Below are 72,089 nucleotides of genomic sequence, written 5' to 3'. Positions count from 1 at the left end.
CTCACTCAACTAAAACCTAAGGGTCATCCTACTTCGAGTTCGAGTAAGTACTCACTCAATTACAAAGACTACATTAGTCCGACCTCGACCAAATTGCCTAAGCCTTGTACTCATGAACAACATGGACGAAATAGAATTTTCACAAAGCAAAAATTGAAATAAAGACAAGTCAGAAAGCAAAGAGATCTTTTATATATATATATGAAAATATTTATACAGACCGATAAGGGCCCTACACAAAAATTTAAAAAATGAAAAATCCTAAGTGCCTAATTTTCCTCGGGAGCTACATCCTCGCCATTGGATCATCATCATCAGAAAAGAGCAATGCTTTGGCTTTAGCCCCAAGCTCTTTCGCATTCTCGATCTCGACAACAAGGTTAAAGCCACGAGCATGAATCTCCTCAAGAGTCTCTATTCGAGATTGGCACTTGGCATGCTCGACAACCTAGTATGCTTGAGCCTGAGCAGCATCGGCAACTTCTTTTGCTCGAGCTTGAGTGGACTCGGCGTCAGATCGGTAGACAGCCGCGATCGCCTCACCATCGGATTTAGTCATCTCAACCTCAGATTTTGCCACTGCAAGCTCCGTGTCCAATCGAGCCTGCAGCTCCTCAATTTACTTCGCTTGTGCCAAATTCTTCTCTTTCATACCTTGCAGCTGGCTTTCACCGAGGATAACTAAGCTCGAACAATCTCTTTCTTTGAGGCAAGGCGGTTTATGTTTTGCTTCCACGCTATGGTTTCCGCCTTCACCACATCTACCTCTCCACGGAGTTGCCCGATCGTCTCATGTAGTTGCTAGACCTGTGAGATCGAATTATTATCCATCACTCCCGAATTGAGGCCATGAGCTTCTAAGACTTTATTTACCTGCTCTGTCAGTTCGTTTTGTTCTTTCTGAGCCACTGTCAGTTCATCTCTGAGGCTTTTGATTTCCTCTTCTTTTCGCCCACTAAGAAGTTCAAAGGCATTCTTCTCCTCGGTAAGCCTTTGAATATTGGTCTCATACCAACTTAGTTCTGCCCGAGATTTGGAGAAAGCCTCCTGATAAATCACCAAGGCCTACACAGATAGAAGAAAAGGAATTAGACGAAGAAGGGTAAAACGTAAGTATGATATCAAAGGGAATTAAAGCTTACCCAATTCAGAGCCTGTTGTGCCTCATTGAAGAGACTCGGTGCTCCGCCTGAATCTTTCCTCGATGTCTCCAAGTAGCTCGAGCCAGGGATGTCCTCGATCCCAGTAAAGCAGCCATAAAAAAGGTCCTCCCCTTCATGGGCTCCTTTTATGGAAGAAGCCTTCATGGCCCGAGCCTCTTGAATCATCCCCTCGGAAAACGAAGGAGGCGACGGGGAATCTATAATTTCAATTGGCGCAAGTGGGTCACTTGGGGCGTTCTCTTCATCTCGAAGAGCCTCAAGCTCGGCACCCACTACCTCTTCAACGGCCTCTTTGCCTTGAGGCAAAACGCCTTTCAGCACGGAGACCTGGGCCGAAGCATCCTCTTCGACCTCATCGAGCTTAGACCGGTCAATATCGGTGCCCATTGGCTCCGAAGCCTTCCTAGCCCCTGTGCTAGCTCGAGTATGGGCTACTAGCCCTGAATCATCTTCTTTTTCTTCTTCTTGTTCACCCTCTTTGGGCTCATCTCGTAGCCCGAAGACTGAATCCATCGACAAAGGGATAACATTCCCCTTGCGGGTTCGCCTCTTTTTAGGCTTTTGCTCATCCTGGTTCGTAGAGCTCGAAGCCTCTTTCCTTTTCCGCTCTTTCTTATGTTTCGGATCAGACGATTGGGGAGGGTTTTCTTCCTCCCCGGATAGGGGACTCATGACATCATTTTCTCCAAAGCCTGTATGAAAGGAAATCAAATAAGTATGAAAAGAAACATTTCAGCAAAAATCATCAAATAAGTGAAAAGGGGCTTACCAAGATTTTTAGCCTCCCATTCGCCCCTTGCCAAATCACGCCATGAGCGCTCAGCGTATGAAGAGGTCGAAGCCAGGTCCCGAACCCAGCTCTCGAGGTTAGGAATTACACCGGCATCCAAGAAACCGCTACATCATAGGAAGTGATGTCGAGGAGAAAAAGCAAAGGAAACAAAACAATAAATGGAAGCTATAGGTGGGATTATACTTACGCTTCATATTTCATTTCTCGGGTAATGGCATTTTTCGTTCGAGATTAGGTCAGAAGTCTTCACTCGAACGAACTGGACCATCCATCCTCGATCCTTGTCCTCATCTATGCTTGAGAACAACACCTTGGTAGCCCGACGCTGAAGCCTTATTAACCCGCCTCGATAGAGACGGGGGCTGTACAACCTGATGAGATGGTCAAGGGTGAAAGACATCCTTTAGACTTTGCTCGCGAAGAATTGGAGCAGAATGACAATCCACCAAAAAGAGGGATGAATCTGAGCTAGGGTTATTTGATATTGACGGCAAAAATTGGTGATGACGGGATTGACAAGGCCCAGCATAAAAGGGTAAGTATAAACACTTAGAAACCCTTTCACATGGGTAGTGATGTCTTCTTCGGGGGCCGGAATCACCACCTCTTTATCTTCCCAATGACAGTCTTTCTTTACCTTCTCAAGGTCACTCTCAGTTATCGAGTATATATATCTCGACATTATCTCGCATCGACCAGGGACCGATGAAGTTTTCTCGACATTGAAGTCGAAAGTAAGGACATACCCCCCGGGAATGCACTCCTCAAGGCGCGGTGCCATCGGTGTTTTATTACCGGCCGACAACGATGAAGAAGCCATTTCCTTTTGAGGAATAATTTTTGATGTTTTTGCTATTTTTGTATAAGTTTAAAGAAAGAAGAAGGGAATAAGGCTTGGTGTTTTGAGGAAAGCTTGATAACGAAACCTAGAGATTATGCAGAACGGAAAAACTTAAAGGATGTAAAAATCTTTGAAGATTAGAGTAGAGATCAAGAGTAAAGTTGGGCAAAGAGAAGGAAAGCATATTTATAGAATGAAGATGACGGTTCAGAACCAATAATGGCCGACAACAACTGACATGCAGTTAATGCCACGATATATGAATGACGGGACATTTCAGTTACTTCCGTTGCTTACGTCACAAGGATGACGTCATGACAGGTCAAAGTACAAAATAGAAGGCTCAATTCGTTTCTTCTCATTACACTCCAAGAAACAAGGGGACTATCTGTATATGGTTAAAACTGAGCCTACCCAATTTTACTATTTAATCGAGGCCAGGGGATTGCATCAAAGGTCGGCCCCACAGTGGATCAGACCAAAGCACGAGGATAAGGTATCGAGTTCGAGGACCGAGGTACCAGTCGAAATCGAGGCCGGTAGCGATCGAGACCAGATATCGAGCAAAGCACAATAGCAAAAAGTCGAGATATCCGTGACTGGTCAAGATCATGGCATAAATCTCGGAACAAATCAAATCAAGGGCGGTTGTTTAGCTAATCATGGGAATCCATAAATAGAATTCCTCTACTATATAAAAAGGGTCTTAATCATTTTATAAAAATCATATACTTTGAGATATCAAAGCAATATAATGCCTTTTCTTTAGTTCATATTCTTGTTCATCAGCTTGTTATATTTTAATTGTTCTTGCACAAATCAGTTCGAGGGTATTCAAGCTCGAGGGTTGAATTTTGTTCAAACACTGATTTTCTCTATCCTACTGTTAATTTCTATTACTAATTTACATTTATCAATTGGTATTAGGTGAAATCACGTTTCCTTAAAACCACATTATAAGTTTAATTGTTATCCAAATTTAAGAGTAAATAATAATCAACACCTAAATAATATTATTAGTTTTAATATTTCATAAGTATTATCCTATTTGATACTTAGCTATCTGAATTATCCTTTTAAAAATATTTTTATCATGTTACTAGATTCGTTGATTTCATAGCATCAGCCTTATTAGCTTGACATGAATATGATCATCAACTTAAACATAAAATATTTCACTGGTTCTATCGAGATTCCAACATATGATTTTTATAGTATGAATAATCAAGGTAAAACATAATCCAAAAACTTCTTAGCATTTAGTAATAATCTCGTAGACTTGTTTTGAGCAAAATATATTTTAAGAAACCTTGACATCTAGAAAGTCAAGTTTCCCATTTACTCAATTCTAATGTATATAATGGAGTCATAATTTCAACGGAATCTCAAAAAAAGTGCTTTTTTCTCTAAAGTTATAGTGTTTGGCTAATTTTTTCGAAGAAAAAAAAGTATTTTTGAGAAGAAGCAGAAGCAGTTTTGGAGAAGCAGAAAAAAGTAGCTTCTCTTTAAAAGCACTTTTTTGAAAAGCAGTTTTGAGAAAAATAGACTTAGAATCAGTTTTTAAAAGCTTGGCCAAACATTATTGCTGAGAAGTGTTTTTCAAATTAATTAGTCAAACACAAACTGTTTCTCACCAAAAGTGCTTTTGAGAAAAGCAATGTCACGACCCCAATTCCCATCGTAGGATGTCGTGATAGTACCTAGTCTTTAAGACTAGGTAAGCATAACACATGCTGATTACTAATGGAACTTAGCTAACTTAACTGCAATAAATTAATAATATCCGTAACAACATAGCCAAATCAACGTCAGTTATGTAGCCCCAAAACCTGTAGTACAAGTCACAAGCCTTTCTAAGAATAACTATAAATAAGGAGTACACCACTGTTCCAGAATAATGGGAAACAATGGAGGGGGCCTGCGAACGTCGCAGGTATACCTTGAAGTCTTTAGCAGCACAGACATAGGTCAAACCAACTCGATCGTAAGTACCTGGATCTGCACAAAAATGTACAGAAGCATAACATGAGTACACCACAACGGTATCTAGTAAGTATCAAGCCTAACCTCGGTAGAGTAGTGACGAGGTCACGTCAAGACACCTACCAAACATATAAACCTGTGCAGGATATAATATAAATCTAAAAATAGAAAGAACTTCAAGGTAAGACCAATAGCAGGAAGATTACTAATTTACAACCAACAATAAAATAATACAAGTACGAATGACAACAAGAATCAACCAAGTAATAAAGCACAACAGGGTTAAAATACAGGTGAAACATGGATGAATTCGAGTAAGGAGAACCGACGACAACTCAATCAATCAATTCGTTTCTAATGCACAAGTCACAACAAGAACTACCCAAGGTCTCACTCCTCGTGAATCTCAATTCATAAGTCATAACTTCTAAATCTTACAAGTATGGCACCTCGTGCCTACTTTTTTTTTTCAAATCACTTTCACACAGCAAAGTCCATGTGCTATCATGTATATCGTATCCGTATAAATTGCTAAATAAAATATTCGAGAGATTTACTCATATGCCACAAAGCATAATAATAAATCTTGAATAAAGTAAGGAATCGAATGACAAAAATGAGTTTATTTTAGAAATCACTTGGGTAAAGAAAATAGCACTTCAAATAAAACAAAACTTTGGATAAATTACCGAATTAAATATAGAATTTGTTAAAAATAAAGCAAAATGATAATTTTTAAGTAAAGTAAGAACATCAGATAGGGTGAGAGGTTTAGTTTGAGAAATCAATTAAAGTGAAATGTGACAACTATTAAGAATAGTAAAATACTGAATGAAATGACAAGTTTCCACTTAAGAGTCACATAAGATAAGCATGTTTAAAATTCTTTTACTTAAAACCGTTATGTTACTAACAACTCAAGAAGGCATGAGAAAATAACTCTGCACAGTAAATTCATCATGAAAATCAATTCATCAAGTAAACATGGAAGCACAAATTGATACATTGAAGTAATACAACAGTGCACGTAGGATGCATGATTCACACAAGACACAACAATAACAACAACAACAACAACAACAACAACAATGAATAAAACATACATAATCCGTTGTGGCGCGCAACCTGATCCCACTGTACACACACAATCCTCCCTTATTTCACCATATCAATATCAAGAATCACGTGTAAAAATCCGTTGTGGCGCGCAACCCATTCCCACTATACCATTATGTATCAATATCACAACCCGTTCCCACCATACCATCATGTATCAATCACAACCCGATCCCACCGTATCGTCATGTATCAATATCACAACCCTCCCTTATCTCACCCATTGTGGCGTGCAACCCGATTCCACCGTATCATCATGTATCAATATTACAATCCTCCCTTATTTCACCCGTTGCGACGTGCAACCCGATCCACAAACAATTTCAATTAACAATAACAATAACAATCCAATAACTCAATTTACAAGAATCTCTACAATCAAAGGGTATGAATGAATGGCAATAAAATAACCACGTAGTAATCAAAGGAATGCAACAAATATTACCAGAAAGACAATAAGACAAGTAAAACACGTGACAACTAAGATGTGCAGGAAAACAGTGTAGGCAAATAGCAAATAAGCACGGAGTCATAGAAGGGACTCAACAATTAGGAGGTAACAAGACAATAAGGAAGACAATAACTTCAACTAAAGCATATAAGAGTGAAATAACAAGTAAGAGGTAGAACAAATGCTAACAACGTCAAATAGAGCATGTAAGAGTAGATTAACAATGAGAATATAACATGTCATGATAATTCAATTAAAAGCATGGAAAGAGTCTAGATAATCTACACCTGTCACAACCCATTTTCTCCTATAGGCCGTGATGGCATCCAACGCTGCCGCTAGGCAAGCCAACAGTGAACTAACCACAATAGTTGATTTTTAGTTAGTGCATAAATAGGAAGTAAAAACTTAATAAGATGAGAGATAACTAATTTTAAGAACAAATGAGATAAGTAAAATAACCCAAAAATCATCATGTGTCTACTAGCATAGTTCCCAAGACCTGGTGTCATAAGTATATGAGCTACTAGTAGAATATACAAAATAATACTACACTACTGTCTGAAGTGAAATAGACAAAAAATAAAAGAAAAAGAAAGACTTCGGCTGCTGCAAAACGGGCTCGGGAGGCAGCTCACCGCAAAATCTCATGGAATAAAGGATGCGTGCCGGACTGATATCCAGATGCACCTGCCTCAGATCCTGCACATTTAGTGTATAAGTGTAGCGTGAGTACATAAACAACATATACCCAATAAGTATCTAGTCTAAACTCGAAGAAGTAGTGACGAGGGGTCGACTTCAACACTTACTATGAGATAAGAATAAAATACCGAAATTATAATTAAGCATGGATTATATAAATACAACTGAAAACTCAATAACAGGAAATAAATAAACAATTCTTTCACTAATAGTAGATCCCAAATTAATTTCTATCATTTAACAAATTAATCTCTCAAAACAATGAAACATTATCAATTATAATTGGGTTCCAAGAATTTATTACGCACGAATTATGCCGAGGTCGTACATCCCGATCCAACATACAAATATATAAATTGTGCACTATCAAGGGTCGAACGGCACGAATCATAGATGCATCTATTCTATTACCTGGCATTCGGCCCACTCCACAAGAAGAGAAAAATACTCTATAAACAACTTATTCCAAAGATTATTAAGCGGCAAAAATTCAAAGAAACATTATTTCTCATTAACGGTCAAGTAACCCGTCCAAAATTCAAGTAAATGAAATTCGATCTTTTAGAATTCCTTTATCAAATTTCAATGTGATTTAAGCACTTAAGTTAGCAAGCAGGGTGCAAACATCGCAACTATCACATGATTTGGGTCCTAAACTAACGGGACATAAGCATAATTAGTAGCTACGCATGGACTCTCGTCACCTCGTGCAACGTAGCCCCCACAAATAGAAACACTATTAATTCAATTTATCTATGGGGTTAATTCCCTCTTACAAGGTTAGAAAAGAGACTTACTTCGTCTCAAAGCTTACTTTCCGATCCAAAATTGTGCTTTAAACCCTCAACTCGGTGCCAAACGACTCGAAACAAGTCAAATATTATATAAAATAGTCAATACATGTTCAAAGTTCATATCCTAACTATTAAAGTGATTTTCCAACCCTAATTGAAGAATTCCAAAATTCACCCCGGGCCCACGTGCTCGGATTCCGAAATATTTTGAAGAAAGTTATTACCCATAACCTCATGAACTCAAATATATAATTTTTACCCTATTCCATAATTATTTCGTGGTTAAATCCCATTTTTATTAAAACCTACATTTTTCATCTAAACCCATAAATTTCACAAATTCACATGTTAATATATACCCATAATCTATGTATTAAACTCACATTAGGTAGAAATTACTTACCTTTAATAGCTAGGTTGAAATCCCCCTCTTTGAAGCACCAAAATCGCCCAAGAGTGCAATAAATGAACCTAAAAATGGCTAAGTCCCGATTTTTAAAATATACTGCCCAGCTGTCCTCTTCTTTGCGAATTCGGAAGAGGTCTCGCGTTCGCGAAGGCAAACGGCCCAGGCACCCAGAAATGACACATCGCGAACGCGACAGGGGCCTCGCGAACGAGGAGGCTAGCTTGACTTACCCTTCGCGAACGCGAGGGCTTTTCTACGAACGCGAAGAGTAATGGACCCTGCCCCTCTGCAAGCCCTTCCTTCTTCGCAAATGCGAAGGGAAAATTTCCCCACTGCCCAAATCCTTCTTCGCGAACGGGAGAGAGTTTTCGCGAACACGAAGAAGGAAACCAAAACTGGAAAATCTCATTTCTTTAACTTGGCTTCGGGTGGTCTGAAACACACCCAAGCCCCTCGAGACCTCGTCCAACTACACTAACAAGTCTATGAACATAATACGGACCTTCTCGAACTCTCGAAATGCGTAAAACAATAACAAAACCAAGAATCACTCCCCAAAACCAAATTGAATCAAGTTATGAACTTCAAGTTTCCAAATCGTTCCGAATGAACGGAATCACACTTAAACTACTCGGAATGACACCAGATTTCACGTGCAAGTCTTAAATCACCATACGGAACTATTTCATATCTCGAAATCCCAATTGGATATCGATAACACCAAAACCTACTCCAAACTACATTTAAAGAACTTTAAAATCTTCAAAGAGCAAACTTTCACTGTTAGGCGCCGAAACACTCCCCGGTCATCAAAAACCCGATCCGAATATACGCCCAAGTAAGAAATCATCATACAAACCTATTGGAGCCATCAAATCAAGATTCTGAGGTTGTTTACTCAAAACGTTGACCAAAGTCAAACTTGGCCCTTTTATCCAATCTTAAGGAACCAAGTGTCCCGATTTCAACCCGTACCCTTCCATATCCCGAACTAACCATCCCCGCAAGTCATAAAATAATACTACCACATACAGAGAGTCTTATTTAGGGGAACGAGGTTCTAGAAAGCAAAATGACCGGTCAGATCATTACAACATCGGTCAAATACCACATACAGGTCGTGTACTCACTCGTCATCTTGCGTACACGGCTTTCACATAACACGAATAACACAATTAACCCAAGTCCTAAGGGGTAGTTCCCCCACACAAAATTAGGCAAGATACTTACCTCAAAGAAGCTAAGTCGATGCTCTAAAATGACTTTCTTGTGTGAAACAACCTCCAGACGGCTCAAATCTTGCCAAAATAACTTAATACCATAGATAAAAATCATAGGAAATAATTCCAGATAATATAGTTTCTATCTTTAACAACAACAACAACAACAACAACAACAAACCTAGTATTTTTTCACAAGTGGGTTATGGAGAGGATAAGATATATGGAGCCTTACCCCTATCCCTGGAAGGGCAGAGAAGCTATTTCTGATAGACCCTCAGCTAGAGAACGACTGAAAAAGAAAAGTTAATTGCAATAAGAAAAGCTTCTATCTTAAAAGAAAATTAAAAAGTCAACCTCGGGCCCGCACCTCGGGATCAACAAAATTTATAAAATCCGAACACCCATTCCCGATCAAACCTCTCAACCTTCCAAACCTTCAACTTTCCAATTTTCACCAAATGTATCAAGTCAACCTACAGACTTCCAAATCCAAATCCGGACACACACCTAAGTCCAAATCCACCATACAGAGCTATTGGAATCATCAAAATACCATTTCGGAGTTGTTTACACAAAAGTAAAACTTAGATCAACTCTTACCGCGTAAGCTCCTAAAACAAGAATCATCATTCCAAATTAATCCCGAATCATCTGAAAATCGAACTCGGCCACATATACAAGTCATTATACATTATAAGAAGCTGCTAGAGTCCTTAAGACATCGAACATGGCGCTAATTCTCAAAATGACCAGTTGAGTCGTTACATTCTCCCCCCTCCCCCCTAAACAAATATTTGTCCTTGAACGTGCCAAGAACCATTCCAAAGTCATCAAATCACTGCATGAACTCACCGTACATATACTCGCGGGTGACCCCACGTCACCCCAATCCATATAGGCCCGACAACACCATCTCAACAAAAAATTATTCCTTCTACCCACACTAATAAACCTTACAACCAAATTTTTCACAATCCGAATCTTCTCAAAGACCCGATCCCCGCATAAACACATTGTATCAACCCCAACCAGCTAGAACAACTCATTCCTACATCCACAAGGTACAACCACACGACGTTACACATCACACATATTCCCATAACAACATATCTAACCAACATAACTGCCCATAATCAAATCCAGCACCGACAATCAACCTCATTTCAGCTAGAACCTTGTTCCAAAACTTCACAACACTGCCAATGATGCAAGAAATATGAAGATCCCATAACCATTCACTCAAATCAACAAGTCACAACTATCGCCAACTGGGCAAACACCTCGCAAGCTAGAATCCGATAAGCACAATGCAAATATGACTAAATATGCAAAGAGAAACACATGAGAGAACTATCAAACAAGTCCGACAAGCACAACTCCCTATCAGTACCATACTACGAATCAATTCTGTAAGGGAGAATAAAAACATATGAACTCATCACAAGGATCTCATCCTAATACAACTCCACCACGACATGTAGCTTGGTCCCAACATATCAAACCGTACAAAAAATGCGAGGATCCTATATCCAGCTCTAAATCACAAGTAGAATACACATCATACCAACTGAACCCTTCCACTAATTCAACTCTGCGAAACCAAAATCACAACATGTAACGAACTCTCCGTACCGATAGAGTATCTAAATCTCAAATTATAACTGAACCATCCATAAATCACATCAAAACCTATTGTACTGAGTAACAAAAATTCACTTCAAGTCTCATAGCTCTCAATAATGAATTTAAACAACACGATAGACATGGGCTACCACTATAAATCTCCCAATAGGGGTAAACACATAACCATAGTACAAAATCACGAAACTCGCCCACACTCAAGCAATGTTGACGTGGTTGTGTAAACTATCCGGTACAGGTAGCCTAAGAATGATGCTCCTCTATAACAATCAAAACCATACCTGTAACGACTCTATCTGGTGTAGAGGCCTCAACCATACCATGTAAAGCATATCAACGGGTTGGGCCTCCCCCTGTAAGGCGCCCTCTACCCACATGTCCTCCACCCCTACAAGCTGTGAATGTGGAGTAGCAACTAGAATGGAGCACGTAGCCTGAGTGCTCTGATGAAATCTGTCCCTCCCGCGTTTGGAACAATCTCTCATGATGTGCCTGGTATTATCACACTTATAGCAACCCCTCTGCGGGCGTGAATGCTCGTACTGAGTCTATGCCGGATAACTGGAGTAACTATTGTAGGAACCCCGTGCTAGTGGTGCACTAAAAGATGACTGCCCCACATGAGTACCCTAACTAATTGGGGCACCACGAGTAGTTTGAAGTGCAGAATGGACTGCCCGACTACCCAAGTCTCTACCATAATGGGCCATAGTTGAAGAGTAGAATCCACCGAATCTTCCAGAACCTCGTGACCTCTTGGCCTCCTTGTCCTTCCTTTCCTCACCCCCGAATACACTCAAATCTCCTAGCAATCTCCATAATATAATGAAATGAAGTATCGATCTCCAACTCTCGAGCTATGCCGAATCTAAGGTCGTAACCGAGCCTTTCGATAAATCTACGGACTGGCTCTCTGACTGTAGCAACCAAGGCAGGTGCATGCCTGGACAAATCACTGAATTAGACAACATACTCTAACACTGAAATAATACCCTGGCACAGCCGCTCAAACTCTTACCTAGTCTTAAAGACTAGGTGCCATCACGACATCCTACGGTGGAAATTGGGGTCGTGACAAGCGCTTTTTAAAAAAAAATACTTCTCAAGATAAGCTGATTTTTGTAGCTTGGCCAAATAGGCTATAAGTCAATGAGAGTCGAAATAGTCTTAGGGATGTGGTCATGGCCATCCAACCCCTTTAAAATAGCTAAAAGCGCGGGTCCTAGGCATTCGCATGAGCTTTCCACAACAGCACAACTTTATTAGGCTACTCATAATTTATAGGAAAAATGGCCAAATTTGCTCCTCTACTTTTGGATATTACCTACATTTAACCTTCGTTATACTATTCGGTCAAATTTATCCCTACCGTTATACTATCCATCCAAATTTACCCATACCATCAACAAACTTTTAAAAATTACCCCCAGTCCTTTAAGTAACCCAAAATCTCCCAAATTCCTTATATTTAAATCACTCGTTCTTCTTCTTGATATACTATTTTCAGAAATTACTATTGATGTGAATGCTAAAGGTACTAAACTATACTGATTATTATTGGATATATTTAATTACCATTGCACCCACTTCTCTTCTTATGCTAATGGATTTGGAATTGGTTTAAAAATTAATAATTTTTCAACCATATACACACCGTAGAATTCAGTGGGTCTATTTATTGCGTATTATATGCAGGCTTCTCATCATGTATGTTCATGTATATTCGAATATATTTTGTAATTATCTAGTTAGTATAGAGATCGGTCGACTAACTGAAGAGTGCACAATACGTAGGCATTTGATTAAAGCAAAGTTGAATTCGACAATGCAATGTTTCCAAGGAACTTCAACTTTATCACTAATACTTACAAAGTCTCCATACATTTGGTGCAACAAATTCATTAAAGTTGGATTGTTGTAAATACTTTTTGAATTTAGACAAGCTACCTTATTTAGATTCTTCAATTTATTATACTTTATTTACTAATTGCTACATTATTTTAATATTTCTTTCTCTTATTTCTTGTTTCCAATTAAGAAAGCGCATAAATGCTAACTATTTTGAAATACTGGATCAAGAAGAAGAATAAGTGACTTCACTAAAATGATTTAGGAGATTCTGGGTCATTGATGGGCTGAGGGGTAACTTTTAAAAGTTTGCTGAGGGTAGAGATAAATTTAGTATGATAATATAACGGTAGGGCTAAATTTGGCCAAATAGTATAACGAAGGTTAGATGTAGATAATATTCGAAAGTAGAAGAATAAATTTGGACCTTTTTCCTAAATTGTATAAATCATATCCATGAGTAGGGGCGGCAAACGGTGAGTCAGGTCAGGTATCGGCATGTCAAAACGGGTAATATAAAAATGGATAAATATTTGACATGTCCCAAATTAATCGGCGGATAATATGGATATCCATATTATCAATGGCTTCTTGAATATGATTGTCTTTTGGAGAATTCTAGTCTTCCAAACTTTATGAACTCCCAATTTGGGTCATTATAAATATAAAAGTTAAATCCATTGGTTATCCATTTTTTAAGTGGAGTTAACTATTTTTAAAAGGGAAAAGGGTCAAATATACTCATGTACTATGCGAACATGATCATATTTATCCTCCGTTATATTGTCGGTTCAAAAATATCCTCGACGTTAATTTAATGGCTTAAATATATCCCTTTTCCGTTAAAGCTATCCAAGATAGACACCCAATTTCATATGATACTATAAATTGATGACATGGATACCACGTGGCATGCCATCTCATCAGCCCCAACCCATGTTACCCCCTCCCTTCACTTCCTCTTCCATCATCTTTTCTCATGTTACCACCCTTGCCACCATCACCACCATTTTCACCACATTCAACTCTCATCCATACATCCTTACTATATGCACGAGAAATCAACAATTCTAGCTTACGAACTCCAAAAACGATACCAAATCCTTGGAGCAAAATACCATCAGAACTATGCAAAACAAAACAAACCCAAAATAAAAAATCACGAAGTATTAGAGATGAACAACTCTATTGGAAAACTCCTAAAATGGTACTAATTTTTTTGGAAAAAATACCACTAGAATTATGCAATAGATACCCAAAAACAAAAAATTTACAGCTCATAAGTTGACACTTCTAGTATAAAAATTCCTAAAACGGTACAATGATTGGAGAAATACTTAACTACAATTAGGCAAGAGAAAACAACAAAAAAATTGATTCACAAAGCATCAAAAGTTCACAACTCAGTGAAAATTTTCAAAAATGGTACTAATTTTCTAAGTGGGCAAAATATAACAACCCAAAACAATCGTTTTTCCAAGCATCAGAAGTCACAATTCTTGTTTAGAATTTTCTAAAATGGTACAGGTTGTTGAAGAGAAATATAACCAGAATTAGGCAAAAGAAAACAAAACCACATATTTTACTTGGAAGATTTTTTTTTTGACAATTCTAGTGTTAAAATTCCTGAAGTAATATGTTACACCCCATGTTTTTGTACGTGGAAGTACGTCATAAGTAAATTGATGTAAGCTCGGAAATGAGATGTTACATCCCGCATTTTCGTACGTTGAAGTTTCGTCGTAAGTTAATCGACGTAAGCTCGGGAATGAGAGTATTTTGAGGTTATAAGTATTACGCTATTTCAAATAAGCGATAAGTTAATTCGTGAAGGTGAGAGGGTAAGCGAATCGAAGAAAATGAGTTCCGTCGAAGTTTAATAATTTGGGGATAAAATACGGTCCAAGCTATAATACTCAGTATTCATAGACTAGTGTCATACAAGGTACCACATAACCATGATAGTAAGGTGTATAAGGTATGTTAAAAGTGAGTAATATTTTAAATAATTTGAGATAATTATTAATTATATGGGTAACTGATTAATTAATAATTTTGGTGGGGGATTAGCTAATATTGGATCTTGGATAATTAATGGTTTTGGTGAATTAATTAATGATCACCCAAACGTGGCAGCAAGTGACAAGGATCAAAAGCTTAAAATTGTGACTCTTTTGCTGAGTGGATAGGTGGCACATGCTGAGGATTTTGTGGCCAAGTCATCAAAAAGTATGTGGCCCACACCCATCTATATAAATAGCCTCTCAAATATCATATAATTAAGATGATTATGAATGCACAGTAACGGATGGAATTCAATATTTCATAAGGAAATCTTTACAGTTCTTATTAGGCAACGTAATTTTCTTGAAAGACTTTCATGCGAAGTTATACTGCGTAATAGCAACGGGATTTTGCGATTCTAAGTAATTTAAGATTTTGTGGTGCCAAGGTAAGCTAATTATTTTATTTTATGTGCAAATGAGGATTAATGATATAATAGATATTAATTGGATATGTTAATAAGCATATAAGTTATATTATAAGTGATTTGGGGTCTAAGGAGAGGCCTAAGGCTAAGCCAAGTTGGAAAATTTCATAATGGACTAAAGTTGTGAATGAGTACGCACAAGACCTCACTTTAGATAATTATATCTCCAGTTATATAGGGTGTTATGTAATGCACAACCTATCAAATTAAAGCTCTTTGAGTCTAGTTTTTAATGCATCAAACTGTTTGTCATTTGGAGGTATATACAAAATGTTACGACCATTTTACTGGGCATGTGTCATATGTGCGCCCAGGTGCGCGGCGGAAGCGCGACCGCGCATATTGAGAAGTATTCTGCTCGTGAGCACAGCCTTAGCGCGGTCTTAGCACGGGCGCGCTATTAGTAGACCTCTAAATACACCTAAGGAGGGGAAATAAGAGGATTTAAGTCATTTTTCAAGACTAGGGCATCCTCTCCATCTCCAATCCGGCCAAGGCATCCAATTGCACACCTAAGGATTTCTTCAAAATCTCAAGAACATCCCAAAAGTTGTCTTTCAAGATTTGGTCTACAAGAGATAATCTTTTACCCTTAGACTTACATCTATGGAGTTATTATGGAAATAAGAGTATGAATTAAATATTGTAATTTATGGGATGGTGATTGGAAGCCATAAGTGCCTAACCTAGGTTGTGTTGGTGTTGTAGAGACTGTGAGATGGGTTATTGAGGTATGATTCTTGTGTGTAATAGTATTATGTATACATGCATGTATAAATTAGGTTTGTGGGAAGATTGCTGAACATAAATAAGTAAAGATTGGGTTGGGGGAATGAAGGAAATCTTGTAAAAGAGATTTGAAATCAAGATGCTCAACTAGTATTTGATAAAATGCTCAAATGAGCTGAAACCATGAATACCTTCCTAATTTGTGTTCAATTTTATTATGTCTCAAGTAAATTGGGATTGCTAGTATTTCCGGAACATCGTAGTAACTTAAGGAAAGCTTAAACAAGGTATGTATGGCTAAACTCCCGTCTTATAAAAATTGAGCTCCCATGGTGTCTCTGCATATGTTGTAAGTCCGGAATTTGATTTATGTAGTATTTGTTATTTCAAAGGATTTGGTGTTGCAAGAATATAGCTAAAAAGTGTATCTCAATGTATTGAATATGCTATTCTTGGTAATTGGGGATATGTGAAGAATGTGAACTATATACTAAATTACCTAAATTTCTAGTCAAGTTAAATTGTGATTATTATGTCGAATCATGAGAATTCCCCTCTATGCTTATAACTTGAATTGCTCTTGTATGTGCCCATTATCTTAAATTGCAAGTTTGATGTTGAAAGTGAAAGTGATGTGGAATGAGAGTTATGAAATATGGCCCAGTGCCAAGTATGATATGATAATTGTGGCCCTAAGTGCCAATGAGTTGATATGATAGATTTGAAATAAAAATTCAAATGAGATGATTAATGATAAAGGAACAACGCCTAGGTAAGGCGGCCTATCCGATCGGGCCGTGATCGGACACCATGCCGCACACATGGTGGTAATGTGCTGATATTGAATTCTGGAAAAAGGGAAATGAAATGGTGATTGAAGTATATGTCTCAAATGAGGCAACCTAGCTGATTGGGCGTGATCGGACTCCGCTCAAGATAACAGTGGTTTTTTTAACAATGTTGAATCGTATGAAATGTCCCAAACTAAATGCTATGGAAACATGATGTGAAAATTGTATGATTCTTTTACCTTGATAATGTTGTGATCATTTAAAGCTTTTGAGTCATACTTGTGATTTCCTTATTTTTGTATGAAAGTTCTTTCTAATTAGATGGTGTTTAGTTATACATACTAGTGCTATTCGATGGTACTTATGCCCTTTTTGCCGCGGGCGCTATGTATTTAAATGGATGTAGGTGTTTTTATAGCAGGCAATATTGGTCGCAGCTAGTGCCGCATCATCCTTTCAGCTGACTTGGTGAGCCCCTATTCGTTTCGGGGTCCTGTTTCATCTGTTTATCATGTACATTGTATTTGAGGTATAGCCAGAGCTTTGTTGCCAGCATTTCCATATTACTCTTCAGTTGTATTTAGAGGCTCCGTAGACAGGTTGTGGGTAGTGTCAGGTATTGGAATTAAAGTGGAAATATTGATGTTTGGCAATGATGTATAAAACTTGTAATATCTTCAAAATTGTGAACGAAGTTGTTAATGAAATATTTATAAATTATGATTAATGAAGTTCATCTCCTCCTTATTCACGAATTAGTTTGGGTAGAATGAAACCTAACAGGCTTGCTCAGTCGGGTTTACTCGGTTGAGCGCCGGCCGCGTTCCTCGATTTTGGGGCGTGACAAACTTGGTATTAGAGCCTAAGGTTTTAAAGTGTCCTAGGGTGTCTCGGGGCCGTGTCTAGTAGAGTCCTTCTTATCGGTATGTTGTCGACCACATTTATAAGTTGGAGGCTACACAGACATTTAGGAATGTTACCCTTCTTCAACACTCCTGATCGTGCAATAAAGCTTGACAATAAGATTGTCTTCTAACTCGTGCATTGAGATTCAAGATAAGTTTAAACATTCTTTTGTCTATTTCAAGTAATGTTGTCATATGGAATGACCAATGGGCAAAGGCCTGAATATTAAGGAGATGGCACATGTATCATGTTGAACAAATTGTATATGAGATACGTACACAGTACCAAGAGCATACTTTATATGAGAAAAGTGTTAAAATTGATCACCCACCTCCAAAGAAACATTGAATTGATAAGTGATATGTAAGCTTGAATAGCACCTGTGGGTAGTGTGAGAAGTATGTAAATGATCCTAAGGTGTAAAAGAAAATTTATTGTATAAGCATGTTATATATGTAAGACATGACTAGGAGAGTAATGACAAACATGTAGGTCCCTCACGGGAGACAAAAAGTCATGAAATGAGAGTTAATTGAACCCATAATGAGAAGACCCTTGTGCTATGAATGTTATAATAATCCCATAAGTGTATGAAGTTGTGTTACACTCCTAAAGGATAGTGATATGAGGAATTGGAATCCCAAGTCCATGTGGCTGAATAAGAGTAGAGAACTTATGAGGTTAATACAATGCTGACTCCAATCTCCCTAATAGTTAAACATATATGTGAGGGATAGAGATATGAAACATATGTCCATGAAGTTGCTAAATTCAAGACTTGTGTCAAAATCCGGGGCATTCGCCCTAAGTGGGGGAGGAAGGGCCATAGTAAGGCCACTTAAATACAATGAAACAAGAGTAAGACCATGTAGCTATGATGTTTGAATATTTTGTTGAATACAGGTGTAGTCTAGAAAAGAGATAATGGGTAGCATGATTCTCTGAAAGGATATGCTAATGATAGACCACTAGTACCCCAAAAGGGTGGAAGGTTAAGGAAGGTAAATTCTTCATACAGGGCAATGTGAATGATAGGGTCAACGATCCTAGAAACTAAGAGTATGATTGTAAAGGGATTTTATACTTGTTAGAAGGTCAGGAACAATGGAACCTAAGTAAGTACTATAGATCAAATGTGGAAGGTTACGAGTTTTTAGAATGAGTTAATCATAGATCTGTGATTTAACCAAAGTACCAAGGCGTTAAGAAAGGCGAAACGAGTGGGAGAAATAAATGTGATGCTATTATAACCAAGAGGGTATTTGGGCTTGATGGAGAGCCTCTAAAGAATCTTACAAGCAAAGAAGTGTTAAATGATATGACGATGAACACACTTTTCCACGGATATCCTAACAAGAATTAAGAGGTGAGCAGGATAAAACAAAAAAAATTAAGGAAAAATACCACATAACATGTGGAAGAGTGCGCGGCTATTCACTAGCTAGGAATAATGAGTCGAGAAGAAATATGAAGAAAATATATAAATTGAGATGTCCATGGTTATCGTAAAATAGTTCGTATCAGAATGGTGGACTCGCCTGGAGCACAAGTGTTAATAGAAGGTATAAAGGACTAACCGTAATGTTACCGACATAGGTGACACTGAATATCAACTAAAATATTTAGAGGAATTTCATGTCTACATATTACAATAGAAAGTGAGACTACTGGTGGTGAAATAGTGGCGTGATAAACTCAACAAACCAGACACAATGATACCACGAGTCCATGGGTGCAGACAAGTGCGTGGCACAATAAGGCTATCTACTATGCATTATAGCAAAATGGAATGGGAATGAATGTCCGAATTACAAAGAAAAGATAGTACCAATGTATTGGCTAGACCAAAAGGGAGAACAAAAAGGGCAAAACAACACAATCTACCCAAAGGACAAAGGGAAATATTTGAAATGTAGTAAGAGAGGATGAACACTTGTTACGAATCAAACATGTTTAACATGATAGCTCTTAAGCCACAATACCAACAAACACTATTGGTAGCTAAAATATTGGGAATAAGGTGAGTTACTTATTGATTATGGAGTAATTCTTACACTTAGAAGGAAAACAAGAAGTTTTTGTTGAAGAATTTAGGAAGATTTCAAGTTATTGTTCGGGCCAGTGCTCTTTCTGAGTTGAATATGTATTACGGTTGTTGATACGTATTTTGGGAAGTGTTTAACAGTATGGAGGGGTCATGAGAATGTTCACAAAGGAAGTGGGGTGGTTTCTTAAATCTTATAAGGCACACAAGGAGGAAAGAGGTTGACTAGGAAAGGTCTGAGCACAATGTTACATTACATTTGATGTAATGTCATGCATGTTGATGATATTAAGGTGTGTGTGCAGGCTAGAAGATGTATTCCTTTGAAATAGAGGGTTCTATAAGAAACTCATCCAGTAATGTCTTTGTTGAGAATTTGGAAGAGCAAGTTGCAAGTAGTCTTACTCACATAAGATTGTAACCATATCAAGAAAATTATTGAAGAACTCAAATACTAGGAGGTCATATGTAAGAGAAATGTGACATAGATGGTCTACTATTAATGTAACATTGCCAGGTGATCGCTTATGCTTCAAGGCAACCCAAGAATCATGAAAGGAACTATTCGACACATGACTTAGAACTTGCGGCGGTAGTTTTGTATAAAGATTTGGCGACATTATGTGTATGGGGTCCACATTGATGTATTTATGAACCACAAGAGCCTTCAATATATTTTTTAAACAAAAGGAGTTTAATCTGAGACAGAGAGGATGGCTCGGGTTACTCAAGGACTATAATACTGAGATTCTCTATCACCCGGGAAAGGACAATGTTGTGGGGGATGCTCTTAGTCGGAAATCTATGGGTAGTTTAGCTCACTTGGAGATATGTCAAAGGTAGTTGGCCATGGAGGTTCACCAGTGGCTAGTTTGAAAGTTTGTCTTGCAAAGTCTAGTGAAGGTAGGGACATTGTGCAAAATAGGGCTAAATCGTCGCTTGTGGCGGAGCAGTATGCTCAACTGTATATCAAAGAAATAGTCAAGTTGCACGGCACTCCAGTCTCAATCATTTCAGATCGAGAGGCTCAATTCACGACAAACTTTTGGAAGAAATTTCAGCAAGGTTTGGGTACTTAAGTAAATCTTAGTATAGCCTTTTATCCACAAACTGATGGGCAGGCAGAGCGGACCATTCAGACGCTTGAGGATATGTTGCATGCTTGTATTCTTGATTTCAAAGGTAGTTGGGATGACCATTTGCCACTCATAGAATTTGCTTACAACACCAGCTTCCATGCTAGTATCTAGATGGCACCATTTGAGGCGTTGTATGGTAGGAGATGTAGATCTCCCATTGGGTGGTTCGAGGTTGGAGAAGCTGAATGGATAGGGCCAGACATTGTGCATCAGGCTATGGAGAAGGTTAAGGTCATTAAGGAGCGGTTGAAAACTGCTCAGAGTCTCCAAAAGTCTTATTTAGATGTTCGTCGAAGTTCAAAGAAGATGATTGCGTATTCCTAAATGTTTCCCCCATGAAAGGTGTTATGCTGTTTGGAAAGAAAGGGAAATTGAGTCCGAGTATGTAGGGCCATATAGAATCATTCAAGGGATCAGTTAGGTGGCATACAAGCTCGAGTTACCATCCGAGATGTCATTGGTACACCTGGTATTCCATGTGTCTATGTTAAAGAAAGTAGTGGGAAATCCATCCGCTATTGTGCCGGTTGAAACTATCGAGGTTAATGAAGAGATGTTATATGAAGAAATCCCAATTGCCATTCTTGATAGGTAAGTCCGAAAGTTGAGAAATAAAGAAATTGCCTCCGTGAAAGTGTTATGGCGAAACCAGCAAAGTGAGGAAGCCACTTGGGAAGTCGAGGAAGAAATGAAGAAGAAGTACCCCCACTTGTTTGGATAGCTATGTAATTAAGTATTTGTGTCCTATAAAGATGTTGAAAGCTTACCTTCTATGAATTATGTATCACATGGTTAGTTGATGATAATAGTATTTCTTTTTTGGAAATGCATTGCTTATGGGGCCACGGTTGGCATCATTTTATATTATGTTGCATCTTTGGATTATGTATATGTTGATAGGATGCGTTTTTGGGGTTCTCTGACAGGTGGATAGGCCCAGTTACAAGGGAAACTCTGCCGAAATTTCTGAAAAATTTGGGAGTTAGTCAAAATTGGGAAGTTAAGATATGTGAGAAAGGAGATAAGTTATACTAAGTATTTGCGGATTGACTCCAATTTTCATTCGAGGATGAATGATCCTAAGCGGGGGATAATGTAAAGCCCCAGAAAATTTTGCTAAGTAATTTAAGATTTCGTGGTGCCAATGTAGGCTAATTATTTTATTTTGTGTGCAAATAAGGATTCATGATATAATTGATATTAATTGGATATGTTAATAAGCATATAAGTCATATTATAAGTGGTTTGGGGTTTAAGGAAAGGCCTAAGTCTAAGCCAAGTTGGAAAATTTCATAATGGACTAAAGTTGTGAATGAGTACGCACAAGACCTCACTTTGGACAATCATATCTACAGTTATATAAGGTTTTGTGTGATGAAAAACCTATCAAATTAAAGCTCTTTGAGTCTAATTTCTGACGCATCAAATCGTTCATCATTTGGATGTGTATACAGAAAGTTACGTCCATTTTACTGGGCATGTGTCATATGCGCGCCAAGGTGCACGGCGGAAGCGCGACCGCGCATATTGAGAAGTATTCTGCCTCGTGAGCGCGGCCTTAGTGCGGTCTTAGTGCGGGCGCACTAGTAGGAGACCTATAAATACATCTAAGGATGGGAAATAAGAGGATTTATGTCATTTTTCAAGACTAGGGCATCCTCTCCATCCCCAATCCGGCCAAGGCATCCAATTGCACATCTAAGGATTTCTTTAAAATCTCAAGAACATCCCAAAAAGTTGTATTTCAAGATTTAGTCTACAAGAAGTAATCTTTTACCCTTAGACTTACATATATGGAGTTATTATAGAAATATGAGTATGAATTAAGTATTGTAACTCATGGGGTGGTGATTGGAAGCCATAAGTGCCTAACCTAGGTTGTGTTGGTATTGTAGAGATTGTGAGATGGGTTATTGAGGTATGATTCTTGGGTGTAATAGTATTATGTATACATGCATGTACAAATTAGGTTTGTGGTAAGATTGTTGAACATAAATAAGTAAAGATTGGGTTGGGGGAATGAAGGAAATCTTGTAAAAGAGATTTGAAATCAAGATGCTCAACTAGTGTTTGATAAAATGCTCAAATGAGCTGAAACCATGAATATCTTCCTAATTTGTATTCAATTTTGTTATGTCTCAAGTAGATTGAGATTGCTAGAATTTCCGGAACGTCGTAGTAACTTAAGGAAAACTTAAACAAGGTATGTATGGCTAAACCTCCGTCTTTTAGAAATTGAGCTCCCATGGTGTCCATGCATATGTTGTAAGTCCGGAATTTGATTTATGTAGTATTTGTTATTTTAAAGGATTTGGTGTTGCAAGAATATATCTGAAAAGTGTATCTCAATGTGTTGAATGTGCTATTCTTGGTAATTGGGGATATGTGAAGAATGTGACCTATATGCTAAATTACCTAGATTTCAAGTCAAGTTAAATTGTGATTATTATGCCGAATCATGAGAATTCCCCTCTATGCTTATAACTTGAATTGCTCTTGTATGTGTCCATTATCTTAAATTGCAAGTTTGATATTGAAAGTGAAAGTGATGTGGAATGAGAGTTATGAAATATGGCCTAGTGCCAAGTATGATATGATAATTGTGGCCCTAAGTGCCAATGAGTTGATATGATAGATTTGAAATAAAGATTCAAATAAGATGATTAATGAGAAAGGAACAACGCCTAGGTAAGGCGGCCTAGCCGATCGGGCCGTGATCGGACACCATGTCGCACACATGGTGGTAATGTGCTGATATCGAATTCCGGAAAAAGGGAAATGAAATGGTGATTGAAGTATATGTCTCAAATGAGGCAACCTAGCTGATCGGGTCATGATCGAACTCTGCTCAAGATAGCGGTGGTATTGTGAACAATGTTGAACAGTATGAAATGTCCCAAACTAAAGGCTATGGAAACATGATGTGAAAATTGTATGATTCTTTTACCTTGATAATGTTGTGATCGTTTAAAGCTTTTGAGTCATACTTGTGATTTCCTTATTTTTGTATGAAAGTTCTTTCTAATTAGATGGTGTTTAGTTATACATACTAGTGCTATTCGATGGCACTAACGTCACTTTTGTCGGGGGCGCTATGTCTTTAAATGGATGTAGGTATTTCTATAGCAGGCAGTGTTGGTCGCAGCTAGTGCCGCATCATCCTTTCAGTTGACTTGGGGAGCCCCACTTCGTTTCGGGGTCCTGTTTCATCTGTTTATCATGTACATTGTATTTGAGGTATAGCCAGAGCCTTGTTGCCAGCATTTCCATATTACTCTTCAGTTGTATTTAGAGGCTCCGTAGACAGGTTGTGGGTAGTGTCGGGTATTGGAATTAAAGTGGAAATATTGATGTTTGGCAATGATGTATAAAACTTGTAATATCTTCAAAATTATGAACGAAGTTGTTAATGAAATATTTATAAATTATGATTAATGGAGTTCATCTCCTCCTTATTCATGAATTAGTTTGGGTAGAATGAAACCTAACAGGCTTGCTAAGTCAGGTTTACTCGGTTGTGCGTCGGTCACGCTCCTCAATTTTAGGGTGTGACAAGTACGATGTAATCTTTCTCAAGAATGTCATACGAATTTTTCTCTACTTTGATCCACCGTTACGTGTTGCTGCAATTGATGTGTATTAGAGGGATTGTATCACTTTTGGAAGGTTTGGAACCCTTACTCAACATAGGGTCCAAAAACCCGACATACCCTTTTTTAGAGCGTATAAGGGGAAAAGAGCTCTTGCATCGTTAGCCGCTTTTCAACATTTCCTGCCTGAGTTGTTGACCATCACCTGACCTCACACGGGAGGCCCCGCGCCGAGTGATTCTCCCCCAAAAAACTCTACATGTGATGTTCCGAAAACAGAAACATGTGATTTAGTAAATTAGAACCCATTGTGGGGTGCAACCAGGGAACAACTATCAACTAATTTGAAAAGTTCTTCCTTTTAGTAATGGAAGTCATCCGTTGTCACTTTCTAAGGGTATGGTAGAGAGGCTTGAGAAGGTGGACAATCCTTCAGTGAAGACCTAACGAGAGGCTGAATTCAAACACACCCAAAATCCACAAGAATCGTACGAACATCTATGGAGCGTAGCAAGGAACCTTGGCTTCAGCTCTCGTCACCTCACTCAATCCTACAGCGGAAACTCGAGTCGAGGCGCTGCAAGCGAGCAGAAAATCGGCTCAGGTATGTTAAGGCTATACCTTCTTTCCTTTTGGCATGACCCATACGATACAAACGAAACGAGCAAAGATACGCAACTTTCATAAATGACTCTATTCATAGAAATACTAGAGGTGTCTATATTCTTGATTCCCCATGTGAATTATTATTATATCTTCTGTTCATGGGTCTCAGAAAAAATATGTATTTGATAAAGTTTATCCGAAAGGCATATTGATTTTTATGGCATTCCGAGAAAATCTTATTAACGTATTTCTTATGCATTTCATGCATTTATACATGTACATTGACCCATGACCAGATGGCGTTATATACGCATAAATATGTATATTATATTTATATGGGATATGAGATAAAGTTACGGTGTTATATACGCACCACCACCTGATCAGCTGGTATACGTTGATGATTTACCCACAGTGGTCGAGATGATATGATGGGATGCCCTCAGAGGCTTGATAATGTTATGAAATATGTACCTATGCACGACATGACATTTATACGCATATGCATGACACCATAATTATATCATGATTTACAAAGTTATCCAGACTTACAAGTTGAGTCATTTACTCTATATTTCTTCCATGTCTTTTATGTACTTATTTATGTGCCTTACATACTCGGTACATTATTCGTACTGACGTTCCTTTTGCCTGGGGATGCTGCGTTCATGCCCGCATGTCCCGATAGACAGGTCAAGAGCCCTCCAAGTAGGCTATCAGCTCAACAGAAGATGTTGGTGCGCTCCATTTGTTTCGGAGTTGCTCGTTTGGTCAATATGATTTAAATGTATATTGTTTGGTATGGTGGGGTGCTGCCCCGACTTTTATGACAATTATGTATCCTTACAGCCTTATAGACATATGTCATGTACGTAAAAGATTATATGGCCTTGTCGGCCTATGTTCAATGTACGAATGATTATTTTGGTCTTAGAGGCCCATATGTCTTATGTATAAGTTGGTATAACACATTGTATTCCACCTATTTCACGATAGCCTCTCCGGCTCAGTTATCTATGATAGTATGATACGAAAAGATACGTTATGTTGGTACTCGGTTGAGTAAGGTACCGGGTACCTGTCGTGGCTCATCGGTTTGGGTCGTGACATAATATCAATTTTATGAAGAAAAATATAGCAATATGCGTACGAAGGGTCTATCGTAGAGTAAAGGTGGAGGTGGTGAAACGGTGGTGGTGGTGGCGATGGTCGCGATGGTGTAAAAGAAGAAAAGGTGCTAGTGATGAAAGAAGAACCAGAGAGAGGGGGTACATGGGTTGGGGCTGATGAGATGGCATGCCATGTGGTATCCATGTCATCAAATTATAATGTCATATGAGATTGGGTGTCCACCTTGGCCAACTCTAACAAAAGAAGGGTATTTAAACTATTAGATTAACGTCAAGGATATTTTTGAACTGAAAGTATAATGGAGGGTATATGTACTCCTTTGTATAGTAGAGGGACATATTTCACCATTTTTCCTTCTTGTCTATATTTTCACTAATGTGGTGCTTATACTTTTCTGAGTCGAGAGTCTATTGAAAATAACCTCTCTATCCTCACAAGGTAGAGGTAAGGTCAGCGTACACATTACTCTCCCCAGACCCTACAGTGTGGCATAATACTGAGAATGTTATTGTTGTTGTTGTCCCTTTTAAAAATTTCATTCTACAACCCATTTTTTAGTGGACGGTCAACTATTTTTTTTAATCCATTTAGCTACCACTATCGATAAGTATAGAAAGAGTGATTATTTCAAGATAGCCCTAATATCAAAACCTGCCTTTGGGAAAGATGAAAAATTTAGTAAAAAAAATTGATTTTAAAACAACGTAGATAATAACAGTGGAAAAAACTTAGTTTTAAGGCCAAAATGGCTTGCCTTAGTGAGTGAAAGAAGCTGATTGTGATCCGAAACCCCTCTCTTGAGCGACCTCAAGAATGTAGGAAATGATCGAAAATGGCAAAAAATTGCCGAGTCGTCTTTTTATGGTGATTTACATGCTTTTCCATAGATTAATTCTTCTTAGTTAGATCACTCGTACTAATTTCTTAGTTTTGCATTACCCTATTTTACCTTAAATTAATCATTTGGACTATCTAGCACTTATATAATGTGTATGTGAGAGAGAGAACTGTATGAGTCCAAATTTTACCAACCACGACCTACAACGAGTACGATAAACTACCGGGTATCTTCGAGTCGACGTCCCGAGGGAGACGACCTTAAGGCAAAAGAAGAGACTGTACGACCCTTGCAGTAGAGTAAGCCCATTAAGGAACATTAAAAATATTCCGTCGAATATTCCTTGTATTTCATTTCTTACAATTTAGAAGAGTTTCTCTCTAGTATATAAGGGGACAAAAACCTTGTAATAGGGCATCGAGACTCTAGGAAACTTACTATTCTAGAATGAAAAGAAACTTAACATCCATCTTCTTTTATCTACTATTATTCATCCTAGAGATTATTATCTTCAGCTAAGATTTACCCCTTCATCTTCGATTGATTTGTTCAAAAGGTTTAACATCTTTTGAGTCACATAATTTGGCACCGTCTGTGGGGATTTCTATAGCTGAAATCGTAGTTTTCGTCTAGATCCTTGAAAAAAATAATCATCTCTCTTCAGCTCCATAAAAACCGACGATGGCGGGAAAGGGAGAAGCAAGGTTAAAGGCAATAGAGGGTATCACAAATAACCTCCTGAATTCCCTCAATGAGGCCAGTGGAGAACACACTGAAAATGCGACACCAAGTATTATACCTAAGGATGAGATCTCACCTCCTCCGCATGGAGATCTAACGATCTTGCGTGAGAGAGGAACCTCAACATCCTCAGCAGGAGAAACGCCACCAGCTGTCAAAAGGCTACTAGAAGAGTGGTTAATGAGTGCCTTTAGCAACATGCTCGAGAAACCCATTCAGGGAGGCGTCGAAGACGAGCTACCCATAGAAATTGCAGTCGCTGCCGATGAGCCAAGCTCTACACGAATAGGTAACACCCGCACTGTTACTGATGTAGGTGATGGTGCCCTTATGTCCATCTTAAAGAAAATGGGAGAGATGGAGAATGAGAACAAAACACTCCGCGATCAGATGAAGAAACATCAGGAAAGGGTCGACAAAATACCAGGCGCTCCGAAGCTGTTACCAAAACGCAACGTAGGCCGGTTCGTTGAACAACCATATTGCAAAGGGGTAGCTCCCCATTCTATTCCAAAGACCTTCAAAATTCCGCCATATTTAAAAATATGATGGTACCACGGCGGAAGATCACTTGATCCACTACGTTACCGCAGTAAAGGGTAACGATTTATCAAAGGAACAGGTGCCATCTGTGCTACTGAAAAATTTGGCGAAACTCTGACAGGAGGAGCGCTGACATGGTACTCTCAGCTACCAGCACGATCAATATCCACATTCGAAGAAATGGCAGATAAGTTTGCTACCGCGCACGCGGGAGAGAAAAAGGCAGAAGCTACGGTCAATGATATCTTCGCCGTCAGGAAAATGACGGGCGAGGGACTTCAGGATTTCCTAGCCCGATTCAACAGAGTGAGGATAAGCCTACCAAACGTGTTTGAAGGGATAGCAGTAGCAGCCTTTCAAAATGGGCTAAACAGAAATGGGTCGAAAGCAACCAAAAAGCTACTCAGCAGACTCATGAAGTACCCTCCTACCACGTGGGAAGAAATCCATAATGCCTATTGCGCCGAAGTAAGGGCAGACGAGGATGACCTGAATGGCCTGCTTCAACGATTGATATCAGTCTAGATTGAGGTTAGGAGAGATCGCCGTCATGATGGGCGAAGGGTGAAACTACCACGCTTCAATCGAGAAAGACACCAGCCCTATATCCGAGCATCCAATCCTCCACCTTCACGACATGCAGATGTAGCGCCTCGACATACCGCACCCTCTCGAATTGAAAGAGGTATGCCTCCACTACTATCTATTCATAACTTTTATGTTTCCCCTTTAGAAATAGTGTATGCATTGGAGAAGCTCGACACTAAGGTGCAGTGGCCGCAAAAGATGAAGTTGGACCCGAGCGCAAGGAGGTCAAACGTCCTATGTGAATTCCACCAAGAAAGAGGACACAAGACCGAAGATTGCATAAGTCTGCGACAAGAAGTAGTTAGGATGTTAAACCAGGGGTATCTAAAAGAACTGCTAAGCGATAAAGGACGGGCCAACTTCGCTCGAGGGCGCGACCCACCTCAAAGACCTCCAAAGCCACCATCACCAGCCCGTACCATACAAATGATCATTGGTGGCGGCGACGACACGGTAATCAACCATGTGAAGTTCACCACCATGCATAAACTTAAACGGATAGTCGTCCACGAACGATATGATGACCTCGAAGATAGTATCATCTTCGATAAGTCAGATACCGACGGTTTGTCTTTCCCTCACTATGATGCTTTGGTTTTAACTTTACGCATCGCTGATACCGATGTAAAAAGAATCATAGTGGATGACGGAAGCGGCGCGTGTATTGTTCACCCACGAGTTCTCATGCAAATGAGTCTCGAGGATAAAATAATACCGCATTGCATAACATTAACGGGTTTTAATAATGCAGTAGAGCAAATATCTAGAGAAATAGTGCTACCCGTCCTGGCAGGAGGGGTTACTCTGGAGACGACATTCCACGTCATGAACCAGGAAACGACCTATAATGCCATCATAGGGCGACCATGGATACACGCCATGTGAGCCGTCCCGTCCAGTTTCTATCAAGTAATCAAATTTCCCACCCCATGGGGGATATTCAACATCCAAGGCAAGTCACGCACTTCCCAAGAATGCTACCGGATCACCCAAGATTGCACACACACCAAACAACTAAAAGGGGAAAGTGCGGAGGCATAGCAATGAGCCATGTCGGGAACCAAACCCGACATACAAGTGGAGGCCATCAAAGACCCGAATATCGTAGAAGCTTGCAAGGCAACCATAGAGGATATCGATCCCGTCCAATTAGGCGACACCGATAGCACAAAAAAGGCTTATGTTGGACACAACCTCTCGGAGCCAGGTAAGTATCGTGAATTTTTAACTAACAACGCTGATTTGTTTGCTTTCCCCCACTCAGATATGCTAGGAATCCCAAGGGATATCGCCACTCATAGACTGAATGTTGACCCACTTTATCCGCCTGTACAGGAAATGAGGAGAAAGTTCAATGCCGCAATCAATGAGTCGATCAGCGAGGAGGTGGATAAATTACTCGCTAACGGTTCCATCAGAGAATAATACCCCCAATGGGTCGCCAATGTGGTCATGGTTAAAAAGAAGAACGGGAAATGACGAATGTGTGTTGACTTCACCGATCTGAACAAAGCATGACCGAAGGACTCCTTTCTATTACTTTATATCGACCAACTTATCGATGCGACAGCGGGGCACAAACTGCTGAGCTTCTTGGACGCCTGCTCTGGTTACAACCAAATTCTAATGGCTGAAGAAGATCAAGAAAAGACAACTTTCGTCACTCACCAAGGAACGTACTACTATAAAGTGATGCCGTTCGGTCTCAATAATGCAGGGGCCACATACCAGAGGTTAGTCACCAAAATGTTCAAAGAACGGCTGGGCAAGACCATGGAGGTTTACATCGACGACATGCTGGTAAAGTCAATAAAGAAAGAGGATCACATTGGCCATCTGAAGGAAGCCTTCGAGATATTAAGGCAGTACGGGATGAAGTTGAATCCCGAAAAGTACGCCTTTGGCGTAACTTTAGGAAAATTTTCTTGGTTTCCTCGTGTCACAAAGGGGAATCGAAGTCAACCCGGATCAAATAAGGGCCATCGACGCAATACCAGAGTTACTGACCAGCAAAAAGTAGGTGTAGAAGATAACAGGGCGAATAGCCGCCCTATCAAGGTTCATTTCACGATCCTCGGATAGATGCTACAAATTCTTCAATGTCCTGAGAAAAGACCACGGGCTTCAATGGAACGAAGAATGTATCGATGCCCTGAGAAAACTGAAAACGTATCTATCCTCACCACCATTACTCGTCAAAGCGGACCCAGGTAAATGTCTACTTGTGTATCTAGCAGTTTTCGAAGTTGCGGTAAGCGCAGTCTTGGTCCGTAAAAATAAAGGTACGCAATCTCCGATTTACTATATCAGCAAAACTTTAATCAATGCCGAGACGAGGTACCCTTACCTTGAAAAGCTAGCTCTGGCATTGGTCCTGGCTTCACGGAAGCTTAGACCGTACTTTCAATGTCACCTCATAAAAGTGGTGACAACCTTCCCCCTAAGGGGTATCCTACACAAACCCGAACTATCGGGTAGACTTGCCAAATGGGCCATAGAACTAAGTGAGCACGACATAACGTACCAACCGTGAACTGCCATTAAGTCGCAGGTGCTCGCCGACTTCATCGCTGATTTCAGCACGGAAATATTGCCCGAGGTAGAACAGGAAGCACTCTACACTTTTACGCATACCGACCTCTAGTTCCTCTACACCGACGGTGCATCTAATGCATCAGGACCGGGACTGGGACTCATCCTCGAGGTCCCTACAGGCGAGGTAATTCGCCAGTCCATACGGTGCCCCGAGATGACTAACAACGAGGCCGAGTATGAAGTTTTGATTGCAGGTTTGAAGTTAGCCCTCAAATATGGCGCTCGACGACTCATCCTCCACTGTGACTCTCAACTCGTGGTGAATCAAGTCACCGGGACTTTCCAAATCAAAGAGCAGAGACTACAAAGGTACCAAGCGAAAATCCACAAACTGCTGCCAGAATTCGACAAATGCCGCCTCGACCAAATACCCAGGGCGCAAAATATTGAAGCAAATGGTCTCGCTAAATTAGCTGCGGCCACCAAGAATATCAACAAGGAAAACGTGGTCACCCTCCTTCATTCCACAATAGACCACATCGAGGTACATTCCATAAACTTAACTTGGGACTGGCGTAACCACTTCGCAGCCTATTTGCAGGATGGTACGCTCCCTAAGATAAAAAAGAAGCCAAAAAACTCCGGGTACAGGCAGCCCGATACAGCCTAGTAGACGGTGATCTCTACAAAAGAACGTTAGGTGTCCCCCTAGCCAAATGTCTTGGACCACATCAAACAATAAGAGTAATGGAAGAAGTACATGAAGGGCACTGCGGTGCCCACACGGTAAACCGCGCCCTCATCCGATACCTCATCCGCGCCGGCTATTACTGGCCTATCATGAAAAAAAAAGTCGCAGACTATGTTCGGAGATGCGAGCAATGTCAAAAGTACGCCCCTATGATACATCAAGCAGGGGAACTCCTTCATTCCGTCACTTCGCCATGGCCATTTATAAAGTGGGGAATGGACATAGTCGGCCCCCTCCCAGCAGGACGAAGTAAGGTACACTTCCTTTTGGTTTGAACTGACTATTTTTCTAAATGGGTGGAAGCAGGTGCATACACTTAGATACGTGAGCAGAAGGTCATCGCGTTCATATGGAAAACATTTTATGCCGTTTTGGCATCCCCAAAGAAATTAGTTGCGACAATGGACCTCAGTTCATCGGAAAAAGAACGACCGAGTTTTTTAAAAAATGGCACATCAAACGAATACTCTCCACGCCTATCACCCTGCCGCCAGTGGTCAAGCCGAATCCTCCAACAAAGTAGTACTGAATATATTGAAAAAAAAGCTTGAGGATGCTAAAGGGCTATGGCCTGAACTACTACCGGAAGTGTTATAGGCATACCGTACTACACCAAAAACCAGCATAGGAGAAATGCCATATTCACTGGTCTACGGGACTGACGCAGTTACACTCGTCGAAGTCGGAGAACCCAGTTTGAGATACTCCAATGAGAGCGGACCAAGCAACGACAAAAGTAGGCTACAAAATCTGGATGAAGTCAAAGAACGGAGAGACATGGCCCACATAAGAATGGTAGCCCAGAAACAACAGGTAGAAAGATACTACAACAAGAGAGCCAAGGTGCGACCACTCAAATTCGGAGACTAAGTCTTCAAGGCCAAAACACAAGCATCAAAAGACCCTAATGAGGGAAAATTGGGAACAAACTGGGATGGACCATACAAAATTGTAGCTGCAGCAAACAAAGAAGCATTCCAGTTAGAAACAATGGAGGGAAAATTACTTCAAAACAACTGGAATGTCGCCCACCTCAAGTACTTCCACTTCTAAAAGAAGGCGTTACCTAAGTCGTACTCTTTTTCCCTCACCCGGGTTTTGTCCCAATCGGGTTTTCCCGGGGAGGTTTTTAACGATGCGGCAAGGGAGACGCCTCAAGGATCGAAGTGTTGTTCATTATCTTGACCCGTCGACATGGTCTCTGGAACGAAGTAATGAAGGGACTGGATATAGACAGTCAAATCTCCATTGAATGTGCAGAGTCGACATGTGATTCTCACGAATTTAATCAAATCTCCATTGTATGTGCAAAGTCGACATGTGATTCTCACAAGAATTTAATCAAATCTCCATTGTATGTGCAAAGTTGACATGTGATTCTCACAAGAATTTAGTCAAATCTCCATTGTATGTGCAAAGTCGACATGTGATCCTTACAAGTATATAATTAAACCTCCATTGCATAAACAAAGTCATGTCTTCCTATGGGAATACGATCAAAATCTCCAAGAAGAAATGGCCAAGGCCATCGACGACAATATAGGTTCGACCTCGTTCGAACTACGACGAGATTCTACTTCGATGAAAGTTCGAAGCAACATCCTAACGGCTAAGGCCATCGACGACAATGGAGGTTCAACCTCGTTCGGACTACGACAGGATTCTACTTCGACGACAGTTTGAAGCAAAATCCCAATGGCCAAGGCCATCGACGACAATGTAGGTTCGACCTCGTTCAGACTACGAAGGGATTCTACTTTGATGATAGTTTGAAGCAACATCCCAATGGCCAAGGCCATCGACGACAATATAGGTTCAACCTCGTTCGAACTACGATGGGATTCTACTTCGATGATAGTTCGAAGCAACATACCAATGGCCAAGTCCATCGATGACAATATAGGTTCTACCTCGTTCGAACTACGACAGGATTCTACTTCAACAACAGTTCGAAGCAACATCCCAATCACCAAGTCCAACGACGACAATGTAGGTTCGACCTCCTTCGGACTACAACGGGATTCTACTTCGACGACAGTTTGAAGCAACATCCTAATGGCCAAGGCCATCAACAAAAACATAAGTTCGACCTCGTTCGAACTACGATGGGATTCCGCTTCGACGTCAGTTCGAAGCAACATCCCGATAGCCAAGGGCATCGACAATATCATGGGTTCGATAAATGCAAGAAAGAACAAGCCGACAAAGTAAATTTTACATTACAGCAAAACGTTATTTACACTTGCCCCTACAAATGGGCTCAAGTATGCCCCGTGCAAAAACCCCTAAACAAAAGCAAGTACAAACAAAAACTACGTATCATCCCCAGTGGGGTAAGCATCTTCGTACTACGAATCTGAAGCAAGGCGGTTCACATCATCAGAGTTAATATCATCCCCGTCAGGTGTGAGGGGGTCGTACCCGCATGCCTCACGAGCTGCACGAGCCTCGGCTTGCACAGCCTGAACCTCCGCCTCAGTAGCCCTTCCCTCAGCGGTAAAAGCCTTATACACATCAAGTCGAGCCTCCGCGTGGACCCACAAATCATATAGACGACGGGGCACGACCAGATCGACTGAGGCACAAGACATAGAATGCTGAGAACGTCGACTCGCATCCTCCGCCCTCAGCAAGGCCATTCATCCATTTAGTGCAGCCAGCTCCGCCTCCAGCTCTTTGACACGCTCTTCGAGCCCTGCAACCTGACGACCAGAGGCTTCCTTCTCTTTAGTCAACTCTGACCTAGAAATGCAGAGGGCACCTTCCAAAGATACCGATTCAGAAATAGCTGCTGCCAGTTTATTAGTACCGACGCTCAGCTCGCACTTAAGCCCCTCTACTTCTTTTGCTTTCGCATTCAGTTCGGCGGTCAAACCGACCACCTTTGCGTGCAAGTCGGCATTTTCGGCCATCAGCCCCTACTCAACTCAAACTCGTCGTCCTTCACTTTGAGGGAAGCCTCGAGCTCGCTATTACGAGCGATAGTTTTCATGAGCTTCTCATCCCTTTCCCTCAACTCTTCAATCTTACGCTCTAATTAGTCCTCCCGCTGTTTGAGCCCCTCACGAAACAACTGGAACTTGAGGTCCTGATGATAAATGCCGGCCATCGCTCGACGCTTAGCACGATACTGCTGATATTTGGACGACATCTTCTCATAAAGGCCCGTCCTTTTCCTCTCTCGGCGCTCTCTCTCAACCTCCATGATGAGGGTCTGACAAAAAAAAGAAGGGCAGAAGTTAGAAACAAAATACAGAACGACGATTACCGCACAAACCCAACGACGAAAAGGGAAGGAAAGGCGCCTACCTGTAGGGCCATACCAGCGACCTTCTGAGACAACTCCACGTCACTCATCGCCCTAAGCATCTCGCTTTCAGGAGCGGCACATAGAGGAGCTAGGGCAGACGCCACCTGCTCGCTGTTTAGCAGCAAGTTGTAGTCCCCCGGAACGACCACATAACGGTCAGATCCGTCCATCCTAACCTCCACATGGGTGTGGCGACCCACGAACTCATTAACATTCTCTAGGTTAATATCCGAACCTGAGTCGCCACCCTCAACATGATTCCCTCCAACGTTGGACGACGCACCACCCTCAACAGAGCGCACTAAACTAGCTCCTAGGCAAACTCCTTCCACTTGGGGAGATCTCCCCGACAAAATGGTGTCGGCCATGAATATGGGCAGAGGGGCTGTCCGGGACGCCCTGCTTCTATCATCGTCCGTAGCCACGCCCTTCCCAAGCTCCAGCCTCCTTCTTTTCCTCGACAATGACTCGTCCCCGTTAGAGGATTCATCCAAAGGATGTGAGGCCGATGCCGAAGAAGCCTCTTCCCTCGCGTCCACGACTTGAGATGAATCTCCCAATTGAATAGGTTGAGGACGACCCTCTCGAACAGACTCACTCAGAACAAACTGCGTATCTGTAGTAGCAACGGCTTGTCGAAAGGCGGGGACTAGCGCCCTTCGCTTGGAAGCTCCTCAACCTGTTATCACAAAGGGTCGTACCATTAAATAAGGTCGCATGGCCAACGAAGAAGTAAGTAAGACATTTGCCAGAGGGAACTTTAGGGACGTAACGCTTCACGAAGGCGAGCCAAGTTCGAGTTTCTGCTGCATGAGGCAATAGAGGGGCTACCCAATCCTTGATATCCGCAATAGGGCGAGGCGGATGACCCATAGCTGCAAAACGGCAAGCAAATAAAATTTACAGTGAATACCGAAGAAAGGGAAAAAAATGAGTGACGACACTTACGAGCCTCGTTCCACCGCTCTGGGAATCTGGCAGAGTCAGAAATGACGTGCTCGGTCTTGACAAAGAAGTATTTGTGCCAAAACTTGCGGCTTGCCCGGTCATCCGTCCTGACCACCAGCCCTTTCGTGCCACGAAGCCTCAAATTCACCATGGTACCCCTGAGGAAGCTAGGCATGAACAGGTGCAAAAGGTGGTGGACAAAAATGCTACATTCCGCCAACCCTGCATACTTGGTCAATAGCAGAAGCACCTTGAGCGTATATGGCGAACGTTGTGCTGGGCAAACTTGGTAGAACCTACAGAATTCTTTCGCTAAGGGGAAGAGTATAGCCGATCATAAAAGGGTACTCATAGAAAGCGCAATACCCAGGTCTGCGGATGTCCACGTAATCTCTCCACGCCGGAACTATTTCTATATGAGCAGGAATGCCTTACTTTACACAAAGGGCATCGATATGGACCTGCTCCATCTCAGAAAATACAGGGTTCGGGGTAGGAGGGGGATCTTTGAGGAAGTCACTCCGGGATAAGGGGTGTCTCGGTAGTAACTCCTCCACCGTAGGAGGGCTGTCACCCTCTTCTACCACCATATTTGTGCCGTCAAAAGGAGGCATCGTGGACGACGGGGTGGCTTCAGGAACCTCTTCACGAGAACGACGAGACCTCGGCATGATATTGTTCAAAGGAATATCAACACAAAAGGATGAAGGAAGAAGAAACTTCAGGTGAGGAACGAAACAAGAAACAGAAGGATATGAGAGCAAATGAGGAAGAGTGAAAGAGGTTATCAAGAGAGAAATGGCTAGTTTTTCGGAAAATCAAATCATTCACCTATTTATAGGGTTGGGTAGCGCCAGAATCGAGGCGGCAGGTCTCAAAGCAGCGCAAGAATCGAAGCGCCAAGCCGTCAATCCCTGCCTCGAAAACCTGTGTAATGATGACGCACGTAAAGCTGACATCACTCCCCGGTAAAGTGTACCACTCGGTGTTTTGCTAAACATGATGACCATCTTCCGTTGGCCACGTCGTGACGTTTCAACAGGTCAAATTTCTCCAAAAAATGCATGAAGTCCGCTCATCGAGGACGCATCCAGTCGCAACCCCGACGAGCGGAGGGACTAATTGTATGGATCCAAATTTGACCAACCACGACCTACAACGAGTACGATAAATGACCGGGTATCTTCGAGTCGACGTCCCGAGGGAGACGACCTTAGGGCAAAAGAAGAGACTGTACGGCCCTTGCAGTAGAGTAAGCCCATTAGGGAACATTAAGAATATTCCTTGTATTTCATTTCTTACAATTTAGAAGAGTTTCTCTCTAGTATATAAGGGGGACAAAAACCTTGTAATAGGGCATCGAGACTCTGGAAAACTTACTATTCTTGAATGAAAAGAAACTTAACATTCATCTTCTTTTATCTACTATTATTCATTCTAGAGATTATTATCTCCAGCTAAGAGTTACCCCTTCATCTTCGATTGATTTGTTCAAAAAATTTTAACATCTTTTGAGTCAAACAAGAACATTACTTGATAATTACCAGAAAAACTAGTGGTGACCGAAGACACATGCGAGGGTGGTTTCACAACAGTAGAAGAAAATGTTTTCCATCTAAAATGGTTCGTAGAAAATGTTTACGGTGGGGAATAATGTTCCGATCTCTGAACTATTGTCATGTGTTTTATTGAGTAAAATTAATTCAGTGATATAGACAACAACAATATATACTAGGTGAGTAAAATACTATTTTGTGCTATTTTTCAATGTTAAATGTTGAAAACAATCTCTAAGTACTAGCAGGGGCGGCTCGACATATTTTGTGGCCTAAAGCTAAATATTAATATAAGGTTTTTTTATAAAATATAATTTCTATCTTAATTCAATATTTTTTAAGAAAAAAAAGAAGAACTAACCTAAATAGTTGCCCACCTAATTATCTCTTAAACTAAAAATATTTGACGGATATATATGTATAGTCAATATATAAAAAAATTGATGACAGTCACGCAGTAGTTGTTCTTGCATAAAAAGGTCCCAACGAAAATTGCATAAATAACAAAAAGAGAGACGTGGAATAGAGAGATATATAGATATGTTATGTGCCAATAATCTTAGAGATTTAAAAGGCGATAATTAAGATCCCTAATCTGGGCAGTGGCAGAGAGCTGACCGTTTCCCCCCTCATCTTTCTTTCCTCTCACCACGTTGTCTGTGGTTGTTTTTATTTTTTGCCCAAATCATATTATTATTATTATTATTATTATTATTATTATTATTATTATTATTATTATTATTATTATTATTATTATAGTATAAAATACATAAATAGACATGGATTCTGACTTTCTTCTCTCTCCTCATTCCCACCATTTTCTCTCCAAATGCCTTCAAAACCAATAATAATAATAATGTGACAATTTTCTTAGAGACGAGGATAGAAAAACACAATCCCTTAGTTGAATCAATGTTCCATGTTGATTGATTAAAATCCTATAATCAACCTATTGGCTCCACACATGATCAGCTGGGATTAATGAAGAAATGAAATGAATGAGTATAGAGCAAAATATATGTTTGTTCCAATCATCCGGTTTGTCCTTCTTTCATTCCTGCTTGTATTCTATTTTTCATGTTTGCATATCGCTAACATTGATGAATTTGATTACTTAATTTCTGCTATGGCAGGTTCTTTCTTTAATTGAATCTTAACACAAAGCCCAAATCTGGAGAGCTATCCGAGGTCAATAGTTTTATATACTATTCTTTTTCTGACAATTGTGGTTTATCCTCTTGGACAATGCTTCAATCTAATCATATTTGATAACAACTACTCTCTCTTTCTAATTTTGTCGAATCAGTTTTCTGTTTCATAGCCAGGATATTCAGTTGTTTGTATCATCCATATCGGATATATAACATTATAGGTGAAGGAGTAACTTTCCACAATTCTGGGAAACTACTCAGGCTATTTCTATCTACAACCTATGCAAGAAATCTGACAAAAAAACTTAAAGGAAAATCTATTACGACTTCTCTAATACATCAATATTCGCAAGAGTTCCAAATTTTATTTTCAGAAATTTCATGATTCAATGTTTGTCTGCAGCTTGCATGCTACTAAAATCTTATTATGTAATAGTAAAGGGCAGCCCGGTGCACTAAGCTCCCGCTATGCGCGGGGTCCGGGGAAGGGTCGGACCACAAGGGTCTATTATATACAGCCTTACCCTGCATTTTTGCAAGAGGCTGTTTCTACGGCTTGAACCCGTGATCTCCAGGTCAGCAGTCTGCAGCTTTCATTGTGTAATAGTAATAGTATTAAATTCCACGAGTTCTTTGGCCAGAATACTATAATGATCATGAATTAGGTACTATATTACTCTTGCTTGCCAATTGTTGCTTGTACCATGTTATTAATTATTTGTTCACTACTTACGTTTCAAGGATTTTATCAATTGGTGCAGATGAACAATATGCCATTAGAAGCTGCAAGTCAGTCCAGAAAGAACGACGAAACTGTCAAGGCTGCCTGCACTTCCACTTCTACCATTCCATATAACCAAAACACATCAGAGCAATTGCTAAAAAATAGTGCAAACTCTGGTCCTGAATTGCAGCATCAACCGCTTTTTAGTACAAATCAGAGTTCCAAAAATAATGCTAGTCTAACCTATAACGTCCAGCCATGTGAATCCAGAAATGATGAAGCTATTAATAATATTTTTACAACTAATCCCTACAACTTGCCTAGCCCAAAGACAGTCATGAAGACAAGTACACGTAGCGATAGCTTAGAGAGTTCCAGTAGTGCACCTCTCAAGCCCCACACTGGTGGTGATGTTCGATGGGATGCCATTAACTCTCTTTCTTCAAGAGGATCATCTCCCCTTGGCCTTAGCAATTTCCGATTGTTGAAGCGCCTAGGCTATGGGGATATTGGAAGTGTTTACCTTGTGGAACTGCGAGGAACGAACACTTACTTTGCCATGAAAGTCATGGATAAAGGATCTCTAGCAAGTAGAAATAAATTGCTTAGAGCTCAAACAGAAAAGGAGATTCTTGGTCTTCTTGATCATCCATTCTTCCCCACCTTGTATTCCTACTTTGAGACTGACAAGTTCTATTGCATAGTCATGGAGTTCTGCAGTGGTGGTAACCTTCACTCCCTCCGCCAAAAGCAGCCCAATAAGCATTTTACTGAGGAAGCTGCTAGGTATGTTAATTAGTTCCGCTCTTTTCATGTTAAATCAATCAGCCTGTTCTCATATCATGTTACTCTATAGTTTTTTGCAAATGCATCTTAGTTTAAGCCTGTTCTTATGTCGTGTCACTCAAACCAGTTGGTAACGGCTTGCACCCCCCACAAGTCTAGGCCACCATTCCGAGTCACTTGATCCTCTCATACCAATTGCTATAGACTTATCAGGATAGCCCAATCTAAAAGACTAGTCTATTAGGTGTGTTACTCTTATATTCTTATTACCAATAGTCTTTCCAACCAATGAGGAAACTCAATTGGTTCTCAACATGATCAGTTTGATAAGAGAACCTTTGTCTTTGATCGTTATAATCTTTGCCCAAAAAAGTCTGTTTAAGCAATTAAATGCGAGTAATAACATTACGTGAGAGAGAAACAATTGTGAAATTTATGGTTCTACTTGCTACTTTGTGAAGAAGTTAAATCTGTTGTTACTGATGAAATTCTATTAATATTATGAACTTGAAGCGATAAGTTATACTCAATCTATCTTATCAGTTTTTCACATTCTAACGATAGCTTCTCCAGTACTTGAAAGACCAGTAAAGAAATATATCATTTTCACTAACTCAATATAAACTAGAATTAATACATCCAAACCTTCTTATATCTTGATATAAGGGCATTTAATGATTTAAATTATTTCACTTGATTTGTTTGATGCTTTTGATTGAAGTAACTCATAAATGGTATTTGGAGTTGATATATGTTAAAAATACCTTCCTGAAAAATCGATTAACTGTGATTGATAATTAATTTTGCAGGTTTTATGCATCAGAGGTATTGTTGGCACTTGAATATCTGCATATGCTAGGAATTGTATACAGAGATCTAAAGCCAGAAAATGTACTAGTGAGGGCTGAGGGTCATATTATGCTGTCTGATTTTGACCTGTCACTCCGTTGCTCCGTCAATCCAACTCTTGTGAAGTCTTCATCTGTACATGCAGGAGGGAATTATGGCAGTAATACAAATTCTAAAAGCGGAGGAGGAGGAGGCATCTTAGATGATGAGAATGCAATGCAGGGTTGTATGCAACCATCAAATTTTCTCCCTCGCATTCTTCCTACCAAGAAGAATCGCAAGTCTAAATCAGATTTTGGGCTGTTTGTGGGAGGATCACTCCCTGAACTAATGGCAGAGCCAACTAATGTGCGCTCAATGTCATTTGTGGGAACTCATGAATACTTGGCCCCAGAAATAATCCGCGGTGAGGGTCATGGTAGTGCAGTAGATTGGTGGACTTTTGGTATATTCCTGTACGAACTTTTGCATGGGACAACTCCTTTTAAAGGTTCTGGAAATCGCGCCACGCTGTTTAATGTAGTAGGCCAACCATTAAGATTTCCAGAAGCTCCACAAGTGAGTTCCATGGCTCAAGATCTTATAAGAGGGCTCCTCGTCAAGGAGCCACAGAAGAGAATCGCGTATAAGAGGGGCGCCGCTGAGATAAAACAACATCCATTTTTCGAGGGTGTGAATTGGGCTTTGGTGAGAAGTGCTGTTCCTCCTTATGTACCTGAGCCTGTCGACTTTTCCCAATATGCCAGTAAAGAATCATCAGCTCATTCAGACAAGAAGTTTGCGGCTGAAATTGTTAGTCATGATAAAAACAAGAGTTGTTCTACTGATTCTTCATACATTAACATTGAGTACTTCTAGGATATTTGGATTCTTAATAAGAATTCATATACCTTGTAGCAACAATAATTAAGTTGTACAGAGAATGCAAAGCATATTATAATTAGGTGAAAAAAATTAGTGGGGTGTCGCAGATGTGCTATAAGGATTTAATGTTACTAGGGTATATAGGAAGAGTTCAATGCTGCGTTCTTTCGGTAGCAACTGTCTCATGGGGATCTATAAAACGTACAATACTGATTAGATATGCTAAAAACTATTGTCGAAGAATTTCCTTACAATGGCGATTAAAGTACTTCTGTATTATGCTTACAAGTTAGAGACTATTTTTGAAGTATAGTTCAAGTGGCCTACTATATATTAGGATTGCTTTTGCTGAACTAGATGTATAGTGTGGAGCATGTACCTACTAATTACGGGAACTACGGTGCGTTCATTCGGCAATGTATGGTTGTTCAAAATTGAACCATAACCATTAACCGAATCATAAGATTGGCTTGTTGGCTTATTGATATCGGGTTATCGGGTTAATGGTTGGTGAACTGATTAAAATTTTATAATTAATGGCTTAACAGTTTGGGAGCAAATTATCCAATTTTCTTATCGGCTAAACTATAAACCCGTTAAAAATTATTATTTTACACTTTTAACCATATGTATATAAAGTACTACTTGAAATCCTAAATCCCTAATTTGTTAATTCAACACCCTCAACAGTCAGCTCTTCAAAGTTCAAACATGAATTTTGTGCATTAATTAACTAACTTGTTTTTCTCGTAAAATATTTTTTTAAATGAGTTGTCAATTTTTTTATCCATACCACATACTTATTTACTCTCCCTTGTACTAGATATTGCATGTCACATGGATTAGAAAATATTATATAAATAAATGTGGACCTAGATTTTCCCTTATCTCTAGTTCTTTATATTTTTTTTATTGTCTATTTGATTTAGCCGATAAACCGCTATGCTAATCCGATATCAATCCATCCGGTACTTATTGGTTGGCTAGCGGATTACTATATTCAAAATCGGTGATCGATAAGTTGAACCGTTAAGCATCAATATCTATCTGATCCGCCCGATAAGCACCCCTACTGCGACGTACTCTGCGAAGAGAACAAATTGTAGTACATTCGCATTGTTGCCTTTGTTTTCAGTTGTTAATACTTGTGAATGTACATCTGATGCATAATTCCCCTCTCTACATATTTATTACTAATAAACTGGTAAAACATAATATTTTAATTTTTTGCCATTGATTGTGTATAAAGTATTTTAAAAATATTATAAAATTAATATCTACACACTCATATTATTTAAAAGGAAACTGCATGAAAGTGTTTACAATACACATACTTATATACTAGAGGAGCGATGCTGGTGCAATGCATGGCCCAACATGTTAGGTATTTAATATTTTCTTCAATTGCGGTGGTGATAATAAACACATTGTCCTGTATTGAAATCAAAATCGATAACTATAATTAAGAAATTTTTTTCTATAAAACATAACTATAATATGGCTCTCGTCTTTTACAACATGCGCATAAAAGGACATAAGAATGATGCCCTTCGTATACGGTAGAAATTGGGGCTATTTGATTTCGTGGGCTCGAGGGTCACTTCAAGAGCGAGATCGAAATAGACTAGGAGCGAGCTGTGAGCCCGATGTATACGGTCAAAATCATATGCCTCCCATTTTGTAGGCTCGAGAAGTCGCATCGAGGACAAAAGTTCGATATAGACCAAGCTCGGGCTCGAAGGTAGAAAAGAGGCTCGAAAACCTAAGTGCTCGAGGAACATCAGATCCAAGTACGACCGACTCCGAAACAATACCGTTATGAGTTTGGTACAGAAGGACAAGATTCCTTCCACGTCCCCAACATCATGGTGTAAATTCCGGAATAGATTTGTACGAATTAGTACAAATCCGTCCTAGGCGGTTATACAGCTGTCCCCAATCAGATTCCTTCTGTAAATAGAAATGTACCTTATTTAGGGTTCCCCTATTATATAAAGGGGACCCCAATCATTTGTAAACATCATCTAATCATTGGCAAAAAATTTGCTCTCTTACTTTTTCGCTCATTGTTCATCAGAATTGTCCTTCAGCTCTATTATTCTTGCTTTATTGTTCTTGATCCATCTTGAGGTCACTTTGGCTCGAGGTCGAGACTAGTCTACATTCTGGTTTGGTTTTAATTATTTCTTTCATTTATACATAAGATTTCTTGGTTATTAATTAATATTGAACTTAATCATGTATCTTTAAAACCACAAATTAAATTTAATTGTTACTCGTATTTTCGAGGTAAACAGTTTGGCGCCCACCGTGGGGCTAAAGATATAGTGGTTATTTCAGTACTGATTCTGATAACACACGTTATTTTCACACTTGTTCTTGTCAAAGATTCTTTGTTTTCAGGTTAAAACATGTCAAACTCACAAAACGCGCCCGTGCACGGTGACGAAAATCTTGAATTTCATGGGGAAAATGAAAATGTAACCGCTTCCGGAGCTGGTGTACCACCGATTACCCCTGGAGAAGTGCCAAATGTGGAACCAGTCGATGTTAGTTCACACATTGCTTTAAATGCGGATTTAGGCGCAGACCCATGGGGAAGTGTACGTAGGGAAGTGAGATCTGGTTGCCAAGGAACATAGGGTATAGGAGACGGGGGCATCAGCCTCCAAGTAATATTCGAGATACTACAAGCTCAACAGATTGCCATTGCTCAACTTCAAAGTCAGAATAAAACTCCAAGTGTGGTCAAACCAGGGAACATTCGATGTACTGAGCCGGTGCCAGAGAGATCAAACAGTAATGGCTCGGCGACTGACCCCACAATTATGAGGATACTCGAGTAACTCACCAAGAGAATCGAGTCTGAGGAGAAGAAGATTGAGGATAATGACAAAAAAAGTGGAGACTTATAACTCCCGTGTTGATCAAATACCGGGGGCACCCCTGATCTTAGAAGGACTAGATTCTAAAAAGTTCGTACAAAAACCCTTCCCCCTAGTGCGACTCCGAAGCCAATCCCCAAGAAGTTCCGTATGCCCGAGATTCCCAAGTATAACGAGATGACCAATCCGAATGAACACGTCACCTCGTATACGTGTGCCATCAAAGGAAACGACTTGGAAGATGACGAAATTGAATCTGTACTACTGAAGAAGTTCGGGGAGACTCTGTCCAAGGGTGCCTTGATATGGTATCACAACTTACCCCCTAATTATATTGATTCATTTGTTATACTTGCAGATTCTTTTGTAAAAGCACATGCCGAAGCCATTAAAATTGCAACGAGGAAGCCGGACCTTTTCAAGGTAAGGTAGAAAGATAACGAGATGCTCATAGAATTCATATCTTGGTTCCAAGCAGAGAGAATGGATTTGCCTCCGGTCACCGATGACTGGGTTGTTCAAGCTTTCACTCAGGGTCTCAACACTCGGAGTTCTATAGCTTCACATCAGTTGAAGCAAAGTTTACTCGAGTACCCGGCTGTCACTTGGGTCGACGTACATAATCGGTACCAATCGAAGATTAGAGTCGAGGATGATCAACTGAGGACTCCTTCGGGGTCCGTTTATCCTAGCAGGCCCATGGGGAGGATCAAAGGAGACGGCGATCGAGAGTAGAGGTCGAATAGAGATCGATATCAACGGTATAACGCAGACCGTAGAAGCAACGGGTCTGGGCAAAGATTTGCACAAAATGATAGGAGAAATGATCGAGGTCAAAATTCACGGGGGCTTGATGCCGAGGAAGATCATGTTAAATATCCAACATCCGAATAAAGGTACGACCCCAGTCCAATCCTTTCTATTTTTTCGACTAACACTTGCAGGTTTTCGACAAGGATCAGCACGAAGCTTTGGACCTCAAAGCACACGTTGCACTCTTTTTCCCTTAGACCGGTTTTTATCCCAAATGGGTTTTTTCGGCGAGGTTTTTAACGAGGCATTCGTTGTCGTATTAACTAAGAGCAATTCAATGATATCCGAGGTTCCCTACAATAAGCCTTGAGTACTGAAGGGCATTTCCCTCGAATGTCTACTTTGTTGCAAGGAAATCACTTCAGGACATCGAGTCTCGATGGGAAAGCTTTATAATGGGCCAAACAGTTAGATGAACCGTGTCCGTATAGAATAGTTGAGCCTCGATGGCAAAACATGTATGCATGTATCAATTATCCAAAGAAGCATTCTTTCTATATCAAAACACTTTGTGTACTAAAGAAACTTGCTACTATACGAACATCATACTTGTGATTCCACGAGGGACGACTCAAGGGCTAAAATGCAAATATACCTTGTATACTCGGGGACTGTCATCGACAATCAACACATCCGAGTATCTAAACTTGAATTTATAAGACCTCAAAGAGGCATCTCTCGACACAAAGGGCAAGGCCATCATACTCGGGGACTAACCTTTCGGACAAGTTTGAAAGGTTATCGTGAAACAATTCCAAGAGACATACCCGAAGGCTATGGCCATATTAACGACTACGGCCATATTAAAGACTATGATCATATTAAAGACTACGGTCGTATAAAAAGCTACGGCTGAAATAATGCGGCTCGGAGACGTCTGACTTCCACCATAAATTAAAGGCTTTCAAACACTTCAAATAACCGGTTAAACTCGGCAACCCTCGGCAAAAGTAAAAAGGGTTTCGATAAAGTCAGCCTTCAAATAATTTGAAGGCTTCGATAACATCAGCCTTCGAAAAAGCCTCAATAGGTATTAACACAAACAGGTTCTGATAGATTGAATCCTCGAAAAATCCAATGGGTACAAAAAAACACATGCTTAGCATAAAGAAATTTTCACTAAGTCTTTTAGCCGAATAGAGGGAAAAATTATAGCCATCTTAGAGGCCGAATTGGCCCAACTTAAAGAGCCTAAGGGCCGATCTAAAAAAGCCTAAGGGCCAATATAAAAAAAGCCTAAGGGCTATTTTCATTTCGAGTTCGAGCAAGTACTCACTCGATCACTAAGCCCAAGGGCTACCCGAGTTCGAGAAAATTCTCACTCGAGGACTATCTATAAAGCCTAAGGGCTAACTCTATTTCGAGTTTGAGCAAGTCCCCACTCAATCATAAAAGCCCAAAGGCTATCTTAACCCGAGTTCGAGTAAACCCTCACTCAGGGACTATCCATAAAGCCTATGAGCTAACTTTACTTCGAGTTCGAGCAAATCCTCACTCAGCTATAAAGCCTAAGGGATATTTTCATTTCGAGTTCGAGCAAGTACTCACTCGACTACTAAGCCCAAGAGCTACCCGTGTTTGAGAAAATTTTCACCCGGGGACTATCTATGAAGCCCAAAGGACTAACTCTATTTCGAGTTCAAGCAAGTCCTTATTCACTACTAGAAATCCGGTAAAAAGCGACCAAAGTTGGTCACTTATAGGTCTAAAAGCGACCAAAAAGCGTCCAAACATGCCTCGTCACTATATTGTTGGTCCCTTTATTTTAGGGACCAAAGTTGGTCGCTAATTAGCGACCAATTTTGGTCTCTAAGGTAAAAGGACCAAATATTCCGGGTAAAGACTATAGCGACCAACTTTGGTCGCTTTATTATTTTAATAATATAATTTTGGCGACCAAAGTTGGTCTCTAAATGTTAAATATATATATATATATTTTATTATTAATCATAAAAAAGCGACCAACTCTGGTCTCTAATCCAAATATTATATTTTAAAATCTGAAAAATAGAGACCACGGTTGGTCGCTTTTTTATTATTTTTTTAAAATTTGGTCGCTATCTTTAGAGAAATTATTTTTTTTAATGGAATAGCGACCATGGTTGGTCACTTTTTTAGAAACCTGGGTTAATTAGCGACCAACTTTGGTCGCTATTTTCCAAAAAATTATTTTTTTAATAGAACATCGACCAACAAGCGACCAAAGTTGGTCGCTTTTCTGGGTTTTATTTTGGCAAAAACTGCCTCTTTTGGAAGCTACACCACCTGCCAGTCATACCAAATCCCTATTACAAGCAACAACAATACCAACAACTATACTAACAACAACACAACAACAACAACAACAACACAAAAACAACATTAAAACCAACATTAAAACCAACAAAGTATAAAGTTCAATAGAACTACCACATTAAGCTAACCAAACTAAGTTAACTCTTATTACAAGCCCATTCGAAAATCGATTCTATTTGTCTAGTTCAAAGTGTATAAAAGTCAATGAGTATTTTGTACATCATTATCATCACCGTCTGATGAACTTTCATCAGGAAGACGGTATCCAGAAGAGTCTACTTGTCTAGGACGAGAAGAACGATCACGAGGAGGACATGAGGAACGAACACTTGGAGGACGGGAGGAATGAGCATGGGAAAGGCGAGCCTCTGGCAATGAGTCACGAGACCGGGGAATCGGAAAACCTCCAGAAGCTAGGAGAGATTTGAGTTGCCCTTGCATGCCCTGGCATTGAGCGACCACGCCAATGTACTGAGCATTTCTAAGCTTTTATCTTTCCTTGGCCGCTTCTAGCTCAGATGTGAGCTTTGTCACAGTCTCCCGCATAGCGGAGAGGCTCTTCCCATCAAGTTGTTCGGCTTGCGCGGAAGTCGCTATTCCTTGCATTCCACACTTACATCGATGAAATTTCTTAGTAGGAAGCCCGTATACCTTCCCCCATTTTGGACCACCTGCAACCTCCGTCCACATTCTTTCAATATCCTCGTCCGAAGGTTGGATTGGCTCGCCCGACTCATTAGGCGGCTGACTGCGTAAGAATTCCTCCATTTCAGATGTGAAGCAACCCTATAAGAAAAATTACATTGAATTAGTATTTCAAAATATATATAAAAGTAAATCAAAATAATTAATGAAAAGTGAAAACTTACATGTACAGTCGAGGCTCGTCCCTCGACCCACCTTTCTTGATCCGTCTCTTTCTTCTTCTTCTTCACAATATGAGTCTCCTTAAATAGCTCATCTTGGTTCATCGGACGCCCCAACTTCTTTTCCTGAAAACTCATAAATTTTAGTTAATAAATAGAATAGATATACTTTGAAAATTAAAATAAATTAAGCAATTACGTACCATTCTTCTTTTTATTGTCCCTAGGCTAATCGCACTTCTAGTGTGCAAGGATCCTCCCTTCTCAGATGCGTGAGTTTTCTTTCCTTTTTCGCTCTTCTCTAAGAACTTTGCAGTAAGCCATTGCCTTTGCAAATCCTCCCATAAATTCTGAAGCAACCAGTCAGGCTTCTAGTTCAACTTTCTAGCTTTGGAGAAAGTATGTGACAACCACTTGCGAGCTTTGAGATAAAATTTGCAGCCACGTCCGCGCTATTGCGGTGTTCCCATACACACTTGATTTGTATTTCAAAAGTTAAATATTATATGTAAATATCATAAATATAAATAATTATACTGCTTAAAAGAACATTTATACCTTAAATTCATTGAAAATTTGCTCCTTCAGCGAGAATGGGAATTCACTCCAAGATGCATAAGAGCCATCATAAAGCTTTCTGGTTGCTTTTGTGACTATCCTCGTAGTAATATTACTCGGGATGAACCTGTAATTTAATAAAAAAAATACATTAATATCTTAGTACAAACTGTACAAAATAATAAATGTAAAAATAACAAATAACTCTTACCCATTACCCTCAGGGAGTATGATGATCCTGCCATATTGATCATAATGCAGCTCCTCGTCAACATCAGCATCACCGTTCGAAACATGTATATCAGAGGCATGTGTGGAAGGTGTAGGGGGGTCAGAGCTAGTATCTCGCAGTCGAAGGCCTAAAATAGATGGAGTCCCTGATGAAGATGGCTGTGATCCCTATGACTGCGACATAGCTGTATGGACTGCCAGTGGATGTGATACTGATTGTTGTGACCCGAGTGGATGCGACACTGATGGATGTGATCCATGTGGATGTGACATGGATCGATGCGATCCATGTGATGATGATGGGTGTGATCCACGTGGTAGTGAGGCAGGTGGACTGTATGTCGGACGTATAGTCCTATGGCCCTGTGACGAAAGACCTGGTGTCTGCACGAAGGTGTAGGGCGTGTGATGATGTGGCAGCTCGAATAGCCCCGGGGTGGAGACAAAGACATAGGCATAGGCATAGGCACATCAGAAGAGGGTGGAAAAGATTGAGTATTATTTTCTACCCTCCTCTTTGGTTTCCTAGCCTTTTCTCGACCCCGAGAACCACTAGGGTCATTGTTACCTTGATCCTTACCTGTCATCTGCATAATATAATACATATTTAGATTGAAACATATAAAGAAACTAGCTATAAACGAGAGTTATTAAAGAAATCAACTTTTTAAAGCTCATCGACGTATTGTTCCTCGTCAGAGAATTCTTCTTTCTCACTAGTTTCAGCTTCATCAGTTGATTCTTCTTCCTCGTTTTATATAATTCTTACTTCATTTATATCAACTTCTTCCAATATGTGTTCAGGATGTTCCAAATCATTTTCTAAAAGTTCGTCCACTATTTGGTGAACACTAGAGATATCGTTTTGATATGCAACATCTAACACATTCTCAACTTCCACCCTACCTACAGGCTTAGTTTTGATTACAGCCCACCAATCGGACTTATTCCGCCCCAATGAATAAGAAGCATATTACACTTGCCTAACATTATGTTCAATTATGAAAGGATCATAGCGATCATACTCCCTCGTATGATTAACCTCAATTATGTTGTATTGATTGTGTACTCTTGTACCTCTTGTTGGATTTGGGTCAAACCACTTGCATTTAAAGAGTATCAATTTCTTAAATGACCAATCTGTATATTCTAGTTCTATTATTTCTTTGAGCACATCATAATAATCAATATCTCCAACTTGGTTGCCATCACCACCTTGAACCCACACCCCATTATTGTTGCTGTTTTTATTTTTAGAGCAATCCTCTGTATGAAACTTATAACCATTCACAACGTACTTAGATATTGTTATGACCTGAAGCCCAGGTCCCCAAGATATATCTTTCAAAAATTTATTTACACCATTATTTGGATCATTTACCTATATTTTGTTAAAAAAATTCATAAGTTAGCATAATTTCCAAATATTATTTACCTACATAGTGTTAGAATATTTTAAGGATAAACTTACAAATTGTTTGAACCACGTATCAAATATCATATATACAACATCATGGCCAAATTGACCCACGAAGTGACTATGACACATCAAATATTTTTAGTAGTTGCCTTGAGATATAATTACAGTAAATTTTATATTTTGATAACTACTAAATCAATATTTACTTGAGAAATGGTACAACTTCGGGACAATTTAGCAACACATGAAGTGCAACTGACTTGTACTCCATATCACTCAAACTTCTCTTTCTAACATCCTTAGAACATTGGCCTGGTTGATTGAATATGGACATAGGTAGATATAATGGATCATTCATAAGGTCGACCGTGTGCCTGTTGGGCCTATTCCTAGCACATGGCACATTGCTCTCAAAATAATAAGAACAAAAATGAGCATTTTCCTTTGCAAGATAAGCTTCGCATATAGATCCTCCAATCCTATTCTTCTGCTTAACAAATTATTTGCATTTGCCAATTGTCCTACATAATTTCAAGTTAGCCAAGAACATTCAAATAAAACAGAAAATTACATCAAACTTATAATATTACCTCTCAAAGGGATACATCCATCTGCATTGAACAGGACCTCCAAGTCTTGCCTCGTGTACAAGGTGGATTGGAAGGTGATCCATCACATCAAAAAACCCACATAGAAATATCTTTTCCATCTTACTAGAACTTACACGAATGTTCTGATCCATCCGGAGTAGGTTTTCTTCCCTTAATGTGGAAGAACCCAAGTCTTTGAAAAACAAACTAATCTCTGTGATAGGTTTCCAGATTCTTCCAGGCAAACCACAAAATGCAATAGGCACTAAGGTCTCAATGAAAACATGACAGTCATGACTTTTCAAATGGCTTAACTTCCCTACCTCCATATCAACTTTTTTCCCAAAATTCGACGCATAACCCTCATGCATCTTCAATTTCGTTACCCAATCACAAATTTTCCGTCTTTCCTCCAAAGTTAATGTGTAACGTCTTTCCGTCATGACTTTTCCGTCTTTCCTCCAAAGTTATCTGCAAGTATAATTCAGGCCGCCTGCAATGTTCTTGTAAGTCCATTCTAGCCTTCGAGTTATCCTTTGTCTTACCTTTAACATCCATCATTGTGTTGAACAAATTATCGAAATAATTCTTCTCAATATGCATGACATCAAGGTTGTGATGGAGAAGATTATCCTTCCAATAAGGCAACTCCCAAATATACTCTGTTTCGTCCAATTATGAGTAACACTATATCCGGGGAATCTATAAGGTGGAGCTTCAGTAACTTTACTGAAGTTCTGGACCCTCTCCCAAATTCCTCACCTAAAAGTATCTGAGGTGGAGAATCATATTCCATTTTATTCTTTTTGAATGCATTTTTCATCCTTCTAAACTCATGATCAGGAGGCAAGAATTGACGATGACAATCAAACCATGATTACTTTCGGCCATGTTTCAAAGTGAACGCTTTACTATTTTCCATGCAGTAAGGACAAGCTAGCTTCCCAGCAGTCATCTTGTGACGACCCGGCCAGTCGTCTCATGATTTACCGCTCCATTTCCCCCATTTCAGCTTCCTTACGCTTCGTTATCCGTATTTTATATTATCGAGTTTATTAGTTCGAGTTCGGAGAGGATTTGGTAAGGAATGAGATACTTAGTCTCTTTTAAAAAGGCTTAAATTGGAAAAGTCAATCGGATGTTGACTTATGTATTAGAAGGCTCGGAAGTGAGTTCTGATGGTTCGGTTAGCTTCAAAAGTGATTTGTGACTTAGGAGCGCGATCGGAATGGGTTTTGGAGTTGTAGAGAAGATTTAGGCTTGAATTGGCGAAATTGATATTTTGGCAAATTCCGGTTGATAGGAGAGATTTTGATATAAGGGTCGGAATGGAATTCTGAGAGTTGTAGTAGCTTCATTGTGTCATTTGGGATGTGTGTGCAAAATTTCAGGTCATTCGAACGAAATTTGATAGACCTTGTGATCGAAAGCATAATTTAAGAGTTCTTGGAGTTCTTAGGCCTGAATCCTATGTTAAATTGGCGATTTGATGTTGTTGTGAGAATTCCAAAGTTTTGAGCAAGTTTGAACAATGTCATGAAATGTGTTAGTACAATTGGTTTGAAGTTCCGGGAGTTCCGGGTAGGTTCCGGGATGTTTTAGTGCAAAATTATAGCTGTAGCAGGTCTACAGGGGTTGCAGGCCCCAGAACTCACCCATGCGGTTCACACAAAAATGAGTGCGCCCGCGGTGAGTGCTGTGCGGCCCGCACAAAAGCAGCCGCGGCCGCGGTAGGTGTCATACGGATCGCACAAAATGGTGTGCGGCCGCGGTGGGGAACGATCTACTGGTCCTACTTCGGAAGCTCATATCTTTTGATCTACAAGGAATTTTGAGGTGATTCATAAACGACCTTCATGTCTAGTTTCCAGAAAGGTAAAGATATTGCAATTTGGACATCTGTAGCAAAAGTTATGGCCAAAATACTAAAGCCTGTCACTGCAAAGGGAGGCCTGTGCGGCCGCACGTTGCCTTTGCACGGACCGCATGAGTTTTGGTGCGGCCCGCGGTAGCTGATACCTGAGGAGTACCTATAAATACGAAGTTTTGGGTTTTATTTAATATTTTGACCTAGAGAGCTCGGATTTTAGCGATTTTTCGAAGGTTTTTCAAGAAATTCATCGGGGTAAGTGATTTTAACTCAGATTTGGCTAGAATACATGAATCTATCACTGAATTCATCATTTAATTCGTGATTTGAGATGGAATTTGGGAAGAAAATTGTGAAACTTTTCAAAAATGTAAAATGATGATTTGAAGGACCAAATGATACCAGAATTGGATAATTTTGGTATGGTTAGACTCGTGAGGGTATGAGGATTTTGAAAATGTAAATTTTACCCATTTCCGAGATGTGGGCCTGGGGATCGGGTTTTGCTAATTTCGAGATTTTTGATATTTTTCGAATGTTTTCGCTTGGGTTTTGTTCCCTTAGCATATTGTGACGTACTCGTTCTGATTTTGGATAGATTTGACGCGCATGGAGGCCAATTCAAGGGGCAAAGACGTCGCGAGCTAGAGAATTAGCCAGTTCGAGGTGATTAATGGTTGTAAATGTTGTCCTGAGGGTTTGAAACCCTAGATTGCACATCGTAGTGCTATATTGAGGCAAGATACGCGCTGGATGATGAGCGTGGGGTCTTTCACTACTGGGGATTGTGACTTGGTCCATCCCGATTGATGACTTTACTGAATATTTGACTGAAATTCATTTGTTATCATCATGATTTGGGCTGATTGCCATATTTGGGCTTCGTGCCAACTATTTGAACCCTTCAGGGATTTTTATCACTGTTTCCTCACTACTTGACTTATTATTTGAACTCAGTCCTATTGATATCTACTGTTTTACAAACTTAGCCACTTTTACTCAGATTTGAAACTTAAATGATATTTCTACATCATGTTTTGGGCTGAGAACTACTGTTTTACTAATGCCCAAGGGGCTTATGATGATTTCTGGACTGAGTGAGGCCGAGAGACATATGTGAGGATATGCTGAGTGATATGAGGCCGAGGGCCTGAGATACTATTTATGCCATGCGGTGGCTTGAGTGATGTGAGGATGTGCTGAGTGATGATGCCACGAGGTGGCTTGATATAGCGCTTGGGCCATAAGGGCCCCTCCGGAGTCTGCACACCCACAGTGAGCGCGGGTACCCATGTGATTTGAAACAGTGGTAACAATGATACTGTATGATGCAATTTGGTTAGGTAACAATGGCTGACCATTATGCTGAGTGATTGTGAGGTAGCCCGAGGGGTTGATACTGTACTGAGAATGAGCCCGAGGGGCTGATACTATGCTGAGCGATTGATACTGTGCCCGAGGGGCGGTTTTCTACTTGTTAATTACCTGTTTTACTTGTTTTAAAAAGGAATATCATTTGATCTCTTCACTGATTTACTGCTTTAAGTGATTTTACTGCTTGATATAGAATTGCTTTGTGCCTTTATGTGTTTTCATACTTTCAGCCATTATTTGTAATTATTACTCACTGAGTCAGAGTACTCACATTACTCCCTGTACCATGTGTGCAGATTCAAGTATAGCAGAGTCCGCACCTGAGCATTGATTCCTTCCAGGCTAGGCAGTGATTTGGAGTTACGAGGTAGTTGTCGACTTCTGCAGCCCCTTATCTCTCTTATCCTCTATCATTTATGTTTTCTTCAGACTGTTGTATCGGATTCCGTACTTTGTAGACCTATAGCAGATTCTGTAGTAGCTCATGACTTGTGACACCCCGGTTTGGGCTGTGTCGGGATGGTTCCTGCTGTTATTATCGTTAAATTCCACAATTTATGAATATTATATTATACGTTACTAGTGTTTATGATGATTATTTGTTTAAAAGAGGTGTTCCGTTTTGGTCTGGCTGGGCTTGTCTTTACGAGAGGTGCCATCACGATCGGGTTCGGGGATTGGGTCGGGACACATCTACCTAGACAACATTCCATACGCAGGAAAATCGTTAATTGTCTACATTAAATTAGCACGCAAATTGAAATTCTGCTTGGTTGATATGTCATATGTTTCAACACCATCGTACCACAATTATTTCATTTCATCAATCAAAGGTTGCAAATATACGTGGACCGGGGATAATACAATTTAAGAATATATATGGGCTAGTCATGCATAACTCGGGTGGTAGATTATAAGGTGTAAGAAAGACAGGCCAACATGAATATGGTATCGCAGATACAGAAAAAGGCGTGAAGCCATCCGCACACAGACCTAACCGAATGTTCCTTGGTTCACTAGCAAAATCTGGATATGTCCTATCAAAGTGCTTCCAAACTTCTCCATTTGAAGGGTGACACATAACACCAGGTGGTCTTCTATTTTCAAAGTGTCATCTCATATGAGGAGCAGAACTCATCGACTCATATAACCTCTTTAGCCTAGGTATAAGAGGTAAATAATGCATCTCCTTGATAGCGACCATCTTCCCGCTGGAAAGCCTCTTGAAACGAGGCTTTTCGCAAAATTTATAACTGCTTAAATTTGCATCATCTTTATAATATAACATCCAATCATCTTCACAACAATCAATTCTCATTGACGAAAGTCCTAACTTAGAAACTAATCTCTTTGCCTTATAGAAATCACCAGGTAATTCGATATCAGGGTTAACTAGTTCACGCATAAGGTCAATGAAAGAGTCCATGGCTCATTGAGAAATATTCCAATTAGATTTGATACTTAGTAATCTAAATGCAACAGATAACTCAGAGTGCAGACTTCCTTTACATAGTGGACGACTAGCTTCCTCTAACTGTTTATAAAAACGTTTTGCGTCATCATTAGGAGTTTGTTCAACATTTTCATTGGGCTCACCCCTTAAGTCCATTCCAAAAGCATCCGCAACCATATCATGAATTCTGGAATCATGATTTGTATTCTCCACCGACCTACTACTTTCACCCACAACCATGTTATGACATATCCCATGGCTACCGTCGATCTCTCCATGATTAGTCCACACAAAGTAATTCGCTATAAACCCCTTACTATAAAGATGAAGCTTAACTTCCTCCGGTTTTCCAAACTTCATACAGTCACACCTAACACAAGGGCACCTAATTACTCCTTCATTTTGGGATGGCGGAAGTGACATTGCATATCTAATAAAGTCATCAACCTCTTCTACAAAATCCTCCCGCAATCTCTGCCGATTAGGATAATTCCTATTGTATATCCAAGTACGATGTTCCATCTATACAAATAAAACAAGAACAAATTAATTTAGTTAATTCATATCCTAATCTTTTTTTAGTAAATTAAGTTCATATCCTAAAATTTCAATGCATATCCTAAATTTTCAATTTACAAACTAAAAGTTCAATTCATAAATTAAAAGTACAATTCATATCCTAAAGGTTCAATCCATATCCAAAAAGTTCAATTCATAAACTAAAAGTCCAATTCATCAATTTAATAAACTAAAAGTTCAATTCATATTCTAAAAGTTCAATTCATATCCTAAAATTTTAATTTATAAACTAAAAGTCCAATTCATATCCAAAAAGTTCAATTCATAAATTAAAAGTTCAAATCATATCCTAAAATTACAATTTATAAACTACAAGTCCAATTCATAGACTAAAAGTCCAATTCATATCCTAAAAATACTCAATGTATAAACTAAAAGTTCAATTCATATTCTAAAAGTTCAATTCATAAACTAAAGGTTCAATTCATATCATAAACCCTAGATTCTAACTAAACTATCAAGACAATACAAAGTATAATTGAAACAAAAACTAGAAATAACAAAGATTCAAGGTTATAATTCAAACCTAAAAGTTAGGATTATATCCTAAAAATTCAACTCATACCCTAAAAGTTCGATTCACAAGAACAAATCATAAACCCTAGATCCTAACTAAACTATTCAAGACAACACATAACAAATTTAATAGGAATTAGTAGGGTTTAGGGTTTCTTCTCTTCAAACCATTTCTTCCCCAAATTAATAGGTAAAACTAAATATTTTAGCTACTACCAATTATCATAGATTTAATTTAGCTAAGAACAATTAATTTTTACAAATCAAACTATGAGGAATTAAACAAAATCAGTGTATTTCGAAAAAAACAAAGAAAGGAAAGAGAAACCTACATGGCAGTGAAGGACGCCGACGGTGGAGCTGATGCCGTCGGTGGTGCTGCTGCTGCTAGGAGTCGGAGAGGGGAGGTTTGAGTGTGAGAGAGAAAAGAGAGAGTTTGGGAATTTTTTTTGAAGAAAATAAGAGAATGGGAGGGGAAACCCGATTTTGACTCTGGAATTAGAAATAGCGACCAACTTTGGTCGCTTTTTTGGTAGCTAATTAAATTTTGACTGTTTGACAAAAATAGCGACCAAAGTTGGTCGCTATTTTATGACCGTTTGACCAAAATAGCGACCAAACCAAAGTTGGTCGCTATTTCTACAAAAAAATGAATTTACTTTTTTTTTCTATTTTGATTTTTTTAAATATATATTCGATATTAAATATTGAATATTCACACACACACACACACACACACACACACACACACACACACACACACACACACACACACACACACACACACACACACACACACACACACACATATATATATATATATATATATATATATATATATATATATATATATATATATATATATATATATATATATATATATATATTAGTATTTGGTAATTTATACTCTATTTCTAAAGCATGACCAGAAGCAGATTTTAAGACGATTTATATAATCAAAAGTTTTTAATAAAAACTGATGCTCAATCTGTTAAATATAAGTTTGACAAAGATTTAACACAGATAGAACTATTTACAAAATGATTATTGCAGGCTTTACTGGCCAGCTTCGTGGCTGGTGGGATAACTATCTATCTGTTGAAGAAAAGGCAACATTTATTATATATATATTATATATATATAAGCTATATTCGATATAATATTAGCTAATGCACTGATACTTAGTGCATAGTATAGTGTAAGTATATATATATATATATTGACAGAAAAAAAGAGAACCTTTTGAATTCCGATGCCTAGCGTCCTCTAATAACCCCATGGAAATTATCTAAACAGAGCGGATCAAACCTTTCTTCTTCCTGCTCAAGCAGATGTCAAACCTCATATAGTATATATAGACACACACGCACGCTTCGTAGTACTACTTAACTGCATATATAGCATGTTAGAGTATATTTTAGTCTATTCATCCCTTGTATTACAAAAGTGTTAACTGCTTACATTTGTATTATTTAGATAGTAAATACAAAAGTGATTTTTAGTTTTGACCATTGTTGACCTGAAAAGCGATAATTATCCAGAAAATTAAAATTAGCGACCAAATTTGGTCGCTAAATTTAAATCAGATTTATTTATATTTTATATAATATTTAAAATAATAATATAATTGTTAAACGTTAGAACTGGGTCCCAGATTAGCGACCAAAGTTGGTCTCTATTTTTGTAAGCGACCAACTTTGGTCGCTAACTTTGAATTATATTTATTTATATTTTATAATTTTTTTAAATAATAATATAATTATTAAAATTTTATAACTGAGTCCCATTTTAGCGACCAAAGTTGGTCGCTATCTGCTTACCCTTTAATTAGCGACCAACTTTGGTAGCTAATTTTAAATTATATTTATTTATATTTTATATTTTTTTTTAAATAATATTATAATTATTAAAATTTTATAAGTGGGTCCCCCTGTAGCGACCAACGTTGGTCGCTAATCTCAGTATTTCTTTGACCAAGCAAGTCTGACTAGTCCGGTCAACATTTTGACAAAATTATCGACCAAGTAGCGACCAACCTTGGTCGCTAATGTATTTCAAATAATTATTTTATTATTTTCACCAATTTAGCGACCAACTTTGGTCGCTTTTCTTGACAAACCAACTTTGGTCGCTAAAGTTTGGTCGCTTTTTCCGGAATTCTAGTAGTGACTCGATCATTAAAGCCCAAAGGCTTTCTTAACCCGAGTTCGAGTAAACCCTCACTCGGGACTACCCATAAAGCCTATGGGCTAACTTTACTTCGAGTTCGAGCAAATCCTCAATCGGCTATAAAGCCTAAGGGCTATTTTCATTTCGAGTTCGAGCAAGTACTCACTTGACTACTAAGCCCAAGGGCTACCTGAGCTCGAGAAAATTCTCACTCGGGGACTATCTTTCGAGCCCAAGGGCCACCTCATCTCAAGTTCGAGCATGTCCTCACTTGTCCATAAGGCCTAAGAGCTATTTTCATTTCAAGTTCGAGCGTGAACTCACTCAACTATCAAGCCCAAGGGCTACCTTACCTCATCGACTATTGAGCCTAAACGCAAGTTCGAATGGTCATTCAGGGACAATTGATCAGAAATGTTTAAGGTCAGAACTTATTGTCGATCATTACCATCTCAAACTTTGGACATTCAAAAGGGATTTTATGATAAGGCACTTTGACCCACATAAAAGGGTAACAAATTCAGAAGCCATGGAAGGAAAAAGGCTTTGTACAAACCTTTTTACAAGAGCTATAGTTCACGATCAAGAGTTCCTCGCAAGGGCCGATCAGCCTCAAAAACAAAAATTACTAAGAGCACGAAACCTAAGCATCACGGTCCTTATCGGCAGAAGTGTCCTCTCCCTCAGAACCTTCCCCGCCGCTGGACTCGCTAAAAGTTCTCGGAGTTTTCCTCGAGAATGGCTAGCTTCCAAGCTTTTGTTTCCTCAGTCGCTTACGTCATGATGATGATGTCGTGGAAAATCGGGATAAAGATCAAGGACTCAATTCGTTTCTTGTCGTTATACTCTAAGAAATGCGGGGACTATCTGTATACGGTAGAAATCGGGCTACCCGATTTCATGGGCTCAAGGTTCACTTCAAGAGCGAGATCGAAATAGACTAGGAGCGAGCCCGATATATACGGTCAAAATCATATGCCTTCGATTTTGTAGGCTCAATAGGTCTCATCGAGTACAAAAGTTCGATATAGACCAAGCTCGGGCTCGAAGACCTAAGTGCTCGAGGAACATCGGCACCAAGTACGACCAACTCCGAAATAATGCCGTTATGAGTTTTTTATAGATGGACAAGATTCCCGCCACGTACCCAAGATCATGGCGTAAATTCTAGAATAGATTTGTACGAATTAGTACAAATCTGTACTAGGCGGTTATATAGTTGTCTCCAATCAGATTCCTTCTGTAACTAGAAATGTATCTTATTTAGGGTTCCCCTATTATATAAAGGGGACCCCAATCATTTGTAAACATCATCTAATCATTGGCAAAAAATATACTCTCTTACTTTTTCGCTCATTGTTCATCAGAATTGTCCTTCAGCTCTATCATTCTTGCTTTATTATTCTTTATCCATCTCGAGGCCACTTTGGCTCGAGGTCGAGACTGGTCTACATTCTGGTTTGATTTTACTTATTTTTTTATTTATACATTAGATTTCTTGGTTATTAATTAGTATTGAACTTAATCACGTATCTTTAAAACCACAAATCAAATTTAATTGTTACCCATATTTTCGAGGTAAACACCCTTTCAACAATAAATTCAGAGTGTCAGTTGCTGCATCTTTTTAGTCTTGCTTTCAAGTAGCATGCAGAAGTTTTGATTTCCTCCAAATACTCCTCAAAACGTGAACCACAAATCTTGAAAATTTATGCATTTGCTCCACATAATAGTTGTTTCAACCCTCAGTTTATACAGGCATGACGAAACAAGTGCTAATTCGTTATGAAATGAACAAATAATTTCACAATTCACAATTGACAAATGAATAGGGAAGTACGTCTGTTCTTCCAAGGGTGATAGGTTTTCCCGCAGATAATTTAGCAAGAATTCAGCCAACATTTTATATATTAATTGCTACTGCAGTCTGCATATACTTTTGCACCAAGCAAAAGCTCAGGAGCCCTTATACCATAGAGTTACAACATAATATGTTAATGATTGTTTTTAGCTGGGCTAGCTAAAAAGACATTGCCAGAACAAAATCTCTACTACCAACCTCAATGTGATAACAACTTTCACAACTTCAACGTCAACAACCCAACAAGAAGATAATTCCCACGAAATAACACCTTCAAGTAAGAGTAATTCAACAATAAACGAGGTAACAAGACAATAAGAGAGATAACAACTTCACTAAGGCATATAGTTACACCCCATGTTTTCGTACGTGGAAGTACGCCATATGTAAATTAAGATAAGCTCGGAGATGAGATGTTACATCTCGTATTTTCGTACATTAAAGTTTCATCATAAGTTAATCGACGTAAGTTTTGGAATGAGATTATTTTGAGATTATAAGCATTATGCTATTTCAAACAAGTGATGAGTAAATTTGTGAAGGTGAGAGGGTAAGCAAATTGAAGAAAATGAATTTCGTCAAAGTTTTTCATGGTTGGACAAAATACGGCCTGAGCTAAAATACCCGGTATTTATAGACTAGTGACGTACAAGGTACCACGTGACCATGATAGTAAGGTGTATTAATTGTGTTAAAAGTAAGTAGTATTTAAATAAGTTGAGATAATTCTTAATTATGTGGGGTATTGATTAATGGGAAATTAACAAGTTATTAAGAAATGGGTGGATAACTTATTATAATCCTTTGGATAACCTTGAAAATGTTGCAGCAAAATGCGGCAATTAAGATGACTCTTAAAAGTCTTGCAAGATTCATATTTTGGACAATTAAAGTGGCTTAGTCATCACTTGAAGTGGCCCACAACCATTCAAACACACTCAAGAGATGTGTGACCAATTTACTTCATTTGGTCTCTTAGATTTTCAAGTAAATAGTTCTTTCCATTAAGAACTTACGTTAGACCACATTGAAGGAAATCATAACATTTTCCTATTCCAATACTAAATAACACATGATGAAGCACTTAGTAGGAATTGGATTTATGTTACTGTTGTGAGATTTTGCAATTATAAGGGAATACGGTGTAGTCTTTCTCAAGAAAATCGATTCAGGTATGTTAAGGCTATCCTTTTTTTTTGGCATGATCTATACGACACGAACGAAACAAGCAAATGCACAAATCCATAAATGACTCTATTCATAGAAGTATTAGAGATGTTCTTGAATTTCCATATGTCTTATTATTCTATCGTCTGTTCTTGGGCCTCAGAAAATACGTAAGTTGATAAAGTTTATTTCATGATATTAATCAGAGGCATAATGATCTTATGACACTCCGAAAGATTTTATTGACGTACTTCTCATGCATTGCATTCATTTACATTGACTCATGACCAGATGGCGTTATATACGCATATATATGTATATATGTGTATATGGGATATGGGAAAAGGTTACGGCGTTATATACGCACCACCACCTGAACGGAAAAAGGTTACGGCGTAATATACCCACCACCACCTGATCTGCTGGTATACATTGATGATTTTGCCCACAGTGGCCGAGATAATATGATGGGATGCCCTCAGAGGCTTGATGATGTTATGAACACATGTACTTATGCACAACATGACATTCATACGCATATACATGAAACTATAAGTATTTTATATATCCAGACTTACAGGTTAAGGCATTTACTCCATGTTTCTTCTATGTCTTTTATACACTTATTTATGTGCCTTACATACTCGGTACATTATTCGTACTGATGTCCTTTTGTTGGGGACGCTGCATTCATGCCTGCAGGTATAGACAATCAATTTGACGAGCCCTCATACTAGATGACGTTAGCATTCAATGAAGGGTCGGTAAGACTCCACCTCATTCGGAGTGTAGTCGAGACTATGAGTCATCATGTCAGAATTTTGCTACAGACTTATGGGCAGGCCGATACCCTATCCCATTTGATGTCGAATACTTTTAGAGGCTTTGTAGACAGAGGTTCATTTTGTACAGTATGTCAGAGGCCTTGACGGCCCATATGTATTCATGTTTTAAGAAAGATGGTTCACTAATACAGTGCTTTCCCACTTATAGTTATACATTACGAGTTATGGCCGTTTGGCCCATTTGCAAATGATAGTATGATAGGAGAGATATGTAACATTGGTACTCGGTTGAGTAAGGCACCGGGTGCTCATCGTGGCCCATCAGTTTGGGTCATGACAAAAGTGGTATCAGAGCAGTTCTGTCCTAGAGAGTCTACAAGCCGTGTTTAGTAGAGTCTTGTTTATGGGTGTGTCGTGCACTGCACTTATAAGCAGAAGGCTACAAGGCATTTAAGATTGTCACTCTTTCTTCCTACTCTAGATCGTATGGTAGAGCTCAGTTGTAAGAACTCAATTTCCTAAACTCTATCTTATTTATAATACGACGATACATACATCCAGAAAGACGGTTGGTAAGAGATATAGTTGTGGAAGAGTTGAGTCAGAGGAACTCAATTTTTGCATCATGCTTATGATGGATAAATATGAGGTATTTAGCATATCATGTCTATACTAAGATTTGTAAGCTTCTTGATAAGGATCCCTAAGGAAAGAATGCCTATCCACTCTTACGGTAAAAAAAAAAGATAATCGGGAGGTAGACACAAGTTTCAGCAAGTAAAAGAAGCAAGGTGAAGAAGGGTACGAGGCGCCCAGTTAATGAAGATTATCAGTATTACAATTCAGGCATAAAAATATAAGCATTTTGAATTACCTTCAACTGTAACAGAGATATGTACAATTGGCCACCACCGATCTTAGTTATGCCCTACGGGAGCTAACAGAAGTAGTATAAGAGAAGTACAGATATCAGGATCCGGCTGGGGTTAGAGTAACCCAAAATGGTGGATGGATTGTTTGCGTTAGTTGACATTTTCGAAGATATTGCAAATGTGCTAATAGATCTCCTTGTGAGATACCTAGATGGTGCACTCCAAAATACAGCTAGATATGAGTGCTACAAAGATGGGCACTGGAAGCCTGGAAGGGATAAATATTATCTTAGTTTGGCTCCCATCCCTAGTAGAGAGAAATGTTAGGCAACCCGAAGAGCCAGTGGATGGAGCAAGGGGAGCTAAAAGAAAAAGAATATCTTGTTTGAGTTTCCAAAATAAAGTGATAGACATAAATGTTAGCGGGAAATAAGAAGAGATTTAATGAAGCATTATGAGTAAGATGTGATACATGGATGACAACGATAGATAAAAAAGATGACAGTATTACAGAGTCTATAGTTAAGTGAAGGAAAAGACGATAGGTGATAGGCCTTGAGAAAACAAAAGAGTATAGGCCATAAATTCATATCTTTATTTTGAAAAATATGTTTGTGACTCCAACACGACTACCGGAAAGAAAAGTTAGACCCCAAAATAATAGAAATCAATATGGGCTGGTGAACAAGATAAACTAAACATGAATTAGGACTGAGTGATTTGATAATGGTCGATATCGTGAGAATTTCATATTTCGTCCCGGTGATAATAGAATGGACAACAGAAGAAGATTCATGAGAAATTTAGAGAATGGTCATTTAGGAAGACACTTCCCTAAAGCAAGCAATGTGAGCAAAGTTAAGCTTAAGGGATTGTATGCGCCAGTTATACTAAGTGTCACCCTAGTAAGGAATTTTGTTATCCTTGATAAGGATTGCCGCAAGGCGAGTAAAGGTCATCGATGATGTGAAAAGGCGCCAAAGATGAAGAGATAAAACATCTATAGGTAGATTCTCGTGGCTCTGACTCTTAGTACTGTCACACCCCCTTTTTCTCACGAAATCGGGTTTATGACATTTGGGAGGACAACTCGTTTCCTTTTGGGAATTGGGTTTTTTGATTTGAAGAGTCGCCACCTAATGATTAAGTACATTAGGACACTAGGAAGAATTTGTTTAGAAAAACCAGAGTTTGGGTAAGGGCTAGAAATTATCTCGAGTGGAAGGTGTTAGGCACCCCTCAAGATCCACTAGTGTAGTTCCCAGCCATGCTACAATTGTGACTTAAGTACAAACAATAAATAAGCAATTGAGGGTTTCAAATATAAGGGGTTGTCACATTGTGATTGCAAATAAGTTAAAGTTTGAAGAAACAAGGAAGTTAAAATTTGAGAAAAATGAGTTTGAAATTTTGAAAGTAATAAAATAAATAAGTAAAGGGAAGGGGGTCCTAGGTTTATAAATAATATGGATCACATCAATGCAATACCTGGTAATCACTCCTCAGAAGAGGGGTTACACGTGGTATTAGCGCACTGGTCATCATATCCATATCTACCCTTTCCCACCCCGTTGAGGTATTTAAACACGGAATGGTTTCGTTACATATTGCATTCTAGTACCCGCCCCAATCCTATCAGTCCCGGAGGCATTTGGGACTACTAGTCCTAAAGGGAAGGGAAATGTGGGTTTTGTGTGGTTTAAAAGGATAAAATTCTAAAGCGACAAACAAAAACACATAAGGCAGATATGGGAGACATATAACAATTTAAGAGGCTCAGATGGGCCTCCTCACTTAAAGACAGATTGTTTAGCATGTCTTGCAGATATTGGTTATGGTCTAAATTAAAATTAAACGTTAAGGAGGCAGACTGGTCTATTACACATTTGAGATAAGAAACCGGAATCAGACCTGCCTGCTGGTTGGAATTAACAGAGTCTGATTCAATTAGCTAATTTTACCTTATAGCTTGCCTAAATGAAACCTACAGGCATGACATCTAATAATGCAGAAGTGTACTGATTTTTACAAGAAGAAGGACTGTTGAGTATAGAAAACATAAGTTCTGCAGACATTGAGTAACGTTACTACTGATTTTAGACTTGTAAAAGATTCAGATCAGTTGGTTACTCCTATAGACATGCTTTCTAAGTGTTATTAAGTTTAACCTTTATGAAAATGAAGAAATCCTATAGGCATGATGTTTAAAACGCTAATTTTTATTATTTAAGCCTATAAATGTGTTTGCCTAGTGATAGATGCATACGCAAAATTCAGGAAACTCTATAGACATGTTCTCTATGTGATAGGCAGAAACGCAGAAACCTATAGACATGGTCTCTATGTATGAAATGCAGAAGCTATAGACATGGTATCTATGTATGAAATGCAGAGGCTATAGACATGGTATCTACGTATGAAATGCAGAACCTATAGACAGGATTTCTATGAAATGCAAAACCTGTAGGCATGGTTTCTATATGAAAAACGCAAAAGTGCACGACTTGTAAACATGATTTCTATATGAAAAACGCAGAAGTGAAAACAGGACATGATTGCAACAGTAAATACCTATGAACATGATATCTACCCTTATGCATACATGAGTGACCCTCCCCTTTCACTAAAACCCCATAAGTTATTACAAATTACAGCCCAGAATGAACAAAGAAAAGTAAAATAAAATTACATCAGAAAGCTAAAAATCCCAACCAAGGAGAGCCTGATTCAGACTTTTGTCTTAAGCATGAAGTAAACCAACTCCAAAGATCAAATTCCAAAGCCTTTCTCCTATTCGGGATGTGTCAGAGTTCCCTAAGAGTCTCAAGTGGACTCCGGGCAGTGCTTACACCCAAATATATTGTAGAATTGGATTATAGTGTAGTATGGAAGGGACAACCCTCAAATGTCCAAGTTCAGAGGGAGCTCAAGGTCCCAAAGAAAGGCTCATAAGAGGGGGAAGAACTTAGAATCTAAGAGAGAGTGCAAGTGCATAGAGGGGATTTTGGGGAAAGCCAAGACAGGCTGGTGGTCATACCCAGTAATTGGAAGTGCTGGCACACCTTAACCAGATTGTTAGCCATATTGTTTAGGAGTTAGGATCCATTAAAGGATCAAGTCCAGAGATGAGCAACAATTTGGATGTTGCCATGCTTTGAACTTTAACTCAAACACATAGAAGGGAATAAGGGTATGGGGAATTCACACAGCAACATATACAAAGAGACAGCATATTCAATATAGAACATAAACAGTAAAGTAGACAAGATTGTTGAAACTGTAAAGCAAACACATAGGGATGAAGCTAAAAGTTAAATTAGAACATACCAGTTTCGGGGAAATAAGAAGAGAAGAGCAGTAGTAAAGTCAAATTGCAAACACATAGGCAGAAGATTTCATAAGAGAGTAGAGTGTTGAATTGAGAATATATGAATATTGAAATTGAAAGTGGTCAATAAGTGTTGTCAGAGTATTGAACTCAAGGTCTTACAGAGTATTGAATTGGAAGTGTGTAAAAGTGCAGAAGGGTCGTGCCCTTTATAGTGCAGAAAGCAAGTAAGAAAAGGTAAGAAAATAGTTTTGAAATCAATCACATAAGGTCTCCCTTCAATTAAGGGATTCTGATTTCAAACGGGCAAGATAATTAAGGAAAGAGTTTGAGCAAAAAAATTTCCAAAGTAGCACAAGAAGGGTAAATACATAAAAGTTATTTAAGGCAAAAGTCCAGTGGTACATGGTTTGTGCAAATAAGGAAAGGCGATCACTCAACAGCCAGTAAAATCAAAATTGCAGGCTTTGTTCGAATGAACCAAGTCAGGAAAAATGAGGAAAGGGTTTTACTTAAGGAAAATCAGTAACAATCAATCAAACCTTATTAAGAGGAATTCCGAATCAATCACAAGTTGACAAAACCTTTTGAAGGCAAAATTCCTCATATATAAAGCATACAGACATATCGAACAAGAAAGAACTATCATGCGAAAAAGCCTAGTATAGAAGAGTCCCGGGTCATAACAAAGAGACTCAAATCCAATACATAGACTCAGAATGAGTTTGAGAGTGTCCAGGGTCCCAAATAGAACCCTAGTTCAAAACACAAGATCAAACTCGTAAAAAAACCCCCCAAATCCCAGGGTTTTTAACTCGAGTCAGATACAAAGAAGAGAAGACAAATAACTGAAACAGGCTCAGAAGTCTCTTTCAGGGATTCATGTGAAAACAAACAGATAAAATAGCAGGTTCAAGGCAAATATAATGAAGAACCGATTTGAAGCATAAAGAACACATTTTAAGAAAGCTTGGAACTTAAACAAGTTTCAGAAGAGAAACGAGATAGTATAGAACTTAAGAGAACAGTAGAGGAAACATGTTTAACAAAGAACTCAAACAAAATCCAGAAGAAGGCAACTAAAGACCTAAAAGCTTAGTAGAAAATGAAGTAGAGGAACATAGGGGTAAACGAACATATAAGATAGACATGTGAAAGCATGATATAGAAACCAATAGAAGAAAGAACGGAGCACAATAAAAGGACATGCAAAATAAGGAAAACATAAGAACATAAGAGAAAGACATGCGAGGTAGGAAAGAGAACATAAGAACATAGCATAGACAGATTCACGCAAAGAGAAGAAGAAGAGGAGTCAGAAAACATTTTAAAACCTTTTCAGAGACCCTAAATCGAAGAGAAGTAATTTTTGAAAGAAAATTAGGGAAAACGTTTAAGAACTCAAGTAGAGTATAGGCATAGCATAGATATAAGAAAACAACCAGAGAAAAACCTTGAATAGCTTAGGGTTTCAGAGAAACCCTAGAAATGAGAAAGGCTTGGAAGAAGGTCCGATCTTGAGTCGGAGAGGTCAGAAATAGGCTTCTGATGCTTGAATACACCGGAGCCAGGCCGGAGAGGCCATAGAACCTTGGATCTGTAGAGATATGAAAGAACACCATCGAGGTTGGACCTCGAAACTTCGAACACCCAGGGTTTAATGGTGGAGGAGGGTGAGTACAGGCCATCCATGGCCTGAGAAGCCATGGGTTCCAGTGAGATTGTGGTTGAAGGGGGGTGAGAGAGGCTAGAGTTTCAGGAACTTTCGAGAGAGTTTGAGAGAGGAAGAGTATTCAAAGGTGGCTGAGAGATGGAAATGAGGGGATTAGGGTAGGGTTAGTGAATTAAAAAAGGTAAGGGGTAATCGTGGTCGTTGATCTAAATGATCAACGACCTGGATTGAAAGAAAGGGCCAGGCGGGTTATTGGTTGGGTTGGGGGTCAGGTTCGATTAGAATTGGGCCGGTCCAATTGGGTTTCAAAATTGGGTCAATTAGGGGGGTCAATTTGGCTATGATTGAAATAAAAATGGGCCAGATTTTAAATAGCCAGTTTTTCCCTTTTTATTTTATAAAAAATAGTAAAATCATTTTGAAAGTAAATTAAAAGTACTGGATCAGTTAATAATATATAAATATTTATTTAAAAATGTTGGAACCAATTTTATAATTATAAAAATGCTATTAAATATTAAAATAGGCTAGAATTGCAATTATATGCAATTTAGCTTTAAAAATACCAAATAAATTTGTAAAAATATATAAAAATTACCTTAACTAAATTGTGGTATAAATATGGGAAATAAAACAAATTATCCACCAAAATGATAATTTTGGGAATAATTATTGGTTTTTATACTGCTGAAATGAGCAATAAATTGATTTTAAAAATCTTTAAAATTGGGAAAAAATACTAAAATACTTGGGCATGCTTATATATGCGTACATATGTTATTTTGAAAGTATTTTGTATATGAAAATTACATAGGGAAAAAATTGGGTGTCAACAAGTATTCCCCTAAAAGGGGGAATATGGAGTGATGTGGCATTAAGTCATAATTAAGTGGTTCTAGTGACTGTGGAATGGTAAAGGAAGAATGCGATAAAAATGAAAAAGGAATGAGATTACACTTATCTAAATCCTACAGATATGCTATGATTCCAAAATATTATGCAAGCACGACGTCAAGGAAAAGAAGTAAGGATTCATACTCGGAATGTTATTGATAAATAAGGAGCCAGTGCAAGAGGTATTAGACAAAGGAAATAACCCAAGAGAGATTACGCGGAATATTGATATGAGAATGGGCCAATGAGTAGTTAACAGTTGATTCGGGAGGAGCCTAGTTATGGCTAAACAGGAGGTTATAGACGAATCAGTAGATCGTGTAAGATAAACATAGTAAAATCCAATATAGTGAATTCAGCCTCGCAGTAATGTCATTGTACTACTTAAGATATATTTACATAGGAGTCGGGATAGTTAAAGGTACCGTATGAATGTTACAGGAATAAAAGAGAGTGTCACTGGGAAGACAGTCAAAATATCAGTGCAGAAGCAACCCTACAAGTACAAGGGCTTGGAGGTAAGTAACTACGAATAATTATAAGAAAGAAAGGGCATAAAAAGGTCCGTAATAAGCTCACAAGAGTCACAGGGTCCTCTCTAAGTATTACAATCAAAGACTAGCTGAAGAAGTAAAGGAGAAGGCTTCAACCTAAGCTCAGTAACCCAAAGAGGGATGGTCTTATAATAATATTTTCACAACAACATCGTATGTACTCCATAAGAAAGTGTCACCTACCGTGGCTAATTAGCGGGAAGTAAAATCAAAATTAGGATTTGAGATCATATGAGTTGTACAAAAATCCTGGCATGCGTGGGAACTAAGATAAACTAACAACAAGGGGTAAAAAGACCGGGAAAAGTAATAGCTTACGTTTAAAAGAAATCTGAGATGGAACGAAAGGAATTATTCGATCAATGATCCAAAGTTAGTTATGTTATGAACTCACTTAAGATTTTGGAGTATTATCTATGCAACATATATGTTGACAATCATACAGCTGTAGAAGACTCCGGTATAAGTTAAAAGAAAGAGTTGAGTCCAGGTTACAGACAAATGATTGAACTGCTAGAACATTGTATCATGGATATTCCATAGCATCCATGAAGGGATAAAGTAATGACTAATACCATGAGCTTCAGAACGGAAGATAGCTTAAGCCTACATAAAGGTTGATTAGAGGGAAGAGGAAACTAAAGAGTTACGCAACTAAGTAAATCAGAAGTCTGATTATTGGACCCAAAAAATTATAGACATCGTGATTGGGAACATTAAAGGATCACTCTTGATATCAGAGGTACAAGGCGGACAGTA

At 39.1% G+C, this 72,089-nt stretch overlaps 1 protein-coding gene across 2 annotated transcripts; it reads left to right on the top strand.

Annotated features, from left to right (window-relative positions):
• The first annotated feature begins 39,024 nt into the window (after window positions 1-39,024).
• On the top strand, window positions 39,025-42,851 carry LOC107806553 (serine/threonine-protein kinase RHS3-like). Of its 2 annotated transcripts, XM_016630724.2 has the most exons (4): window positions 39,025-39,242; window positions 39,338-39,392; window positions 40,117-40,865; window positions 41,675-42,851. In XM_016630724.2, the coding sequence occupies exons 3-4, from the start codon at window positions 40,117-40,119 to the stop codon at window positions 42,570-42,572; spliced, it is 1,647 nt and encodes a 548-aa protein (XP_016486210.1). In that variant the 5' UTR covers window positions 39,025-39,242; window positions 39,338-39,392; the 3' UTR covers window positions 42,573-42,851. The 2 variants fall into 2 exon arrangements, with proteins under 2 accessions (XP_016486210.1, XP_075092227.1); XM_075236126.1 differs by lacking the exons at window positions 39,025-39,242; window positions 39,338-39,392 and adding an exon at window positions 39,418-39,930.
• Window positions 42,852-72,089: the final 29,238 nt, after the last annotated feature.

The sequence above is a fragment of the Nicotiana tabacum genome, chromosome 18 (genome assembly GCF_000715075.1).
Source record: "Nicotiana tabacum cultivar K326 chromosome 18, ASM71507v2, whole genome shotgun sequence".
NCBI classification, from domain to species: domain Eukaryota; kingdom Viridiplantae; phylum Streptophyta; class Magnoliopsida; order Solanales; family Solanaceae; genus Nicotiana; species Nicotiana tabacum.
The sequence above is the reverse complement of the archived record's forward strand: the minus strand, read 5'-3'. Positions and strand labels throughout refer to the sequence as shown.

Excerpts from the sequence above, each read along its gene's own strand:
- LOC107806553 (XM_016630724.2), top strand. The coding sequence starts at position 40,117 with ATGAACAATATGCCATTAGAAGCTGCAAGTCAGTCCAGAAAGAACGAC. Across the intron at positions 40,866-41,674 it reads TTTACTGAGGAAGCTGCTAG|GTTTTATGCATCAGAGGTAT; the intron begins GTATGTTAATTA and ends TTAATTTTGCAG.